Source organism: Symphalangus syndactylus, chromosome 11 (assembly GCF_028878055.3).
Source record: "Symphalangus syndactylus isolate Jambi chromosome 11, NHGRI_mSymSyn1-v2.1_pri, whole genome shotgun sequence".
NCBI lineage: Eukaryota > Metazoa > Chordata > Mammalia > Primates > Hylobatidae > Symphalangus > Symphalangus syndactylus.
Window position 1 is genome coordinate 93,026,420 of NC_072433.2, and position 72,089 is coordinate 93,098,508.

Consider the following 72,089-nt stretch of genomic DNA (forward strand, 5'->3'; position numbering starts at 1 on the left):
ACCATATAATGTTGATGGAATGTAAATGGCATAGCCACTCTAGAAAATGGATGACAGCTCTTAAAAATCTAATAATGGCCAGGCGCGGTGGCTCACGCTTGTAATCCCAGCACTTTGGGAGGCCGAGGCGGGCGGATCACGAGGTCAGGAGATCAAGACCATCCTGGCTAGCACGGTGAAACTCCATCTCTACTAAAAATACAAAAAACTAGCCGGGTGTGGTGGCAGGCGCCTGTGGTCCCAGCTACTCGGGAGGCTGAGGCAGGAGAATGGCGTGAACCTGGGAGGCGGAACTTGGAGTGAGCCGAGATTGCGCCACTGCACTCCAGCCTGGGCGACAGAGCAAGACTCTGTCTCAAAAAAAAAAAAAAAAAAAAAAAAAAAAAAAAAAAAATCTAATAATATGCTTACCATATTACCCAGCGCTTACACTCCTAGGACAGAGAGATTAGAACTCATGTTTACACAAGAATCTGTGCTTGATTTTTCATAGCAGTCTTACATATAATACTCACAAATTAGAAAAAAAAAGTTTAAAATATAACATCCATTTGTAATTATAAATGTTGATTTTATTTTTAAGATAAGTTATTTAGTAAAATTATTTTCTCTAAAGCAATTATAAAATTTTGGTCCCTTATTATATAAATCCATTCATTCTAAGGCTCATCTTCCCATTACAAGCCATCATTCATTTAAAAAGGGCATCTTTTACTTGCTGTTTTGAGACTGCAGGCATACCTCAGAGATACTGTGGTTTCAGATCCATATCACCACAATAAAGTAAATATCACAATAAATCGATTCACACAAATATTTTGGCTTCCAGTGCATAAAAAAGTTATATTTTAGGTTATACTCTGACTAGTCTATTATGCGTGCAATAGTAAAAAACAAGGTACAGACATTAATGAAAAAACACTTTTTTGTTAAACTATGCTAATGCTCTTGCAGGTCTTGTTAAATTGTAATATTTTTGTGGTGAAGGGTCCTGCGTAGATGTTAATAGCTGCTGACTAATCAGGCTGCTGAAAGTTGGAGTGGATACAGCAATTTCTTAAAATAAAGCAACAATGATGTTTGCTACATTCATTAACTCTTCCTTTCATGAAATATTTCTCTGTGGCATACAATGTTGTTTGATACCATTTCACTCAAAATAGAACTTATTTAAAGATTGAAGACAATTCTCTCAAATCCTACTGCTGCTCCTTCAACCAAATTTATGGACTATTCTGTAATCTTTTTTTGTCATTTCAACAATGTTCACAGTATCTTTACCAGAGGTAGATTCCATCTCAACACTTTCTTTGCGCATCCATAATAAGCAACTCATCAATCACTCGTTTTATCATAAGCTAGTATATATTCAGGCTCCTAATATCTAACTCTAGTTTTCTTGCTATTTCCACCACTTTGCAGTCACCTATAAAATCTTAAATTAAGCCTCTAGATGTAAATTTCCTGATACAATACTTTACAAATGACATAACTGTATCAGTGGTCTACCATGACACTTACAGAAGATAACACAGGTATTCATCCTTTTTGGTTATCTCACCCTACCATTTTCTCAAGATTTTTGTTACATGTTCTGAGATATTTTCCTTCATGCATTAGCAATATTTATATTGATATAACATTTACACACACTTTTAAAATTTATACCACGTATATACCCTTTCTGATTCTGTAAATAGATTCTATGTTAAAGAATCTTCCCCCATACCACAGTTCCAGTTTCCCTGTTCTTTTTTTTTTCTTTAAATTCAAAACTTGATTGGCTAAATTTAATCAAGATTTTTGCTTTTTCAAAATAGGCACATAATTTCTATATTTCCTGAATTCACATGTCTACAACATCCTATTACTATAACACTGGAACGGCAACTTGCTGATATTAAAATTCTTAAGTCATGAGTATTCTTTTTTTCACCAGACATCCTTATTGCTGTTTCATGGTAATCAAACATTCAGTGTTTTTGAAATATAGTCTGAGACTAATAATTTATCCTTCTGGTAAAGTAGGTAAATTTTTTTGCCCTAAAGACCAGAAAGATGTATTTATTATGCTCAAATTTAAATGATTTTTCAGAACATGTCTTGGTATCAAATACTAATTATTAATTTTTCCTTGTTATGAGATTGAAGGACTATCCACAGCCAGTGGTTTTGAATATGTGATTGTAAATTGTTTTTGTGTATGTGTGTTCTCTACTTCATGGTCAGTAGTGGAATTTTCTTGCTACTTGCTTTGATCTCAGCCAGTTTTGCTCTGTGAATAATAAGCATTTTATTTTTGTCTTCCAAATCCTAACTCAGTTTATCTCCTTTCCTCTGATTTTCTGACTAGCAATCCAATGCACTATTAACCAAAATCTTGCAAGAAGTATATTTGCCTGGTCATATTCTCAAAGAAAAATATTTCCAATTTTAAAATTGTTATATATTTGATGTTTATTTTATTTATACCAATCCAGATTTAAAAATTTCCATTCCAATCACAGTTTTCTATCATTTTTAATCATACACATATGTTCAATCTAATAATACCTTTGTGTCTAACAAGCTAATTATGTTTTCTCCTATATTCTACTAATGTGGTCAACTTGTTATTATGGTTCTATTTGTCTTTTAAAGGTTTTTGGTAGTATTTCTTTTTTTTAATAATCTTTGGAAGATCTTTTTGTTAATTTAGCATTATATTTTTGTTAAATACATTGTAGAGTGCACCAGTGAAGCCCATAGGCCTGATGGTTTTATATGAAAATAATTGCAATTGCAGATTCATTTGTTATAATATTTGTAGGACTATTTCTTTTTTTTTGGTTGTATGATAGGTTTTTCTTCTTCTAAAAATATTAAAATGAGATATACTTTAAGTAATAAGTTGTAAGCCATACCCCATAGCAATTTTTTATCAAGATAAATATATAGTAAATTCCAAGCATTAGTCACTCTTTGTTCCTACTCTTAATTATGAATTACCCAAGCTGAATATTATTATGGAATATTTATCTATTTTATTGCAAATCGATTTTGAGTTTTTTTTCCAGTGTGGAGTCTCTCGAATAACGCAATTGTAAAGCCTTGTGCAAGTTTTTGAAATGTAAATATGTGTGCAATTCTGTTTTGTATATACCTAGGAATAAAATTTCTAGATTATGGTATATAGATGTACAGTTGACCATTGAACAACATAGGTTTGAACTATGTGGGCCCACTTGTGTGCAGATTTTCTTATGCCTCTGCTATCCCGGAAACAGCAACACCACCTCCTCCTCCTCTTTCTCTTCCTCAGCCTACTCAACATGAAGATGAGGAGGAAGACCATTATGATGATATACTTCCACTTAATAAGTAGTAAATGTATTTTCTCTTACTTATAATTTTCTTAATAACATTTCCATAAATTTATTGTAAGAAACAGTGTTTAATATATATAACATAAAACATAACATACAAAATATGAGTTAATGGTTTATGTTTATGGTTTATGTTATAAGTAAAGATTCTGGTCAAGAGTAGGCTACTAGTAATTAAGATGTGGGAAATCAAAAGTAATTTCAGCTATACAGAGGTCAGTGTCCAAAACCTCTATGTTGTTCAAGAATCAACTGTAGAAATAATAACTGTTGTCAAAATAATAGTTTTAGTTTACATTTCTACCAGCATTATTTGAAATTACTTGTTGTTCCCAATGCTTGCCATCACTTAATATTGCCTGTTTAATATTTAACTTTCTGCTGGCTATGTAGGGAGTACCTCATGTGTTAAATTTGTGTTTCCTCAAGGACTAACAATACTGAGCAAATTTTACATGCATATTGGCTCTTTAAATATCCTATCATGTGACACCTCTTCAAGTTTCTCATCTATTTTCTATTTCTGTCTTGTACTTATTGATAATAAGTGTACTTTATTTCTTCCGTATAAAAGTTCTTTATAGTTATAGTTGTTAAAGATACATTATCTAACATGACTTGCTTTGTTTTTTCATTAATCTGTTGAATTTAGTTTACAATTCCTTAATTTTAATAAATATTAATTTATCAATTAATATTTTATATTTATTTACGTGCCACATTTAAGTAACTAATGCTTATTATAATATTATGAAGTTATTCTCCATTGTTATCTTCTAAAATTATTATTTCCAACTTTGGCATTTAGATCAATCATTCACCTGGAATTTATTTTTGTATATTGTGTGAGGTAGGCTCAAGTTTTATGTTTCTGCTTTTTTCTGGATGTTTATTTGACCCTGCCCAATTTTTTAAAATGTCTGCTGGTTCCATTATTCTGAAGTATAACCTTTTTATAAAAAAGGAACATGTATTAATTTGTCTATGTTTTGCATTTTTTCTTTCCCATTGTCATATTGTATACCCTTAGCATTACCAGATTTTCCTAATTAATAGAACTTCGCATATTAAAAGCTTGTTAATATATATTTTCCAAAAACTAGCCAGGCATGATGGCTCATGCCTGTAGTCCCACCTACTCAGGAGGCTGAGGCAGGAGAATTGCTTGAACCTTGAAGTGGAGGTTGCAGTGAGCAGAGATCACCCCCACTGCACTCCAGCCTGGGCAACAGAGTGAGACTCCGTCTCAAAAAAAAAAAAAAAAAAAAAAGTATTTTCTACATTTGTTATTAAACATTATCTTGGTGACATTCATATTTCCATGTAATTTTTAGAGTCACATAAGTTATGTTTCTAGACACATACACACACAAACACAAACATTCCCATGCACATGCACAGAACAACAAATAATTATGTTTTTCTTTAGTTTTCCATTGATTACTATTGTTAGCGTTTTATTAATTTTGCTCATCTTCTTATAGGCCAAAAGTTTAACTGTTGATTTGTTTATTCTTTACACGTATCTAATTCACTGATTTTCATTTTTAAAATGTTTATTTATATCCATTCTTCTACTTGTGTAATTAGTTTATTTTGTTTTTTGTCTAATTTTTTATAATAGAAGCTGAGATAATTGCTTTTATACTTTTTTATGTCTTATAGTGTCATTTTAACTAAAAATTTTACTTTAGCAACTGCTTTAGATAATATACCTCATAGTTTTTATTATTCTACATTGTCATTTTTTTCTATTAAAAATTTATAATTTCTTTGGGGATTAAATAAATCTTACCCATGGGTTGCTTGGAAGCTTATTACTTGAATTCAAATACTTGAGATTTTTCTTAATATTACATTTTTACTGATTTCTACCTTGAATGTTTTTACTTAAATGTTCCATATATTCTTTTTCTGTTTGTTTTAATTGATTATTTTTTGGAGCAGTTTTAGGTTTACAACAAATTTAGTGGAAGATACAGAGATTTCCTTTTTCCTCTCTGCCTCAACACATTCATTGCCTTCATCATCAATACCTGCCATCTACAGTGGTATATTTATTATAGTTGATGAACCTATGTTAATACGTTATTACGCAAAGTCCATAGTTTACATTAGGCTTCATTTTTAGCCTTGCACATGCTATGGGTTTGGACAAATTTACAATGTCATGTATCCACCATTATAGTATCATATGGAATAGTTACATTTCCCTAAAAATCCTCTGTGCTCTTCCTGTTCATCCCCCTTTCTTCCAAATCCCTGGCAATGACTGATATTTTAACTGTCTGAATAGTTTTGCCTTTCCTACTATAGTTGGAGTCGCACAGTATGCAGCCTTTTCAGATTGGATTTTTTTCACCTAGTAGTATGTACTTAAGTTTTCTCCATGTCTTTTCATGGCTCAAAACTTCATTTCCTTTAGGCACTGAATAATATTCCACCGCCTAGATAAAAGACAGGTTTCTTAAGTTCATTCACCTACTGAAGAACATCTTGGTTACTTAAAGTTTTGGCAATTATGAATAAAGATGCTATAAACATTCACATGCAAGATTCTGCACAGACAGAAGTTTTCAACTCCTTTGGGTAAATATCAAGGTGCACAATTGCTGGATTGTATGGTAAGAGTACATTTACTTTTGTAAGAAGCTACCGAACTGTCTTTCAAAGTTATTGTACCATTTTGCACTTCAACCAGCAGTGAATGAGAATTCTTGTTGCCTCACATTCTTGATAACATTTGGTATTGTTGTCAATGTCTTGAATTTTGGCCATTCTAATATGTGTGTAGTGGCATTATATTGTTGTTTTAATTTGTATTTCCCTACAAATGTTCTTAAAATATATTTATTCTATAGTTATTTGATGTAGAATTTTATATATTTTATTTAGGAAATTTTGTTGTTAGCATTGCTCATACATTGTAAAAGCTCACTGGTTATTTTGATATAAATTTTCTATTAACAAACGAGAAAGGGATGCTAAAATTTCTAATTATGTTTCTGAATGTATCCATTTATCTCTTTAATTGTGTCATCTTTTTGTTCTCATATTTGAACTGCTTTTAGTAGGTGTGTGTACCTTTTGGGTTATCATGTCTCCTTGATAAACGGAATTTTGTATCATTGAGAATTTTTCCTTCTATGTAATAGCATTGCTTTTCTCTAAGCCTACATTTATAATATTCATATAGCCATATCAGCTATCTTAAGTTCAGTGTTTACATTATGTAACTATTTACATCCTTTAGTTTAAATTTCCACTAATGTCTTTATATTTAAAATGAGCTTACTGTACATAGCATGTAGCTTGGTTCTATTATTTTCTCTAATCTTATGCTTTTTTTAGTGGTTTATTTTACTTTATGTATTAATATAATCATTTATATTATTTACTTTATATATTTATAAAATAATTGATAAAGATGCTTCAAATCTACCTTTTTTTTTATTTTTCTCTCTCACATCTTTTGCCTTTGTTTTGATTGTTATTTGTTGTTCTCTTTTTCCTGCCTCATTCCAGTGGAATATAATATTTTTAAGTATTCTATTTTATTCTAAAACATTTTAGAAATAACTTACTTGTGATTTTCATTTCCTTTTCAGTGTTTGCCCCAGTGATTACAATATGCATCTTTAAATTATGGAAGTTTCCTGTCAAATAATTTTATATTTATGAATTATGTATGTACCTTATAACCACATCATTCTACCTATCCCCATTACACCTTTTGGTATTCTTATATATGTTGCAAAACTTCCAATTTTTTATTAAATTTATTTTACCTTAAAGAATCAAAGTTTATGAAATGTTATAATGTATATTTACTTCCATAATATTCTTTCTAGTGATTTTCATTTTCACCTGTTGAATCCAACTTCCAGGTGCTGTTATTTTTTTTCAGCTTGAAGATTTTTACCACTTTTTTGAAATGCACATTTGCTAAAAATTTTCTTTCAATTTGCTCTCTGCAATTGTTCATTTAAATTCATTTTGAATATATTTTCTCTTGATATAGAATTATAGCTCGATAGTCTTTTCATTTTTCTTCAGTTTAAAGATAATATTGTACTATCTTCTTTCCTCTATATTTCTGATGAGTAACTGAGTAATATGTTTTATGTGTGTATATGTGCGTGTGTGTAGACACATGCATAAATATGGTTACTTTTAATATACTACGTGTCTTTTTTTCTGATGAATTTGTCTTCCTACAGTGTGATTTGGTGTGCCTAGGTGTGGCTTTCTCTGTATTTATCCTGTGAATGTTAGGTGACATTTGCTGGTTGGTTTGTTTGCTTGCTTGTCTCTGTGAGAGGCGTTTTCACAGTTTAGGGAAATTCCCTTTCATATCTCTTCAAACGTATCTTCTCATTTTATTTTTCCTGCTGTTTGGGTACTCAATTGGACATATGTTATATCACTTATTATTGACCACATATCCCAAATACATGTTCTTTTATTTTTCACATTTTTATTGATACTGTGTTTTGATTTCTATAGCCCCTATGTTTATAGGCACAGAGTCTTTCTTCTAATGTGTGAATCTACTGCTAAGTCCAAACAGCTCTTCATTTCATATTTTATAGTTTAAAATTAATAAAATTATATATTTTGTTTTAATTTTTTTCCTTTTCATTGGGTATATTTTTTCTACCTTCTTACCTTTGCTATGTCCTCTATGTGCTCATGAATATTGTCCTTATTTTGCACTATATGCATGAACATATTTAGCAACGTTATTTTAAAGGATCTTCCAGATAATTCCAACCTTCAGGCCATCTGTGAATCTTCTTACATTGACTCTTTATTCTCTTGACCACGTGACTTAATTAAGTTAATAATAGTTATTTCATAGAAGAGTTTGCCCCTTATTGTGGAGAGCAGGTTGTTTTGGGGGCTGACTCTATTATTTAATTCAGCTGTGTCTGCATTTCATTGCACTTTCAGTTTGAGTTCACCAGTGGTTTCAAACACTCTGAGAATGGGATCAGATATTTCCCTCCAGCAGTGCTTGAAATCTGAGCAATGACAGATCTCTTTGTGGATTTCAGTTTACCTGCCATATTTTGGGGTTATTGGGAAGTTTGTTTTGCCTTGCAGTTCTGACTTGGTCTTTCTACACATTGTGAGATCTCCTTCATCTCGGTTTTTAGTTTTTTAACATCCAGCTTTTAGTTAATGCCTTGAACTTGTGAAAATTACCAAGAACTGTGAAAGATCCAAAAATTTTCTCTTTTGGCAAGCTAGCAAATTAGCCTGTCATAATATTATGGATGCTGGAAGACATCAGGAGATTTCTAGGTCACAGACAAAATACTTTATTACTCACAAGACAGCAAGTAACATAAGCTTTATGTTTACAGTATCTCGTCCCCATCAAGTCCCATGGCAATGAGGTAGAGGTGAAATTTGCTAGACGTTACACAAACATTGAGTATGCATTACAACTGAGGAACACTGAGTTTAGGAAACCCAAATCTTTGTAACGGACCTCAACCAAACCTATATGATTTTGCTGCAAAAAAAAAAAAAAAGAGTTTATCATACTGAGTAGCGTAGTATTAACCCTCTTGTTTAGAGGTAGACAGTTTTCTCTACCTTCCATAGTTTTATGTTATGAAACAGTCTTGAAAAAGTAAGAACAAAAAACCATCAATGTGTCTGCTGACAAGACATAGGAAGGCAGGAAACCCAAGGATCATTGTCTCTCAGCCTCCCAACAAAAACCTGAATTGACTGTATGAAATATTTCTTAGCTCCTTTGACCTGTCCTCAGGCAGTGTTCCATGGCTTTGTACAGAAGCAAGATCCTGTATACCTCAAAGGTCATGTTTTCCTGCTCTCCTGCCCTGTCTTCTATTTTGGCAAACCAGCTGCCACCTCCGTTCACTCAGGGATGGTCCATGGAAAACACTAACAGGTAACTGCAGAATTGCTCTGTGACTAGGGTTACTCGGGTTTTTTTCATCAAGCCAGCCCAAACAGAAATAATTTGGCTGATTTCTTCTTATTCATATCTACTCTTATTTTTGCTAGTTTCCTAATATGTAATGTCTTATTTTTCTTTTGAACTTATGCCTGTAGTTGGATTCTCTTTTGGATGTGGTTGTTGAAGAGTTCATGATAATACCATATATGATTTGAGAACCTAAATGAAAGTTACTCAACAGTCTTAGGCAACACATATTTTCCAGAGACCCAACTATTACAGATGCCGCTTCCTTCCATCATTCCTACAGGGCTGAAAAGAGTTATATGTCTTCCCTATCTCAGGAGAGACTAATTACTCTCTAAATGCTCCTCAGGACTTTTTTGTTTGTTTGATTTTCAGCTCTCTACTAGTTTCAAGTAGCTGTGATTTTTTGCATATCTGTCTTGGTTTTACTGTTAAGTTGAAAGCAAGTGTCTCATAATTTTCTACATCCTAATCAGCAGACAATGCACTTACCTTCTTTCGTTCAGCAAATAGCTCAGTGTAATCATGATTATTTTCTGATCTTTCCCCTCTGTTGTACCATTAAAATAGAAAAAAAAGAAAAACTCTAGCCATCTTAATTTTTTTTTAAATGAAACTGTGGTTTTCAGAAAACCTTCCATCGGGGCTTCCTCTTTTACCCATAAAACTGATGAGATGAATCAATGAGATTTTCGCAAATAAAAATTCTTTTCTTTCCCAGCTCTGCTTTAAGAACTGTCTGTTTACTTTTGAAGTTGTCTCTCCACTTTCATTAAAGAACATATATAAATTTATTTGATGGTAACTTTTTCTTTAGTTTGATAGTTTTTAATATTTTCCTTGGTTTATTTTTATTTTCTATGCTCACTATTTAATTTCATCAGACTTTGTATAGAGGTAGTTTTTATAAACTGGTTTCATTTCTCTAGTTGAATCTAGAAATTAGTAATCTGTTTTAGGAAATACTATTTATTATATACTCCATATAATTTTACATATATGTCTGTATATGGTGAAAAAGTTAACCAAATATACACACTAAAAGTTAGTAATTTGGCGTCATTATACTGAGTGGGACACATCACTTTTGCTCACATTACTTGGCCATCGCTAGCCTCATGCCACTGGCACAGGGAAGTGTAAGTACACAAAAGGCAAGTAACAATTATTTTGAGCAATATTACAATAGACCTCGTAGGCAAGTAGCAAGGCCTGCTATATTACCTAAAAATTCATTATCTGAATTAATAACATAGGTGGCTCCTAATTAATTAAAAGTTTGTCAGATAAAATAGCTCAAATGTTTAGATTCTCTGTTCTGCAGCATTAAAATTAATCAGAGATAAGACTCAAGGGTGTTACTAAGGCACAAGTTAACATAAGATTAAAAATTTGTGTCAAAACATAGAGCTCAGTATCTGTAGTAAACAAGATTGGGAAGGTGGAAAGGAAGTAGTTTCAGATTTATAACTCAGAGCAAATGCTTTCACACATGCTATGTCCAAACCCGTCCCAGAGACTTGACCATTTATGTACTATCATAGGCAGATTTTATAACTTTGGAGGAAAAAAAATATAACTTAAAAAAAAAAAAGCCTTTTCTATGTGCCAGAAATAGTTCTAAGCATGGATTAACTTGTTTATCACAACCCTATAAAGTTGTTTTCCATAAAAGAAGTTTTAAAAATATATTCCTAATTTTATGTGTGAAGAAAATGAAGCATGGAATATTAAAATGGAAATTTCAGCTAAGATAGTTAGCAAATACCAAGTGAGATGTAAGACAACCCATCATGGAAAAATTTCAAAATAAGGTCAGACTCAGGTGATTTATTCTTAAGAAAAGAATTGTAGTAAGAATTTGATTCAAAGATGTTAAGTTGTAGAGTATTCTATTAGCAGAAGCTACTGAACAGCTGTGAGTTCCACCTTTCTTTTATTCCCCTGTCTCAACCAGGGAACCCCCATCTCACTTGAAGTCTAATGGAAAGGGCTTTAAGAGAACTATTCTGAGAACTTGATATGTATCTCCTGCAGTAGCTTAAAAAATCAGACTGTAGCCTGGCTTCTGGATGAAAAATCTGAAGGCTGACAGTGGCCTAGTCAGTCACTTTTATGGCACAGAAAAAGAGAACCGTTGTTGACTTGGGAATCAGCCTAGACTGTACAAGCAAGGTCAAGGACCACTTGAACAGTCAAGGCAATTATTTCACTCTGCGATTTTCTGGGCTCCAAACCTTCCAGAATTCCCACATAGTCTCATCAAATGGGAAAAGAACACCTGCAACATTTGTAAGATTCAATTTTTCAGCCAACTTCACAGGAGTGCAAAGTTGTATTTTATTTAAGAAAATAAAGAAATGAAATTTAGCTCTAGTTAATTGGAATATTAACTCTATAAAAATAGAAATCAGGATTGTAAAATCATGAAACTTATCATCATCTCAACAAGTTTGATTTCATATTTTCAACATTTTCTTTTTATGATATGCCATTTAAATCAACAAAGTAAATGTATAGTATCCAAATGCTAACGGAATTAAATATTGAGTATTAAAAAGCTTCATAAAAAGAATAATAGAAGCAAAGGCAACTCTAAGTTATCTAGAAAGCCTCATTTAAAAAACCAAGATACGGGCCGGGCGCGGTGGCTCACGCTTGTAATCCCAGCACTTTGGGAGGCCGAGGCGGGCGGATCACGAGGTCAGGAGATCGAGACCATGGTGAAACCCTGTCTCTACTAAAAATACAAAAAATTAGCCGGGCGTGGTGGCGGGCGCCTGTAGTCCCAGCTACTCGGAGAGGCTGAGGCAGGAGAATGGCGGGAACCCGGGAGGCGGAGCTTGCAGTGAGCCGAGATCGCGCCACTGCACTCCAGCCTGGGCGACAGAGCGAGACTCCGTCTCAAAAAAAAAAAAAAAAAAAAAAAAAAAAAAAAAAACCAAGATACAAATTATTCTATAAAATGTATTTAAAAAAATACTGAGCAGTTAGTAGTATTTGTACTAGTGGTTGAAACATATGTGATAAAAATAACACTGTAAAGGAAATGTTTCTAGAAACATACAAATAATCTGGAAGAATTCTCTAATATCCAAATTTGAAGCTTCAAAGAAGGAAATATGTTGAGCTAAACAAATAAATTAATTATAAATAGGTATACATTTCTAAAATGTTAATTGATATATATTATTCTTTCATAAAATTAATAAATGATTTGCCTGGATCAACCCATAAATTTGGTTTTGGCAATGGCAATGATCACAATGATAACCAAAATGAGATGCCAGATTTGTGAGGCCATGTTTTGTTTGAAGAGCCGAAGATAAATATGGCAATAAAGCATCTTGTTTTCATCGTATTTATCCATCCAACCATTTGGTATATTAAACATGCTATTGCACTGTGTGCACAGCACAGCATGAAGTGGCTATTTGGCAACTTTTCAATTAACTTCGCCAAGGTGGTAAACCAAACCAGATAATTCAGGTTAAAAAAAAAAATCACACTTTCGAATTATCAGATCTGGCTGTCTACATCAGGGACTAACAGAAAGCAGAAAAGAACTGCTTGTCAAACACAGTCACTTAAAATTATTACAACTGATTAAACAGATCCTTCATTGCCTAAATTACAAGACAAGTTAAATTTTAATAGCCAAAAGGGGAACCTAAGGCAGTGTCTTTATAATAAAATGGATTGGCTGTTTAAGATCAAACACTACGTACTCAATCTTATTGTAATCAGCTGATTCAAGTGAGTAGTTCTAATATTTAAATCACTAAAATAACCTTACCATTACTGTGAGAAGATAAAATCAGATAAAATTATATTTTTATAAACTAAGTATTACACTACTTTCGCAGTGTATAAGTGCTTTGTGATTTTACTAGAAAGAATAGTATATGGATATTGATTAATGTGCTTAACAGATTATTGGGTTCCAATGTGATTTTTAATACAGAATTTCCTAGAATCATTTATTAAATTCATTCTAAATTTGTTAAAATTAAATAACTTTATGAAAGGTAAATGCAGCCTTTTGCTATTACAACTGTTTTTTAGATTGTGTTTTTAATAATTTAGATTCTGTTTAATCAGCTATCATAATTGCATTTGGATTATGCACAATTCATTTGTGCTCTTATTTATTCTTTAAAACATCCAAATTTATAAAGCATAGAAATTTCACTGTTAGGTAATACTACAAACAATACAATGAAAAATAATAATCTCAGATTTTCTGGAAAATCTCTCTTTTAAAAGTTATGAATTCTGTGATTTACTGCTTATTGAGAATCAATTATATGTGATTGCATAGTTGTTGCTTCATAGATTCAAAAGTCTGGGATATTTATTTACCTAATGGTAGTGTATTCTGATCAATGCTATGAGCTATGTATCTGATAATTTCACTTACACATATAGAATACTCTTTGTGATTGTAAAAACAGAGCAAGTTATCCCTTATTTACACCTGCAGACACTCATTGATTTTAATTAATAGTGGACTCAATTAGATGTAGATCTGCTAAAGCCCAACTTTTTGTGTTCCTTTTAAATTTATATCTATAGTTGGGTTCTCTTTTGATTGATATTCCTTAAAAAATGGTCCTGTCAGTTGACCAGTTAACACAAGGTTATTGTTGATTTGTCAGCCTGAATGAAAGTAATTCAACAATGATATCTACTCTTTCCAATTTGTGCTGCAATTCAAGAAGAAAGTTAATAGCACTAGAAACTTTTGTGAGTGAAAATAGGGTAAGTGCCTTATGTTATTCATTCAATTAAACAAATGATTTATCACTTGCCTGAATATTTGAATATAAAGTTTTCTTTTCTAACTTGAATTTTTCATCAATGAATGTCATTAACAGATTTCTAGAATGGCCATGTTCTCTATCAATATATCAAAATAGATCTAGAAATTTCAGAGTGTTTCTGAATCTATTACAGTTGTTTAAAACAACACTTATTTATTTTTCTAATCAACATGTTAAGAATTAAATTTAAATGAGAAAAACAAGATCCTTCACATCAAGCTAATGTTACTCAAATTAAAATTTTCTTTTTGGATAATAAAATATTATGAATTTTTGGAAAACATTAGATAAATAGTATACTTAATGTCATCTAACACAAAAAAGTTGAAATTTTGCACTAAAAAAAAAAAAAAAGTGGTCCTGCTCTTAGAAGTGATAACAGTAACAGCCCTAAAGTAAAAAGTCAGTATGAACTGGTGAAAATATATCAGATAAAGTTACCATAATGAACACTTTCATAAGAAAGTACATTTTGAAAGTAATACAGTAAACCAAGTTTTCTGCAAATATATGAGAAGAGAATATATGTACAATATTACTTATATCCTTAAATTAATTTTAGAAAGACCCATAGTATTCAACTTGAAACTGTATTACCATATGGTTTCCACAAATTGATTTATTTTATACAACAAAGAATCAATTTTCTTATACTGTACACTTACATAATACTAAAGATAACACTTTTCAAAATTTTAATTTTAACACTTTAGTTTTTGAGAAAACAAATTAAAGCTTTGCTTCGTAAATTTTGATCTTTTAAAACTCATTACGCTTCAAAATATACCTAACCAAAGAGGAGAAAGAACTCTACAAGCAAAACTACAAAACACTGCTAAAAGACGTAAACAACACAAACAAATGGAAACACATCCCATGCTCATGGTTGTGTAGAATCAATATTATGAAAATGACCATACTGCCAAAAGCAATTTACTAATTCAATGCAATTTCCATTAAAATACCATCATCATTCTTCACAGAATTAGAAAAAACAATTCTAAATTTCATATGGAACCAAAAAAGAGCCCACATATCCAAAGCAAGACAAAGCATAAACAACAAACCTGGAGGCCTCACATTACCTGATTTCAAACTATATAGTAAGGCCATAGTCACCAAAAGAGCATGGTACTGGTATAAAAATAGGCATATAGACCAATAGAACAGAATAGAGAACCCAGAAGTAAACCCAAATATGTACAGCCAACTGATCTTTGACAAACCAAACAAAAACATAAAGCGGGGAAGGGATACCTTTTTCAACAAATGGTGCTGGGGTAACTGGCTAGCCACATGTAAGAGAATATAACTGGCTCCTCATCTCTCACCTTATACAAAAATCAACTCGAGATGGATCAAGGACTTAAATCTAAGACCTGAAACTATTAAAAATTCTAGAAGATAACATTGAAAAAACCCTTCTAGACATTGGCTTAGGCAAGGATTTCATGACCAAGAACCCAAAAGCAAATGCAATAAAAATAAAAATAAATAGCTGGGACTTAATTAAACTAAAGAGCTTTTGCACGGCAAAAGGAACAGTCAACAGTGTTAACAGACAACCTACAGAGTGGGAGAAAATCTTCACACTCTATACATCTGACAAAAGGACTAATATCCAGAATCTACAATGAACTCAAATTGGCAAGAAAATAAACAAACAATCCCATCAAAAAGTGGGCTGGGGACATGAATAGACAATTCTCAAAAGAAGATATACAAATGGTCAACAAACATATAAAAAATGCTGAACATCACTAATGATCAGGGAAATGCAAATCAAAACCACAGTGCAATAACACCTTACACCTTGTGAGGATGGCCATAATCAAAAAATCAAAAAAAAAACAGTAGATCTGGGTGTGTATGTAGTGACAGGGAACAGTTCTACACTGCCTGTGGGAATGTAAACTAGTACAACCACTGTGGAAAACAGTGTGTGGAGATTCCTTAAAGAAATAAAAATAGTTCTGCCATTTGATCCAGCAATCCCAGTACTGGGTATCTACCCAGAGTAAAAGAAGTCATATTATGAAAAAGATATTTGCACATGCATGTTTATAGCAGCATAATTCACAATTGCAAAATCATGGAACAAACCCAAATGCCCATCAATCAATGAGTGGATAAAGAAACTGTGGTATGTATATGTGTGTGTGTGTGTGTGTGTGTATATAAAATGTATATATATATATATATATATATAATGGAATACTCCTCAGTCATACATATATATAGTATTCCATTATATATATATATATATATAATTATATATATACATTTGCAGATTATATTTAGTTTATAGAATCAAATTGATTACCATTTTTGGTGCTATTTCATTCTTAAATTTCCTGTTACAGAGTTACTAGAATTTGAAAAAAAACGCATTTCTAAAGAAATCATTTCTAAAAGTGTTTGGCCTGGGTGCATTAGCTCTCACCTGAAATCTCACTACTCTGGGAGGCTGAGGCAGGAAAATCTCTTCAGCCCAGCAGTTTTGAGACCAGCTTGGGCAACGTGGCAAAACTCTGTCTCTACAAAAAATAAAATAAAATGATTAGCTGGATGTGGTGGTGCATGCCTGTATTCCATTATATATATTCCATTTTATATATATATATATATATATATATATAGTATTCCATTTTTTTATATATATACATTTACATTTTCAGATTATATTTAGTTTATAGAACCAAGTTGATTACCATTGTTGGTGCTATTTCATTCTTAAATTTCCTGTTACAGAGTGTTCTATATAATATATATTATATATATATAATCTACATAATATATATATAGGAATATATATATAATGGAATCTAGAAATTCAGAGTGTTTCTGAATCTATTAAAATTGTTTGAAACAACAGTTATTTATTTTTCTAACCAATATGTTAAACATTAAATTTAAATGGGAAAAACAAGATCCTTCCTATCAAGCTAATGTTACTTAAATTAAAATGTTTCCCTTTTGGATACTACTCAGTCATGAAAAGGAATGAATTAACAGCATTTGCAGCGACCTGGATGAGACTGAGACTATTATTCTAAGCGAAGTAACTCAGGAATGGAAAACCAAATATCATATGTTCTCACTGATATTTGGGAGCTAAGCTATGAAGATGCAAAGGCATAAGTATGATACAACGGACTTTGGGGACTTGTTGGAAAGGCTGGGAGTGGGGTGAGGGATAAAAGACTACAAATAGGATGCAGTGTATACTGCTTTGGCGATGGGCGCACCAAAATCTCACAAATCACCACTAAAGAACTTACTCATATAATCAAACACCACCAGTACCCACATAATCTATGGAAAAATAAAAAATACATATATAATAAAATACATACATCCTCAAAAAAATATGAAATTCAAAGAAATTATTAAACTATGTTAATTCTTTCAAATTTACCAGACATTATGGTTGTATTTCTCACACTACTTACTTATATAAAAAGGGTTAGCAGCAAATTCTGTGCCCTTTGCTGTAGTTTTAGGAACATCTATGGATGTAACCCATTGCCAATTTTTCTTGTAATATTAACTCTCAGGATTGGACCAGACCTAACGTGAATGAAAATGCCCCCAAAGATTATGTAGAGGACCAAGTACCTATACTTAACTGTTGACATCATGTATTGTTTAATGAGAGACCTGTATGAAAAACATGCAGATACACTAGAGAACAGGAGCTAGCGTACCCACCTCAGAGGTTGCATGACCAACTAGGGGTGACACTGAAAAAACCCCAGGTTGATGAAGCCTGTGCACACGTGTGCAGCCTCTTCTCTTGTGACATGTGCCAAGGTCAGAATGACAGGGACACCAGAGGCTGTGCCTGGAAGTCATAAAGTATTTAGTATGCTGTTGATCTATATTCTCTGTTGTTTCCTCAGCTGTACACTAATTCAAAGTAAAGTTGAGCTGGGTGAATGAAGCCTATTTTGTATGAGTTTGACTGTCAACTTGAAATCAAAACCACTGCTTCCAGTAGAGCAGAGAGGGCACTGCAAAAACTAACTTCTATAACAAGAAAATAATATTGTCCATATATGTCAAGTTTCTATCCAGCAACATAAAAAGTTCAGATAACAAAAGACAATAATACAGAAATATGCAATTGAAATAATAACTCACTCTAATGCACTGCAATTTACATTTTCAGATTATATTTAGTTTATAGAACCAAACTGATCACCATTTTTGGTCTATTTCATTCTTAAATTTCCTGTTACAGAGTTAGTAGAATTTGAAAAAAAAAAAACAACACATTTCTAAAGAAATCATTTCTAAAAAGTGTTTGGCCTGGGTGCATTAGCTCTCACCTGTAATCTCACTACTGTGGGAGGCTGAGGCAGGAAAACCACTTAAGCCCAGAAGTTTGAGACCAGCCTGGGCAACGTGGCAAAACTCTGTCTCTACAAAAAATAACATAAAATGATTAGCTGGACGTGGTGGTGCATGCCTGTAGCCCCAGCTACTTGGGAGGCTGAGGCAGGAGGATCACTTGAGCCCTGGAGGTCGAGGCTCCAATGGGCTGACTGTGACACTGCATTACAGCCTGGGTGACAGAGTGAGACCCTGTATCAAAAGGAATACAAATAAATAAAATAAAAAGTGTTTGAATAAATTCAGATGTCAATTCAAATACTTCAAGAGACCTACTATATAGAGATTCCATGCCTGTTGTTGAGGGTATATAATTTGCAATTTGCAATAGCCTAGTGTCAACACAATGGCAATTTTTGAATGTGCGTGTGTGTGTGTGTGTGTGTGCGTGTGTGTGTGTGCGTGACAGAGAGAGAGAGAGGGAGGGAGATATATATATAGATATATACATATATCTATATCTATCTATCTATAGATATATGATATATCTATCTATAGATATATCTATATATCTATAGATAGATATATATATATATAGAGAGAAATCTCTGCTACTATAGCTTTACAATGAGAAAACCTAAGTATCAAATTTATGAGATCATAGGAAAATATAGGTTGAGGTGGCTAAATAGTCATGGCTCAAATAAATCTTAATTGATTTGAAACAAAATCTGTCTATTAATTTAATCCAAATTGGTATAGAACACATTCATTCAGTTCATTTTCCTTATGCATATTATGCAGGTACATATCACTGCCACCATCACAACATATAAAGAACCAAACTTAAGTGAAAAAATAACATTTAGTTTATCCTAGCAGAGATGTACATGCATTAGGTTAAACATTAAATAGCTTGTGTTTATCTCACTGATTTTATATGATTCAATCTAATACATATTCCTTGACATTGGTGGGACTCAACAATTAAGGTTTAGACATTTAACAAGTGTATCATGATACAGCTGCACCTTTTAGATATAATTCAAAGACTTGACTAGATAAAAATAATAATTTTATTCTTATTAAATAAATGTCATTTTTGTAACTTTCCTTAGGTACTAAAACCTCATTAACTTGTTGACACCATTCTGTATGAGAATGGTCAAGTTTTATTTTATGAAGATGAAGTTCCTTGCTCTTTCCTTGCAACACAAAGTAAAACACAAATCACAGTATACATAGTTTTAAAAACATAGTAGTCACAATGCAGTGAGCATAAGCAATGATCCACATGAGTCAGTGGCCTGGAAACCAGTATGATTCTGTAGTTTGAGCAGTAGTAAAATCTCTATTACTGGAGTGCACAAATTATTATTAAGTTACACATTTTACCTCTCTGTTTCTTTGCGGTATTCTCAGAACTTAGTAGTTATGTGTTGGTATTTGAAATTTTATAGGAAGCAGAATAATGCAAGACAAGAAATTTATAACCTAACATTGCATTTTTTGGCTTTTTTATACTTCATCTTTGGGATTTAATTTACTTATCAGATTGTACTAGTCTCAGAGTCTGTATAATATTTATCCAGAATAAATGAATTATATTGTGCAGCTATAATTTTGACAATAAAGAATTTTCTCTAAATAATTAATGGCAATTTCCCCTTTCTTTATCTGAAAAGATTGCTCAAGTCATGTTCCCTAAAGATTTCACTGTCCCACAGAGACAAAGTTGACAGGTGATGGCTAGATATTTCTAATTAGGAGAAACTCCAAAGTAAAGCACTTTCCAGAAGGAGTAGCAGTTAGCCCCAGTAAACAATATTTGACACTTGCTTTGTTAAATTAGAATGAACACCTGCCATTCACTGCTCAGAATACTTAATGCTCCCTAATTTCAAGTAAACACTAAAAAGTTATACCAAACACTTGGTATGGGTTGAGAATTTTATATTAAATAAACTATGATATTAACTTTTGTTTTAATTAAATTTTATTACACAATTACAATGTGAATCCGTTGTCTTGATAAAGAATTCAAATTTTATACTAAGATTCAGATCCCATTTGACCACCAAGTTCAATCTTATTTGGAATATTAACTCAAAACACAAGAGCCCTAAAATTTGTCATTTGGTTAAAATGATATTTTCTGTAGGAAAAAGTCATGAATAATTTATCCTGTGTGTCTCTCTAGACTTTTGTTTCTGGAGAATAATTCATTCATTCTCTCAAATATTTGTGGAGCAGACAGAAAACAAGCAAATCAATTAAGTAAAATACATAGTAAATTAGAAGGTGATAAGTACCATTAAATTTTTAAGGTTAAAAAAAAAAGAAGAATCCTAAATACTCTTATTAACGGAGATTACACTTTTAGTTAAGTAGATTAAAAAAAACTTTAATGAAAAGGTGTTACTGGCAAAATAATGTGAGGGAAGTGAAAAAGGCTACCACAGGGACATCTGGCAAAGAGCATGACAGCCAGAGGTGAGGGCAACGGTAAAGGGCTTGAAATGCCAGAAACCTTGGCACGTTCAGGAAGAAACAAGGGAGCAAGAGCGTCTGGATAAGAATGAGGTAGCTGGAAAGGAACAGGCAAGGCTGACTACATAAGTTGCGGGGCCCAGTGAGAAATGAAAATGTGAGGCCCCTTGTTCAAAAGAAAGGGGAAAATGCTATTAAGGTATTGCAGTATAAAGCTTTCTCTTTTCTTTAATGGCCTATCTTTTGACTTGCCATGGTGTTTTGAATTTACTTTTTATTGTTCTAAATAAAGGAAAATTAAACCTCTAAATTATTGCCTTTAATTTTACTGTTTATCTATATGTTGTACATTGGAGTTTTTAAATGCAAATGTAAGAGCAATTAAGACATATGCAGAAACACTGAAATTACACAATTTGCATTTTGTATATAATACATGCATATGCATTTTGTTATTATCAGTGGAAGCAGTGCAAAAACAAATTCCACTGCCTTCATTCTCCTACCTCATATATGCACATTCTCCCAACCCTCACAGCTTACAGATGACTTAAGGGTTGCCCTAGCTTTCCCATTCCTCTTATGCCATCGTTTTCAGTGTAAGTGGTTGGGTACTACCAGAGTGTTTATATGAGTGTTAGCATGAGGAAGAAAGTTATGATAGGGTTCCTTGATTATCTGTGTTTCTCAGAACCATTGCCTTCATTCTTTTTTCAATGCAAGTTTTTGTTCAACTGTAGAGTAGCTTCTGAGGGTTGTCAACACACTGCTGATTACTCAGTCATAGACACAGTATGCTTTTCTTGTTCTCCACTTGAATCCTGCTGAAGATCCATGCACTATGCAGCCACAAGGATTCTGTGTTCTTGGGTTATTGCAAATGTACTATGAAAATGAGATGGCAAGGAACAGTGTACTATTGTGTGAATATTCACTGGATTTTATTTACAAATCATATGTTCAAGGAAACAATTAACAAGAATTTTAAGAAGTCAGCAGAGCATTATGCCAAACACATACTATGTGTGGCTGCACAGGTCACATGCCCATGAGGCTGGCCCTGAGAGGAGGAGATAAGAACAGAAAGTTGATGAGAGGCCCAGTTGACAAAGGGCCTTGTAGGCCATTGTAAGAACTTTGAATGTATCCCAAATAAAATTGAAAGCCACTGTAGGGTTTAGTGGGCAGAGTGGTCATATTGGAATTTTATGTTCATGTTTACTGACTTAGTACTTTTCATTTGCTAAAACATTAGCTCTTTAGACCTCTGTAAAATACTCCAATTATTTTGGACTCTACAGGATATGCTTCCCATACTCTGTGCTTATAAATTTCCAGTGCTTCACAAGGCCATTTCGGTGCTTCTAATTTTTCTCTGGCATCACAGTTCTGAAATGCCATCTCAGGAAAATCAAGCTGTTCTGTGGTTTATTACTGAAGTTTCCAAATACAATACCAACTATGCCCAAATATACTTCAGAGTTTAGAAAAATCACTTTTACATTTTTTAAAAATGTATGTTTTATCTCTCCATGAAACCAAAACCTACATCCGGGAGGCAGAAGAAAGGATGGATTTGAAAACCACTATTTTTCTGTACTCAGAATGCTGCCCCTTCAACTCGTACGATGCATTTTTTCTAAAGAGACTGTTGAGGTAAACTTGGAGGTGAATTTATGTCATTTTCTAAAGGAATGAGCACATCTATTAACATTAGCTCAATTAATTATTTCCATTTTTTTTCAGTCAGGCTTTAGTGAAGAAACTTGCCTCGTCTGCTCTTGAGTTCTATGTTTCTGATGCCTATGTAAAAAATAATATTGCTATCAGCCTTAAAATTACTGTATTTGGTTCAATTCCAAAAGCTTGTTTCACTTCACCCTTACAGATATGTTTTTAAATTGGGGTTTAGCAGATCCAATTAAGAAGACTACAAAAGGCTACCTAAAGTGGTGTCTTTTAGGCAATTTAGTCTCTAAAAACTGTTTCTTCAAGTTTTGTATAATTGTTGCAAACTTTATACTATAGTACCAATAAGTTCTTGACAGAGAATTTTCCACATAGCCAACACCTAGAAGTGTTTGTTAATGTCCATGGCCTGAGTCTCAGACACGAAAAGACGAATGTATTTGAATTTTGAGTTCTAGGGACTGCGTGGTTTATATGTAATTGTTCCAATGAATGATAATTACTAAGGAGGATTTAGGAGACAGGAAGCCAGGGACAAATATTATCACTGGCCTAGTTTATTTGACCCTTTTTATTATAACACCCTCTTTTTCAAACTCCTTCAGTTTTCACACCACCTTTTACTTGTTTTTGACCTCTGAAAACAAGAGGCATTTTGCTACAACACCTTCAATGATTATTATCACCTGTAAATAAAAAGCAGCCTCTGATTATGGTTTTCCAGTGCTTCATGGGCAAAGCCCCACTCTGCCTTTCAGCTTTATTTCCCATTATGATTTATCACAAATATACAGATGGTCAGCACTTTCCAAGGACGCTTATGTTCACACTGCTTCCTCCACATGGAATAGCTTTCCCCATTAAATCTGTGGATTGAAATAATTTCACAAAAGTCCAACACAGATTAAAATTACTAATAAAGCCTTTCTCAGATTCACCATTTTTTCAACATATAATGGACATCCTTAGGATGTTTACCATGTGCAAATCTCTAAACAACTTTATATTAACCTTATGTTATAGGTACTGTCACCACCCCTATTTTATAGATTTTTAAAATGAGGCAAAGAAACATTAAGTTACCTGTCAGGCACAGTGGCTCACGCCTGTAATCCCAACACTTTGGGAAGCTGAGGCGGGTGGATCACAAGGTCAAGAGTTCACGGCCAGCCTGGCAAGACGGTGAAACCCCATCTCTACTAAAACTACAAAAATTAGCCGAGCTCAGTGGCAGGTGCCTGTAATCTCAGCTACTCGGGAGGCTGAGGCAGTAGAATCGCTTGAACCTGGGAGGCAAAAGTTGCAGTGAGCCAAGATTGCGCCATTCTACTCCAGCCTGGGCAACAAGAGCGAAACTCTGTTTCCAAAAAAAAAAAAAAGGAAAGAAAGAAAAAGGAAAAATTAAGTTACCTGCTAGAGGTCATGCAACTTTCTTGCTTCAGCTTCAAGTTTCTCATACCTAACCCTAGTTCTTCAAAATGAAACTTTCCCCAGTGTCTACTTTATCATTTTGCTTCTTGAGAATATTTTTTCAATTGTTTTTGAATTACAGGGAATGAAAAAATCACTTTCCCAATGTCATTTTAAGCACCATGAAGTCAGAAACTTTATACTTAATATTTGTGTTTTCCACAACATTTAATATGGAAATCTTTGTGGTATAATGATGTTTTGGGCTTGTTTTTGTTTTGGTTTATACTATTCATTTTGTTTTTTTGTTAGGGAAAGGATTATCCTACAGTATCAGGCATTGTACTAAGAATAATACAATAATGTAATAATAAATGCAAACATTATTATACCGTAATAATATCATTGTTTTATGTATAAGGAGATAGATATTAGGGAATTAAGAAATTTGCTCATGGTATATGCATATGTGTGTACATTATATATTATACTATGTAACATATAATATTAATTATGATACATAAATGTCTTTAAAAGAAATACACCAATATATTATGTATAGTGATAATAGAAATAGGTATAGTTTTATATGAGCAAAAGAAGTGCTGTAACCTACTGCAAGCAAATGTAAAACAAGATTTTCTCATTCATAAATATCTATGAGAATTTAAAATGACAAATTTATTATGATTAAGAAATAGGTATAGTTTTATATGAGTAAAAGAAGTGCTGTAACCTACTGCAAGCAAATGTAAAACAGAAGATTTTCTCATTGATAAATATCTATGAGAACTTAAAATGACAAATTTATTATGCTTATTATTAATGGGCAATTAACCTACCACTTCACACTTGCATAGGTTTTCATACTTTAGAAAACATTTTTACCTCCAGTCTCTTGCTTGATGCATGGGATGATATTAAGCTCAATTTTGAGACTTCTACAATGACAGCCAGAAAAAGACTACAACTTACACACGGTGCTAACACCATAAAAAATGAAGAATCTTGATTGCCAGTCCCCAATTGTTTCCAAGTAATTCTCCATCCACAAAAATAATTTACACAAATTTCTAGGGAAATAACTTATTTGTCCTTTATGCTGAAGAAAGCAACATTCATGCTGGGTGGCTGACAGCAGGTGTTAATTCTGCAAGTACTAATTTAACATAGCAGGTGTCAAATACACTGGGTATTAACTGCATGGTTGCTACAAAGTGATGACAATCACTAAATGAGCTCTGATCAGGTGACTACTGGCACTTGCAGGCCTTCTGCTTGATTTTATTACTTACCTGAGCTTCATTCGTTGGGGCAACATCCCTTGGAAGTCTGCTGCTCAGGAGTTTATGGAGTAATGAGCGTCTACTCCTGGGATGTGGACATTTTCTCTATCTCCACCATCATTTCCTTTTGTCAGTCACATATGATATGACATATCAGGGTAATTATAATCATTTTATTTTTTTAAATGATGAATAATACTGTAGGAAAATTGTCAGCAGCTGCTTCAAAATTAACTACCTTCCCAAAATATTGCCAACACCTGCTCCCACCCCAGTCCTCTCCGTACCACTTGTAAGTAATCTGAAAAAATGTGCAGACACATACATTCACTTCAAACTTGCCATAATTTATGAAAAATATAATTGCAGAAAAGAGAAATTTAAACTTTTGCCTGTCTCTTAATCTATATTTTGGATGTTGGTAAAATATTGCTCCTAACTTGTCTTGTTTTTAATATATAACTTCTAGACGTTTTCCACAATTCATGATATTTTTAGACATGGGTCATGCTATAACAATGTTTTTCAACATTTTGTTTAATTTCTTAGCTGTTTTTTCATGAGTATTTAACTTTCATGTTTTCATGTTTGAGCTTTGGTTATTTTTTCTCAATAATGTCTTTGCTGTTAGTAGGTTCACACTCTGTGTTATTTAAACCACACCCGCAAGTATCTCCTTCTTATATCTTGTTTTTGCCCAGTCACTTAACTTTTATTTTCACCTGTCCTTTTCTTTAGAGATGATTTGACTCTGAGGAGACAGGGACTGCTGCAGTTTGTAAAAGGATGTGTTTAATGCTACTGAGTTCTAGAGAAAGTCAATGAATGTCTGAAAAATGATATTTTCCACAGTACTTCCTTTGAATGCAAAGAAATTTTGTTGTTCAGCTTCATTTGTCTTTATGCTACATCTCCCATCTCCTCACCCTTTGAGTATGAAGCTGCAGCTGATGATAACAAATGGGAAATAAATTAATTGAGTTCTCATCAAAATCAGCAGGCTCAAATTCTTTGAAATGATCTTCTACTTGCAGGTAAAATCTACGCAAAGCCAGGGAGCTGTGGGCTTTTTATTATTCTTGTTTAGCTGGTTAACACTGTTCAGAGACCGAGTGAAAGCAGAATTTGTTAGCCTTTTGTGAAACAAAAAACTCAAATTCACAAGCCTTACCATGAGAATAAAGCCACTTACAGGGGTGTTTTATAACAGATTGATCTAAAAGAAATGAGGTGGGGTGCTGAGAGAGGTACCACAGACAGGTAAGGGTAAAAGTTGGTGGTGAGAATGCCAACTTCCAGGGGAGTGAATCCTGATGTTGCCTTTTATTTTGCTCTAATCAACCAATATACAGTTTATGACCCAGCGCGTGACAGCTCATTTGTGATGCACTTTAGAGAGGTCTTACTTCATAAGAGTAAAGTAGGCATGATATCTTTGAAATGGAGATCTAAAAATGTAATGAGGATGTACTCTTTAGATCATAAATGTATTTTATGTAAGATCTTCTTTCATCATGGAGAGCTTATTGTGTGAACAAAAAGGCTGTCATGGAACCCCTACTTTAAAGGACTTCTAAACACAGCCACCCCTGCCACAACCCAAACTGTGAAATGAGATGAATTAACTAGTGAAGGCACCTTTAACAGTGGTGATCACATTTATGGAATCATGACATTCTAACAAGCTTTCTATATCACACAAAGGGAAGCTGAGCCTTGATCACAGTGTTGGCAAACGGAAAATGTGGGCTAAGAAAAGCCTCTAGCTACACTAGCCAACTTAGAGATAGCTAGCAACTCTGCTTCCTTTTTTTCTGTCAAACATAATCATAGAAACAGTTTGGTCCATGAAGTTTGGATTAGCTTATCCTGAAATAGAGAGGATTCCACAACACTGAAGGTCAGCTAAGTTAGGCTTTGACTAGTGATTACAATTTCATCAACATCTAGCTTTTGTAGGGAAGGGAAAACTTCTTTACCCTCAGGAGGTCTGCTGAAAAATCAACGGACAAAAGGCAGATTAATAAGAGAAAAGGCATACAAATTTACTCGTGTTCACAGGGGAAAATCACAGAGTGATTATTCCCAACTCTCTAATGGGGTGCAGAAGCTTATATACCATCTTGAGATTACAGAAAGAATGGAGGCCAAAAACAGGTTATGGTGGTAAATCAGGTTATAGTGGCAAGACAGGTTACCGGAGAGAAGATCAGGCAGGCTTGGCTGGCAAAGGTGGTCTTGCTGTGTAGCCGAAACTTTACAGGTAGCAGCTGCCAGAGAATAGATGGTGGATGTTTCTTTCAGACTTTTAAGGTATCAGACTCTGTTAATTTTTCCTAGATCCTGAGAAGGGAGGGCCTCAGAGAAAGCTTGGCTACATCAATGCAGACTCTATACAGATGAAAATTTCTCACACAAAACACAGCTTTGCAGGGCTATTCCTGTCTGCAGGCCCTCTAAACAGCCATCTCGAAATATGTCAAAGAAGTTTATTTGGGGGTAAAATATTTTCATTTCCTTCACTGTTATCTGTGATACAGAGAGAGTTTCATGTAAATAAAATGGTGCTCAGAAAACTATACTTTATGAAATTATATTGAAATTAAATGAAATATTTAACAAAGGACACTTTTGTAAAAAATGCATACTACCTCTCAATATATTTTAAAAACAATTAAATATTAGATGTGGAAATCACCAAAACTCCATTTTGTACATAGAGCATCTGAAGGCAGCTGCTTCATGAGAAGCCACAGAATTATTTCTACCTCCTCCAAATATTTAATTATGACCCAATCTCTAATTTTCAAAAACATGTTTTTATATTGTCTAGTTGCTGATTTTACTTATTTCACAGTTATCACTTTTATGTCAATAAATATTTGATAAAGTTCTAGATTCCAGTCATGGTAAATATTACTCCTGCACAGACATAGACATCAGACCCACAGAAACACACAAAGCCACGGAGAGACACACATACACCCCTACACCACACCCTAACCAGACAATATGCACACAGAATTAGGTGTAGGTAGTGCTTCTCTCACTCTAATGAGGAAAATCAATAGCATAAAAAGGAGAGCTATGACAATTGTCCTCATAATTTATCTGGTTCATTTCTGACTTCAAATAGGTGAACAATTATCTAATCCAGGACAGATTATTATTTTGCCCTTTCCAGGGAATCTCACAATCTTCTTTAATCTTTTTAAAATTTTATCTTTCTTCGATAGCAAAAAAATTCCTTGTTTCCATCTAATTTAAAGACAATTTTAAAATTATGTAGGGCATTATCAGATGTGTGGTGTTGAGTACGATAAGGGTTTATAATTGTAATAAGTAATGATATATTCCTTGCCTATCTCTAGAAAGGATATGACTTAATTTTGTCATGAAGAATACAAATAATTGAGGAAAAACACATTTTTAAAAGATGACAGATGCATACTTTTAAGAGGATTTTAAATGATGATAGATACATGCTTTTAAGAGTTAATTGCTATAGTTTTCCACTATTGAAAGTCATCTCTTTCCTGAACCTCATTAAAGTCATTAGCACTTTATTTCTTGTGCCACTGTTGTTTACACATAAGTTTAATATCCCTCTGGATGTTTCCTGATCAGTGTTCAATCAATCCTTGTACCTTCACAGTATCTTTTATATTACAAATTTTCAATAAATTTTTAATACAGCTTTGAACTCCAGGGATAGGGAAGGAGGAAAGGAGTTAGACTTAGGTTGCTCTCAGTAACAAAACAACAATAGCAACAAAAGTGTAAAAGTTCATTTGTAAAACAAATGATTTTCTTCCACTGAAAAAAATGTCCAACAGACCTTCATGTAAGAAAGAATGGATAACTTAATAAAGAATATATTTGAATATAATTTTCCAAGGAAAAATACAGTATTCAGATAGATACTTCTTACAAATATTTTATAAAAGTCAAGGATGAAACTGAAAACTTAACTCAGGGAGGAGGCCACTTTGGTGAATTAACTCTTGACAGGCATAGAACTTTGAAATTATGGAGAGGCTGGTTTTCTTAAATGTCAGTCTCAACAAAATTGATATGTACTCAATGAAAGTCAATAGATGGTTCAATTCCCTGATGGGTTCACTTAACATTTTCTTCCATTTTGTTTCTAAATACAAGTGTTCCAGACATTTTATTAATTCACTTTTCTTCACATTCATTTTTTCAGTGGGCACTTGCCAATCATTTAGGTTGAAAATATGAGTTTATGATAAAAATAGGTGTCAAATTCTAAAAGTTATGAGGCAATCTAGGAGTACATATGGTTATGGGATTTAAGATTTAAAAATTTTGAATGAATAATATAGTCAAATGTAGCGGCTAATGTGAATAAGACAACATCCCATCTAGGATGCTTAATATTTTATGTCAACCTGAGTAGGTCATGAAATGCTCAGATTAAACATTATTTCTGGGTGTGCCTATGAGGGTGTCTGCAGAAGATTAGCATTTGAATTAGCGGATGTAGTAAAGTAGACTGCCCTCCCCAATATGGGTGGACATTATCCAATTCACTGAAGGCCTGAATAGAATCAAAGGCAGAGGAAGGAGGAATTTACCTCTCCTTTTCTGCCTCACAGTTTGAGCCAAGACATCTCATCTCATTTTCTCCTACCCGCACCATTGGTTCCCCTGGTTCTCAAGCATTCTAACTCAGACAAAATTATACTGCAAACTTTCCTGGGTTACAGGTGCTGGAGAGCAGATGATGGGACTTCTCAGGCTTCATAATCACGTGAACCAATTCTTCATAATAACTGTCTCTCTCTGGAGATAAATATATATCTTACTGGTTCTGCAGGAGAACCCTAACGAGTACATCAATCACCTACCAATACTCTTTCTCCCAAGGCAGTGAAATTTAACCTTTGGATTCGAAGACTCTTTGGAGAACTTGATAAAATTATGAGCCATTAACTTAAAGAGAAACCAACAAAGTATGTTATATATCTCTCTTAAGAAAGAGATATAGAAAGAGATTAAGAAAGAGATACCCTTCTCTTGGCTTACTATACATTAGCCACAGTAGCCTCTTTGCTGTTTCTTGAACAGCCAGACCACTTAGTGCCTTGCATTGGCTATTTCATCTGCCATGAACAATCCTCCTGGAATTTTTGGTCTGGCTTATTCCCTCACCTCCTACAAATCACTGCTCAATGTCACTTTCTCATATGGATGACACCAACCAGATAGACATTTCAAATTTTAATCTCTACACTACCTTTCACTCTCCAGATCAGCCCTTATTTTTTTTTCTATATTTTTAGCACTTTGTAAATTCTACACCTTTTAGTTTTCTGTTATTTTACTCTTTGTTGTATATTCTACCCCTTGAAAACCAGATCCACAAGGGCAAGAATTTTTATATAGTTTTTTGTCAGTTTCTAGGTCCCAAGTACCAAATTCCCTGGTACACAGTAAATAACCCTAATAATTGTTGAATGAATGAGTGCAGTTTCAAGGAGGCAGTGGAGTACTCTGCTAAAGAACATGATTTTTAGAATCAAAGCGATCTGGATGTCTTGATTCAGCCCCTCAGTGAGCCTGTGGGCAAGTTGCTTTTTATCTTGGAGCTTTTGTTCCTGGTAAATTATAGAAGGATAATAAGAAAGTCGATGGTTATTTGGGATTCAGAAACAGAATGCTGTCTCTTTCCACTTACCGTTGCTTCTATCAGACAAATTCTAGATTTTTGTGCAGTGTAATATGACAGACACAAAAAAAGGCAGAATCATTAGGGCTGGATGAGCAAAACAATGAGATGAAAAGACTAAACCAATCTAAACCATTAAATTCTGAGGGGAAAAACACATGAAAGGAAATACAGACAATAGAGTTTAGTTTTAGGCGAGATAAATTAGGATGAGAATGGGTGAATAAGTTTCAGAGAACTTTGAACTGTGAAAATTAAGGTACACTGAGAAATGTTGCTGGAGGTTATGAATCTCATGCTTTTTCATGTTTTGAGGAAAAGAATATAAAGACTGGAATGACTGTCTTTTTCCTTGCAACTATTTGAATTGAGTGATTTGAAAACCACCTAGGGTAATAATGGACAGATATTGATTCCAGAATTCATGGGAATTACACATATAAAATCAATAGTTAAGTGCATTGCATAGTCCATTTTCAAAACATCCTGGTTATTAACACAGTATTAAAATACTCATCTGATTTCATGACAACTAGGGCATTGATTTATTCATTTGACACTTATTTATTAAATACCTACTAGCTTCCAGACATTCTGCTTCTATTATGGACATAATAAAGAACAAGACAGTTGTAGTTTCTGGATTCATGGAGTTGAGGTTCAGCAATAATTATTAAATTGAGATAATTAATATATTTAATTCGGGAATAATGTCAGGATAGACACATAGATAGGCCTTTACAAATTTTGTTTATGAGTATATTGTGAACATATACATTTTATTTTTCTAGGGATTGGACTCTAATGCTGTGAATTGATTCTAAGGGCAATTTTTTTTACCTTAAAATCTAAACTTTTTCTTCCTTAATGAGAGAAGTTTTAGAGAAATAATTGGTGTCAGAAACTAATTACAATTAACTGAGGAGTGAAATAAATGGAAGGTAAAGAAATGAGAGCCCAAGAAGCAAGCGAAAAATAATAGACAGTAGTGGAATCAGAGAAGATGTTTTGCTTGTTAGTTGGGTCATTTATTTTAAATGGAAAGAAACTGACTATGTTTAAAAGTTGAGAGACAGACTGAATAGTATTCCAGTGTGTATATGCACAACACATTTTAAAAATTCACTTATCTGTTAATGGGCACTTTGACCATTTTCCTATCTTGGACATTGTTAATAATGCTGCAATGAACATGGGAGTATAGAGCTCTCTTTAACATGCTGATTTCACTTCCTTTGGTTATATACCCATAATGGGGATTATTACATCACATAGTATTTTTAGTTTCAGTTTTTGAGGAACTTTCAGACTATTTTCCAAAATGGCTGTACTAATTTACATTCCCAATAACAGTGTACAAAGGTTTCCTTTTCTCCATATCCTCACCACACCAACATTTGTTATCTTTTGTTTTTTTGATAAAAGCCATACTTACAGATGTGAGGTGATAACTCATTGTGGTTTAAATTTGATGATAGTTAATAATAATGTGTTATATATTTTAAAATAGCTAAAAGAGTAGATTTTAAATGTTCTCACCACAAACAAATGATACTTATTTGAGGTGATAAGGATACTAACTAGCCTGGTTTGGTCATTCCACAATGTACACAGGTATAGAAACATCACAATTTTTATTTGTCAGTTAAAAGAAAGACAAAAACTATTCTAACCAACAAAAAATAAGTGGAGAGTCAGGACTTGCTATAGAGAGGTAGGATGGGAGTACAGAGAAATAGAAAATGGCTAATGAATAAAGGTCTCAGAGAAGGTAGGAGAAATTACAACCATGAACTTAAAGTGCTCTTTAACTGGGTTTGATATTTTCTAATAAGAATTGAGAATATTCATTTGAAATATTTGCTCAAGTCTTTGAAGACTAATTTATCTCTGTGACTTCAGATGCTTTCATCATAGTGTGCAATACTCATTCCGGGTCACTAAAAGAGCCAAACAAATAGCCAAGTAAATGCAAACTATTGTTTTTATCCAGTAGAAATTGGTATTTACTCTCCTGAACACTGCTGACCCCTTCCCTAAATTTCTTCTTATATTCTTATGACTCAGTAAGTTAGATGAGTAGCTAAGTTAATTGATTCATGTAAGAATTGTGTAAATAAATTTCTGCAGTGAAAAAAAAATAGATGAAAGTCCTCTTGATCAACATCCCCAGTCCTAATGCCTCTCTTATTCCTAAGAAGAAACTACTTTTCTGAAATTGATTTGAATTTTTTCTTGCTTTTTCTGTTGTACGTGAAAACCTATCGAAGCACTCAAACCATAGATATTGTATTTTAATATTAATATATTAATTTAATATAAATATTATATGAGGGTGGGAAGTTCCTATTATTTTTAATGTAAAAGTATCATTGTGGAATCATCTATATATTTATTATAATATCTTAGAGAGTTTCCCATGTATCTACTTCCTTATTTAAGTAGTTTAGTCTTAATTTAGATATATATTACTATGGTTTATTTAGTTATCTCCTTTATGATTTTTTCTGTTAGTTTGATTTTTATTTGTTTGTTTTAGAGCTGAAATAAACATTATTACATACAGCTCTTGGGGCCTGTTTGAGGTCATTCTCTTTGTCTTTTATAAAACATAGAAAATATTTTAGACCCTAATGATTGACATATTTTGATTAACTGGAAACTGCCAATCTGGAGTTTTGTAGATCCAATCCTGTGCAAAGCCAGGGGTGAGGATTCACAAGATCAGACATTAACAACAGAGTGTCAAAGTGGTACAGAAAAAGGGAGCACAAGTCCCATGGTGACTTCAGCTGACAGACTGATTTGTGGGCATTTTAGGGACCATTCCTGAAACTCCCAGTAACTGAGGACCTGTTAACAATGACTAATTTGTGCCAGTGAAGTTAGCATGAGCTTGGTTGACCACAGAATCAGTATAAAAATAAACTGTAAAAATTAGAAGTAGAAGGTAACCAATATCTGCTAAACGCTGGGACATGCGAGATTTACTTTATCTTTGAAATGCAGGCTGAATATTGAGAAGATGTTTTAGGAATAAAGGCTTTAAACCAAGAAAAGTCAGAAATCCCAAGAAGTCACTGAAGCCCTTAAGCTTTTTTTTTTAACATGTAAAAAAAGGGTTCCATTAAAATTATAGTAACCTCTTACTTCTTCTTTTTTTAATTCGTTTTGTTTGTTTGTTTGTTTGTTTGTTTGTTTTCTTGAGATGGGTTCTCACTCTGTTACCTAGGCTGCAGTGCAGTTGTATGATCATAGCTCAACTGCAGTCTTGAACTCCTGGGCTCAGCTGATCGCCCCAACTCAGCTTCTCATTACTTCTATGCTTTCTAAATGAATCCCATCAAATTCATATTTTCTCTTAAATAATAATAAAACCTTAAATTTAAATTTGATGTTTAATGACTGTATAACTCTTTGTGGAGACAAGCAATCAAGGAAATCAGATAGGGAAGTTCAGAGATTCATTAGGGATTATCTGCAATGACTCACTTGGGACCCAGAACTTTTCCTTCCCTCAAGGGAAAGGATCTGTCCAAATGCAACCTGCCCATGGGAGCTGAAAACTCCTGTCTGCTGTGTCAAGCAGATGACATTTACTTGCAGTATCTTCAAAACTAGCAAGTAGGCTCAGCTTGATTCAGATGGGACCCAAAGAATTTACTCTCTGAGGATGAGCCTGTTCTCACTCTTGCCCCATAACAAAGTGTGAGCAGTTCGTACACAGAGAGAGTCCCATTGCTAAGATACAGTCCCGTATCTTGTGTCTGTTTCTGCATCAGACAATGAATGCTCCTCCATTATTTGCCACCAGCTGACCCTTCTGCCTGGCAGTTCTAGCCTGTACCAAATAACCTAGACCCATGTTTAAAGCAATACGTTAAAGTTGCTCTCATAAATTATTATTGATGCTAGCATTCCATTTACTTTCTGCATTCAGGAAATACTAATCACCGTTTACTTTCTTACAAATTTCTAAGTTCGAATTTTCTTTGAAATGTTCAGATATATTTATGATGTTCTTTTTATAAGTAGTTTTTCTTTCATAGGCAATATTTATCCATCCATCCATAAATTTCTCTGTTCAGTAAGCCATGAAAATACTTGGGACTTACTTTTATGGAAATACACTAAAGCACTCATCACATAGACAAGAAAGCAAGGAAATTGCTACATACTTTAGGTTTGTGTGTGTGTGTGTGTGTGTGTGTGTGGTGAGTGATATGGTGGTCTATTTGGGAATGAGGGAGATGTGGTATGCATATAAGGAAAAGTTTAGAATATTCATATAGTTAAAACTCAACTGTTTATTCCAGGTTTTGTTGACTGCTGCATTATGTGAAAGCATTGTCTTCTTGAAAATGAACAGCCTTTGAGCCAGTTTATGAATTGCATATATTCAAGCCAACACCAATTACAAGGAAAACAGACTAGCCTGTCTTTCTCCCGTGTGCTGCTTTTACTTAAACAGTCATTCAGGTGGAAAGATGCCAGCCTTCCTGCCCTGGGGCTTGTTTCATGCACTCACAGATGTCTGGCTCAGATTACAAACATATACAATGCCACTGATGCCAGGCCCGGCCTGGGGATTTCACTGACATCAGAGTGAAACACAAAAGTTTCAATGATCAACTGAAACACGTCAAAGATGGCCTTTGCAAATTTTACTATCAACTTTCCTAAAAGGAACCTTCATTAAAAGATCTATATATCACTGTAGGATATTTTGGTAGGACAAAAATGCCAAGGGGTGGCAGAAGAATGATTGGTAATGACAATAGGCAGAACACTCTATTAACCTGACATTGATGGGGAATGATCTGTACGCACATGTTAATTTTACAGATAAGTGAAGCTTAACTTTTCAAGCACTAAAGCTAACCATTTTAATAGAAATATTTCTAAAACATATTACACACATTTATGGCTTCTAAAGTGGAATGAATTTAATGTAGTTTTTCCTATCTATTAAAAGTCAAAGTAACTATCTATATGAATGCTGATCTATTCTGTAATATGATGACACCAGATGGAATCTGTGGCCTGGAGAGCTATAGAAAGGGCCATACACAAATACTTGTCAGTTGTTTTTTTTTTTGTATTCTCAACCAGTCAGTTGTAACTTTTACAATTGTCTATATTCCTACCCAGAGATCTTCAAGCCCTATTCTAAACTTACTTTTTCTATATTTGCTGCATCATGAGAAACTAGATAACTATCCTTATTAGAAAAGATAAAATAAGAGTTAAGATAATTAACAAAAGTCTGTATTTCTCTGAGGGTATACTGTGAGTTAGCCATTCACTCATGTATTCACATAATACATGTTTATTATGTTCACAACCTCCAGGTGTTGAAAATACAAAGAATAAAATGACACGTGTCCTCAAGAAAGGGAAATCTGGGCCAAAAAATTAAAGAAAATAAACTATGACATGTCAATTATTGAAATTCTATTATGGGTCATGAACCTTAGATGAAACCACAAAAACTTTTAAACAAAATAAAGCAACTAATATTTTTCTCATTTAATAGATAAAAGGAAACTTAAGTTTTAATAATTTCCTCAATGTCATAAGTGGCATAATCAACATTTGAAACTTTGTCTCTCTGCATTTAAAAGCTGCTAAGTTTCCCATATACTATGCTCTTTTCCCAAGTGCCATTTCCATCCTATTTCTCCCCAACTACCTTCTGAAACACACAAGGAGTGTGCAAAGTGGTGCCAAAGAGGTGAGATAACTTGCACAAAGCTGTGATACTTGTGAGAACCTATCCACACTTCTTTCTTTTACTATTGTGCTGACTTGCTGCCGCTTATAAATCTAAGCTTTAACTCAATAGCTTTTCCTTTGTACATCTGCTGTTACTGATAGCTAAATTTTATAGAATTCAGACAGCCAAAAAACGGAAATCAAGATAAGAGAGATGGCACTGACTTTTGTGGGGCAATCTTCTTCCCAACTGGTTGGTTATTATTACCTTTGCGAAGGCCAAAAAAGAACAAGCATGCAATAGCAACACAGTGGACAGAAGGAAAGCAGTGGGGTCAATAAATACCAGGTACATCGTGCATGCAATCAAGCTTGTAAAGGATCTGGATCAAGCCATATGGATGGTGAGGAGTTAACTCTAATCATGATGTTCCCTGGAGGTTCCTGTGGTGAGCTGCTCTGCCCAGAAATACACTGCAAGGCAGCAGAGAAGGAAGAACCCCAGTGTCAGGGACAACTACCTGGGTATTTAAGGAAAAAAAAAAAAAGACCCTTACTTGCTGATTTAGGGACTACAAAAAAATATCAGGAACTGAGACTAGATATTTTCAACTATGAAACATGCTTCTGTGTACACTGTTTCCATTTTTCTCCAGGTTTAGCTTGCTTACTATTCATGTAGTAAACGTTGCTTTTTTAAATTTATTTTTTGAAAGAAACATTAATAGTAATGTTCAAATGCCTGGTGTTAAGACATTTGTACATAAAATGCATCTAAATCTGGATTTTTTTCCTGAATCAATTCAAAACATGTTCCAGAATAATTTATTCTCCTAAAAGCTAAGCAAATTACCTAGCATGTAAACCATTATAATTTTCCCAGTGGCTTTGCCTTCAAGATTAGAGCAAGAATCTTATGCAATACTAAGTTCAATATTTGACGTATCAAATATGGAATCTTCTAAAATTTCCCTCATCTCTCCCTATGTTTAGCAGAATGAATGAAAGAAATGGTTCTTGATCTGACATTCAGACCAAATCAATAGGATTACAATGTAATAGCCACCAAATGGGAGAACAGTGAAGTAACTAGGGAACACCCTAAAGGCTGCTAAGCTTTATTTTAAGTCAAGTCATCTTTAGAGACTCTTCACCTCATAGCAGATTAAGTGGAGACACCTTATCTCAGTACCATCCATCTGTGCCACAGGCTGAACTAGGTGTAATGGCCACGGTTATTAGGAGACACTGTGCAATCACAGCAAACAGCATCAAGGTTTGCTAATTATTTATTGTTCTGTTCACATTTACTTGAAAGAAAACAAAGTTCTCTAGAGCAGAGCCAATGAACATTGCTCACAAGAACAATAAAAATAAGATATTAATCACACATATTCTAATGCCTCTAGTGAAAGAATGATATGAATAATAAAGTGATTGATAAAAGGCAACAAACCTTTGAATCCCTGTCAGCATTTGTATGCAGCATGCTTAAATAATTTAATGAGTTAATATACCCTCCATGAAAGCCTGGAAGCCAGAATTATCTTCAGCAGGGTCACACCTTATTTTCAAGAGTTTCCATGCTCTGTGCTAATTCCCTGAATTGTTATGCAGGCTGGAGCTGTTGATTTAATGTTCATTGCAGAACTGAAGTCTAAACATTAAAACATATCACAACCTAGTGGGCTTTTAGTAAAACGCTAGACAGACAATGTCAGTTTTGATTGAGTTCTTCTTCTATCGGAGGTAATTTAGTACGTGCCAACTTACTTAAACAACAACAACAAAATCCTTGTCACCCATGCTGTAATGAAATCTTGGAAGAGAAGCTCTACAAAGAAAACAGGAGATAATACAAAACAAGTTTATCAGGAAAACGTCAAAGAGGCAACCATGATTGTGAAAGGACATTCTTCTTCTTCTACATAATCTTTGAGTCAGGCAGCACTTACTGCCAAAAAAGATAACTTAATAATAATGAATCAGGTTGCTTCCTTTGCAAGAGATATGCCAGTATTAAAATAGGGTCTGGCAGCCAAGTACTGAAAACATGGCAGCACATTAAAACATGCCATAGAGACAGTAAATGGTCTTGGAGAGACATTTAAGGAGACAAGCTTACAGCATCTAAATTGCCCTATGTTAAAACAAATATTTGAGTGGGCATAGCAAGAGAGTCTAATTGTCTCTTGTGAAGGCAACGGGCTTTGAATGGGGCCTGTGGGAAGAAACGAGACATAGAGGAATGCAGGGAGTTGATAATCCAGGTTCTCTTTCCTTCTTCAGCAGTTCCTATTTCAAAACTTTTTATTACTACCCTCTATTCTGCAGTTAAGTTTCTGTAATTCTGGCCATTCAGAAAAGTATGAGAGGCTAGGTCTGAGTTCTCCTCTAATCCCTTTGTACTATACTTTCATCTTTCATAAGAAGAAATTTCTCTCCAATCACAGATTTTGCAGGCCACGATTGCATAGTGAAATACAAGATGCTCTCTGGAGATGGCTGCTGGGAAAGGAAAATGAGAAGAAAACAAAACACTTTTCCTCATAGATTTCACCTCCTTTTCCTGAGACCTTTCATATATTCCAACAGCTATAGAAGATGAAGAACAGGCTTGGCCATCCTCTGATAATCTGTTAATTTTAAAAACATGTTTTTTGGGGGAAATAATGAACACTTTGAGGGCATCCCTGTTTTCATGTCCTTTATGCACTAACAGAAAACTGCCTCTTCAACCACCATCCCTCTCAAAAAAGAGTGTCTTTTGCAGCTCTCTGATAAAAACTTTCTCCTTTTTCTCATGAAATCCCACCTCTCCAGGCTTTAGTTCCATGTTCTTACATCCTATCCAGCTAATTAACATTTCACTCTTTCCTAACAAACTATTCAGTGACATTCACTGAATTTCATATGATTTGATACACAATCTTAACCCCTAATTTAAGACTATGACTGTAACCTTTTGGTGATACACTCATATTTATTGAGAACATTAACACAAAACACATACTTGATCTATAATTTTTCTTCTGAATGCAACTTTTGGCACCATGTTAGATGATGTCTATGTTGTTCTTCAGGGAAGCCTGATTTTACAGTGGTGGTCCACCCTCCAATCTACTTCAGCTATTGACTTTCAGGACTTTGACCTGGACCTTTCACAGTCCAGAATTACTTTTGCCTCTGAAACCCTGACCACAACTTTTTAATTCTCCCTATAGGTTTACTCTTTCTACCTCTGTTCTTCATTTCTTCAATATCTCTAATCCCTGGCTCCTCACTTTTTTTTTTTTTTTTTTTTTTGAGATGGAGTTTTGCTCTTGTTGCCCGGGCTAGAGTGCAATGGCTGGTCTCGGCTCACTGCAACCTCCCTCCGCCTCCCGGGTTCAAGCAATTCTCCTGCCTCAGCCTCCCCAGTAGCTGGGATTACAGGCATGTGCTACCATGCCCGGCTAATTTTGTATTTTTTAGTAGAGACGGGGCTTCTCCATGTTGGTTAGGCTGGTCTTGAACTCTTGACCTCAGGTGATCTGCCCACTTCGGCCTCCCAAAGTGCTGGGATTACAGGCGTGAGCCACCGCACCTGGCCCTTACTTTTTTTAAAGCCTATTCTGATCTGACTCTTTCATGTAGCAAGCACCTGGTTAACTAAAGGAACTTTTAAATTCTACATTATCACACTACCCCTCTCCTGCAAATCATTTCTTTTATCTTCTTTTTGACAATTTTACCTTTCTACATCTGCATTAGAAAACTTGCACATTCATGTCTCATAGAACCCCAAAATTATTCTCCCTATAGAAACATAATTATGTTAATTCAATCCCCATATATTTAATTGCATGTATTTTTTACTATGCTTGTTAATGCCCAAAAGAATGGGTGTTCTTCCTGTGCTGCTGATACTACACTACAACTTGTCCAGTAATTTTGCAGTTCAAGTGTTCAAAGTAAAAAATTATATATTTAGCTATACTTCTCTGCTAAAATCTCCACCTCAAGCCATAATCTAGTTCAAGTTTTCCTATCAATTTAAAAATGCTGACTATTTCTGTCTTCCTCTATCCAAACTCACCAAAATAGTATTTTCCACCTAACCTAATGCTTTTTCTTTCCCAACAGTCTTTGCAAATTTTCTTAAAAAGAAAATTCAATGACCTTCTTTAGTATATTAGTTTATCACTCTTTATTTCTTGTGATTATTACCGTCAAGCTCTCTCCAGCTTTTCAGAGCATTTTTCTTCACCTCTTTTACTGGTTGATATCATTTGAACAATGCCCTTGTATAAAGTAGAATTTAACTCACTCAGGTATAGTAATTTTTTTCTCTGTACTGTCTCTCGATACACTGTGTATACCTTCAAGTAATGTTTTTTTTTATTGTCTCCTCTTGCCAATTATCCTACTTACCTTAAAACCTATAAAAATAGATGCCCAATTAACATTTCATTAACTTCCAATTAATTTTAACCCCATTACTTACACATATTTCCAGACATTTTATTCAAACGCTAATAAAGTCATATGAATGTATTTATGCAATATGAGTTAGCTATGCACATTCTAGAGAAAAGTTCTTTTGCTCTCAGATCCTGCACAAGTAACCTCCATAATCAAACTCAAAAATTAACCTTATTCAACAGTAAATTAATTGCTGGCTATCAGAAAACTGCATACACTTAAAATAATACAACAAATTCCAAACACTGAAAATTATATCCTCCACAATGACTAGCATTCAGTAAAAAATACTAATCTCTAGAATAAGTACATTTTTCATAACTAGGAGGGGGGGAATGCAGACATTACTAGGCAACATCAAGATGATAAGGTGATAAAATTAGAAAGCAAGGACATTAAAGTAGCTATTTTTAAAATGTCTAATAACAGAAAATACGGTTATAATGAATAAACAAATGGATAATTTCAGAGGATAATTTAAAATTATTAAAAGGAAACAACATAAATCTTAAAACAATAATGTATAAAATAAAAAAATTTAGGCTGGCAGAGAAGCTCATGCCTGTAATCGCAGCACTTTGGAAGGCTGAGGTGGAAGGATCACTTGAGCCTGGTAGTTCCTAACCGGCCTGGGAAACATAATGCAACCCTGTCTCTACAAAAAAAAAACAAAAAATAAAAATTAGCCAGCTTTGTGGTGCACACTTATAGTCCTAGCTATGAAAGACGCAGAAGTAAGTGGGAGGATCTCTTGAGCCTAGGAGTTTGAGGCTGCAATGAGCAATGATCAGTCTACTGTACTCCAGCCTGGGTGACACAGTGAGACACCATCTGTAAAAAAAAAAAAAAGGCTATACAAACATAAAAAACAATTGAAGATGCTCACACCTGTAATCCCAGCACTTTAGGAGGCCGAGGCGGGCGGATCGCGAGGTCAGGAGATCGAGACCATCCTGGCTAACACAGCGAAACCCTGTCTCTACCAAAAGTACAAAAAATTAGCCGGGCGTGGTGGCGGGCGCCTGTAGTCCCTGCTACTCTGGAGGCTGAGGCAGGAGAACGGCGGGAACCTGGGAGGCGGAGCTTGCAGTGAGCCGAGATCGGGCCACTGCACTCCAGCCTAGGTGAGAGAGCGAGACTCCATCTCAAACAAACAAACAAACAAACAAACAAAAAAAGCAGTTGAAGATGGAGCAGAAGGAAGGGCTACTGAGCTTAAAGACAGATAAATGAAAATTATAGAAACTGAAAAACAGAAGTTAATTTTAAAAATTGAAAAACAAATGATCCAGGGGATCATATCAAGTTGTCTAACTTATCTGTAAGTAATTAATTATAAATAAACAAAATAATAAAAATGTATCATGTATATGCAAATATATATACACACATAAATATATATACAGAGAAAATAAAAATAACACATTTTCCAAATTTAGTAAAGAAGCATGAACTTACATACCCCAGGAGATCAGAAATTCCAAGCAAAATAAATAGAGCAAACCACACTTATGCATAGCATAGTCAACCTGCTAAAAACAAAAGATAAAGAGAAAACTTAGAAAATGTCGAATTAATAATATATACTTTACATAGAGGAAGACAAAGAATAAAAACTGATGACTGTCTTTGCATCAGAAACAAAAGAGCAATTAGACTTCTCATTTGCCAAGGAGAATGAGAGCTGCCTAATGCATGACCCAGTTCACTCCCATGCACTGATTCTCAAGTCTTGCAAATGCAATATAGAACAACAAATAAATTTGCTTGAAGTCCCCAGACTCAATATACGTGAAAAAGCCTACCCAAACTTCAAATTACTTGGAATGTAAAAAGATACAAGCTATATCCCAACAGAAAGTCGTTATATTCCTAGTGCAAGACTTGTGGCAAGCAAGAGACGTCCAAGAAAAACTGCAGGGAATGACGAAGAGAGGAGGTAGCAATAGATTCAAATTTGTGTATAACCACCACTGGAATGAGAAAGTTCACAATAAGTGTATAGAAGTATTCAAAAAGTGTCCTTGGAGATCATAGCACAGACTACAGGAAGAGATATAAATATTTACATAGTGTATAAGGAGGCAGAATTAAAAAGCCACAGCTTCTGGGGAAGTAAAAGGTAAGAAAAAAAAAAGTAGACATTTGATCATTACATGGTGAAGCAAAAGGGGGAGTGGCACTTAGGTTTCTCGAGATAACCAAAATGTGGAAGACATAACCTTTCCCTTACCAAGGGGAAAAAAAAAACCCTCCACTAAATGTACTTTGCTATGATGATGAAAACAGATGTCATTGAGATAAGAATTCTACGGACAACAAAATTTTAAAAAATAATAATTCTATAACAAATTATTAAAATAATAGAATATGAGGATGAATACTCCACAGCTACTGAAAGTATATAATGAAAAAAACTAGCAAAACTGTAACATTCCAAACTAAATCTATATACATAAACAAGCATATGAGAAAAAAAACACATTGATTTCAAAAGTTAACATTAGAAATGTACAAAATAATGAAAGAAAACCAATATAAGATTGATCTTACAGAAGAAATGGGGCTGGGAGAACTTATTTCAAAAATTAGAAACAAACTAAGAGGTGTCAAAAGGAAAGCGGAATCAATTTGAAATCTTTAAATTCTGAAAAAAGATAGGAAAGCTTCTAAGAAAAAAAAATGCGATCATGAAAGATGTACAAAATATTACAGAATAAATTAATAAAATGGAAAAAAGCAAAGAAAAATTATAATAAATGTATAATTTGAGCCACTGAAAAAGAATAACAAATAAATCCAACATGTGATATTTAGAAGTATCCTCTAAGAACATTTTCCAGAATTTAAAAATAAAAGCTTAAATCTAAATGCAGAAGAGTACCATGGCAAGTGTGAGTAAGTTAATCTCAATCAACCCCAAGCCATATCCAATTAAAACTATAATGCTTCAAAGATTTTTTAAAAACCCACAAGGACTCCAGAGAAAAGACAAAATAACTGAAAAGAATTACGTTTCACATCTTCGAAAAGTAACATATGAAATAATGCAACAATGGAGTCACAATTTCGAAATTAATAAAAATGTTATGTAGACATTTTATATAAAGCCAAATTGTCCTTCTTGTATCAAGCCTATAGAAAGACAGTTTTGACCACACAAAGGCTCAGAGTATATTGAATCCACAATCCCATCTTGCAAAATTTACTCCAGGACAACTTGATCTAACCATGAGATAACTAGAAAAATGTCAGCAAAATTATTTCTAATGAGCATTTTGAAAGACAAAAAAGTGATAGATGATGATGTTTAGATAGATAGAATTCTAGGTCTCAACTAACACAAAACTTATCTCAAGGGTGTAAGACAAATACACACATTTTTTATGTTGTGGCAAAGCATAAATAATGCAATTAAAAGTGAGAAGATTCAGGAAATACAAAGTAACCTAGTATAAACTCATCAGCTGCAATATAGGCAATAAGCATAAGTGAAAGATGCCATTAAACTGATAAAAAATATGGTTGAAGGTTAAATAAGAAAATACTGAAGTCATTAAAAATTATGATGAATAAAAATATACAAATTTAAATAAAACAAATATATATGAGAAAAAAGTAACTATAACATAATACACATAATAATTATAAAACATTATGGGCATGTTGAGACCAAATATAAAAGGTATGTAAAATATATAAATGTGCTTAATTCACTTATATACAGCAAAATATTTTCAATTTGGCATTTTATATGCATTAACATATTGCATTCAAGGGAAATAACTAAAACAAATAGGAATACTAAATATAAAAGAATGGGCAAAATTGTATCTGGCAGATGATAAAAGGAAAAGTAAAATTCAAGCAAAAAGCATTAAATATGACAAAAAGGGTACTTTTTAATCCTAAAGGAATTACTTGTATTAAACACTCAGCGTTTATGGTTTTCTATGCACTAAATAACACAGCAACCAGCTTTATAAGGAAATAACTGCAAAAGATCCGGGGAGGCATAGATAGACCCACACCATACTAATAATAGAGGTCAGTGCACACCATTCTCACTATAAAAAGATAAGTAATAAGGAGGAATATAAGAAACTTAAAGAATGTTAAAAATTAGGTAGATCATAAGGATATATATTAAACTTTTCATTCTACTAATAGAAAAAAATTCTTTTTGAATACACATAAAATATACACAATTGATCCTTTGTTATGTGACAGAAAAATCACTAAATTCCATAGCAGAAATTTCACACACAAATTATCAGATCATTGTGTGATAAAAATCAAAAGTACTAACAAAATTTAAAAAATCTTTCTACTTGGGTATTGGGCATATGTGGTTTTTGGTACTATTTCTTTTTTCAACTTCAATATTTTCTTTTTTAAAATTAATTTTTATTATATGTATTTAAGGTGTATAAATGACGTTTTGATATATATGTATATACATACATAATATAATGATTACTGTAGTTAAGCAAATTAGCACATCTATCATCTCACATAGTATCTTGTTTTTGTGTGTGGAACAGCACCTAAAATCTTCTCTTAGCAAATTTTCAGTACAGTTGACCTTTGAACCACATGGATTTGAATGGTGTGGGGCCACTTCCACTTCTGCCATCCCTGAGATAGCAAAAACAACCCCTCCTCTTCCTTTTCCTTTTCAGCCTACTCAAAATGAAGACAGTGAGGATGAAGAACTTTATGATGATACACTTCCACTTAGTAACTAGTAAATGTATTTTCTCATCCTTATGATTTTCTTAATAACATTTTCTTTTTCTAGCTTACTTTATTATAAGAAAACAGCATATAATAGATATAAAATACAAAATATGCATTATCTGACTGATTATGTTAGTAATGTTTCCAGTCAACAGTAAGCTCTTAGCAGTAAAGTTTCAGGGGACTCAAAAAGTAATGTGTGGATTTTTTACTGTGAGGAGTTGGGTGCCCCTAACTCCTGCATTGTTCAAGAGTCAGCTGCATAATACACAATATTATTAACTATAGTTCTCATGCTGTATATTATATCTCTTGACTTACTTATCTTAGATTATTGCAAGTTTGCACTCTTTGACCTACTTCTCCCATTTCCTCTGCCTGTCTACCCCCGGTAATTACCATTCTATTCTCTGTTTCTGTGTTTTTGACATGTTTTAGAGTCCATATATAAATGAAATTATGCAGTATTTTAATTTCTCTGCCTTATTTCATTTACCATAATGTCCTCCAGTTTAATCCATGTTGTTGCAAATAGCAGTGTTTCCTTTTATAAGGCTGAATGATACTTCACTGTGTGTGTGCATGTGTGTGTGTGTGTACATATGACACAATGGACATTCAGATTTTTCCCATATCTTGGCAATTGTGAATAATGCTGCAATGAACGCAGGAACACAAATCCTTCGAAAAGGGGCTGAATTAATTTCCTTTGTATATAACCGTTAGAGGGATTGTTGGATCATTTGGTTGCTTAATTTTTAATTTTTTGAGGAACTTTCTTACTGTTTTCTATAATGGCTGTACCAATTTATGTTCCTATTGAAAGTGTACATGGGTTCCTTTTACTCTACACACTTGCCAACATTTATCTCTTGTCTTTTTAATAATAGCCATCTTAACAGGTATGAGGTGATATCTCATTGTAGTTTTGATTTGCATTTCCCTAATCATTGGTGATGCTAAGCATCTTTTCATACACCTAATAGTCATTTTCATGTCTCCTTTGGAATAAATATCTGTGAAGATCCTTTACCCATTTTTAAATTGGTTGTTTTAGATTTTTATTTTTTTGTTTTTTATTTTTGTTTGTTTGCTTGCTGTTGAGCTGTGTGAGTTCCCTGTTTATTTTAGATGTTAACCCATTGTAAGATGTGTACTTTACAAATATTTTCTTTCAATATCTACGCTGCTATTTCATGTTGATTCCTTTCCCGTACAGAAGCTTTTTAGTTTGATGTAGTCCACTAGTTTATTTTTGTTTTAGTTGCCTAAGGTATTGTTATATCCAAAAATTTATTACCAAGGCTAATATCAAGGAGACATTCTCGTTTTCTTCTAGACATTTTACAGTCTCAAGTCTTAAGATTTGGTTTTTAATTCATTTTGAATTGATTTTTGTGCATGATATAAGATAAGGACCATTTTCATTCTTTTGTATGCGAATATCCAGTTTTCCCAACATCATTTATTAAAGTGATTGTCCTTTCTCCATTTCTTTTTTTGGCGGCCTTGTCAAAAATTCCTTGACCATATATGCTTGGGTTTACTTGGGCTCTCTACTCTGTTCCAGTGGTTTATGTGTCTATTTTTATGCCATTACCATACCATTTTGATCCAATATCTTTTAATATAATTTGAGATCAGGAAATGTAATGCCTCCAACTTTGTTTCTCTTTCTCAAGATTGCTTTGGCTATTTTTTTTTTGTGGTTTCATATAAATTTTATATATTTTTTATGTTTTTGTGAAAAATGCCATGATAGTTTTGATAGGAATGGTACTGACTCTGCATATAACTTTGAGTAGCATTGATATTTTAATAATGTCAATTCTTCTAATTCACTAACGTGGAATATCTTTTCATTTATTTGTGTCTTCTTCAGTTTCCTTCATCAATGTTTAATAGTGTTTAGTATACAAATTTTCACTTCCTTGGTTAAATTTATTCTTAAATATTTTACTCTTTTTGAAATTATTGTGAGTGGAATTATTTTCTTGATTTCTTTTTCACATAGATCATTGTTGGTATAAAGATATGCAACTTATTTTTATATGTTGAGTTTGCATCCTGCACTTTACTTAATTCATTTATTAGTACTAACAATTTGTGGAGTCTTTTAGGTTTTTCGTCATATAGGATCATGTCATCAACTAACAGAGATAATTTTACTTCTGCTTTCCAGTTAAGGTGCTGTTTGTTTCTTTTCCTTGTTAGATTGCTCTTGCTAGCACTTCCAGTAGTATATTAAATCAAAGTTACCTTGCCAGACCTCATAGCAAAAGCTTTCAGATTTTCCCCATGAATTATGATGTTAGCTTCTGGCTTTAAAAATGGTCCTTATTATGTTGAGAAATTTCTGCCAATATCTATTTTGTTGACAGGTTTTTTGATCATGAAACAATGTTGAACTTTGTCACATGCTTTTGTTTCATCTATTGAGATAATAATATGGTTTTTATATTTTACTCTGTTAATGTGGCATATCACACTGAGGGAATAGGTTAAAACAAACTTGCATCCCAAGGAGAAATTTTACTTGGTCATGGTGTATACTCTTGATGTGTTGTTGAATTTGGTTTGCTAGTATTTTGTTGAGGATTTTTAAATCTATGTTTATCAGAGATGTTGGCCTAGATTTATTTTCTTGTGGTATCTTTGTCTGGCTTTGGTATCACAGTGATACTGGCCTAATAAAGTTAATTTGGAAGTATTTCCTCTTTGTCTAGTTTCTTGGAAAACCTTAAGGTTTCATGTTAATTCTTTGAATGGCCACTAGAATTCAGTCATAAAGCCTTCTGGTCCTGGGCCTTTCTTTCTGGTGCTGTTTTAGATTACTACTCAGTCTCTGTTTTTAGTTTGCTCAGGCTTCCTATTTCCACTTGAGTCTTTCTAGGTGGTATGTTTCTAGTAATTTATCCATTTCCTCTAGTTTATTTTGTTAGTGTATAATTGTTCATAGTAGTCCATTATGATCCTTTTTTTTCCTGAGTCCACAGTTGTGATGTTTCTTTTTGTTGTTGTTGTTGTTAAGCTTATGAAATCTTTGCCTAATCCATCGTTGCAATTTTTTTCCTATGTGTTTTTTTAATTTATTTTTTATTTCAATAGGTTTTTTTGGGGGTACAGGTGATGTTTCATCGCATGAATAAGTTCTTTAGTGGTGATTTCTGAGATTTTGGTGCCCCCATCACCCAAGCAGTGTATCCTGTACTCAACGTGTAGTCTTTTATCCCTAATCCCCCTCCCTCTTTTCCTCCCCGTGTCCCCCAAGTCCATTGTATCATTCTTAAGCTTTTGAGTATCATTCTTAAGCTCATAGCTTAGCTCCCACTGATGAGTGAGAACATATAATGTTTGGTTTTCCATTCCTGAGATACTTCACTTAGAATAATAGTTTCCAATTTCACCCAGGTTACTGCAAATGCCATTATTTCATTCCATTTTATGGCTGAGTAGTATTCCATGGTACATATATGTATCACATTTTCTTTATCCACTCATTAATTGGTGGGCATTTGGGCTGGTACCATATTATTGGAATTGCAAATTGTGCTGCTATAAACATGTGTGTGCAGGTATCTTTTTTGTATAACGATGTCTTTTCTTCTGGATAGATTCCCAGTGTAGGATTGCTGGATTGAATGGCATAACTAAATTTAGTTCTTTAATAAATTTACACACTGTTTCCATAGTGGTTTGTACTAGTTTACATTCCCGCCAACAGTGTAAAAGTGTTCCCTTTTTACCACATTCACAGCAACATCTATTTTTTTTTCTATGTTTTGATTATGGCCATTCTTACAGGAGTAAGGTGATATCACATTGTAGTTTTGATTAGCGTTTCTCTGATAATTAGTGATGTTGAGCATTTTTCTATATGCTTGTTGGCCATTTGTATATCTTCTTTTGAGAATTGTCTATACATGTCTTTAACCTACTTTTTGATGGGATTGTTTGTTTCTTTCTTGCTGAACTTGTTTGAGTTCTTTGTAGATTCTAGATATTTCTCCTTTGTCGGACGTGTAGCTTGCAAAGGTTTTCTCCTAATCTGTGGGTTGTCTCTTTACTCTGTGGATTGTTTCTTTTGCTGTGTGAAGCTTTTTAATTTAATTAAGTCTCATCTATTTATTTTTGTCTTTGTTGCATTTGCTTTTGGGGTCTTGGTCATGAAGTCTTTTTCTAAGCCGATGTCTAGAAGGATTTTTTTCTGATGTTATGTTCTAGAATTTTTATGATTTGGGGTCTTAGATTAAAGTCCTTGTTCCATCTTGAGTTGACCTTTAATAAGGTGAGAGATAAGGATCCAGTTTCATTCATCTACATATTGCTAGCCAATTATCCCAGCACCATTTGTTGAATAGGGTGTCCTTTCCCCACTGTATGTTTTGTTTGCTTTGTCGAAGATCAGTTGGCTGTATTTGGCTTTATTTCTGGGTCTCCATTCTGTTCCATTCATCTATATGCCTACTTTTATACCAGTACCAGGCTGTTTTGGTGGGCATTTGGGCTGGTACCATATTATTGCAATTGCAAATTGTGCTGCTATAAACATGTGTGTGCAAGTATCTTTTTTGTATAACGATGTCTTTTCTTCGTTGGTGACTATGGCCTTATAGTATAATTTGAAGTCTGGTTAATTTGATGTCTTCAGATTTATTCTTTTTGCTTAGCCTTGCTTTGGATATGTGGGCTCTGTTTTGGTCCCATATGAATTTTAGGAATGTTTTTTCTAGTTCTGTGAGGAATGATGGTGATATTTTGATGGGAATGGCATTAAATCTGTAGATTGCTTTTGGCAATACAGTCATTTTTACAATATTGATTCTACTCATCCATGAGCATAGGATATGTTTCTATTTGTTTATGTCACGTATGATTTCTTCCAGCAGTGTTTTGTAGTTTTCCTTGTAGAGATTTTTCACCTGCTTGGTTAAGGTCAGAAAGATTCACAGCTGCATTATATCAGACATTCAAAGAAGAATTGGTACCAATCCTATTGACACTATTCTACAGGATAAAAAAAAGGGAATCCTCCCTAAATCATTCTATGAAGCCAGTATCACCCTAAAACCAAAACCAGGAAGGGACATAACGAAAAAAGAAAACTACAGACCAATATCTCTGATGAACATAGATGCAAAAATCCTCAACAAAATACTAGCTAATGGAATTCAACTGCATATCAAAAACATAATTCACCATTATCAAGTAGGTTCCATACCACGGATGCAGGGATAGTTTAATATCTACAAGTCAATAAATGTGATACACCATATAAACAGAATTAAGAAAAAAATCACATGATCATCTCAATAGATGCAGAAAAAGCATTTGACAAAATCCAGCATCCCTTTATGATTAAAATTCTTAGCAGTACTGGCATAGAAGAGACATACCTTAAGGTAATAAAGCCATCTATGACAAACCCACAGCCAACATTATACTGAATGGGGTAAAGTTGAAAGCATCCTTTCTGAGAACTGGAACAAGACAAGGATGCCCACTTTCACCACTTCTATTCGTCATAGTACTGGAAGTCCTAGCCAGACCAATTGGACAATAGAAAGAAATCAAGGTCATCCAAATCGTAAAGAGGAAGTCAAAATGTCACTGTTTGTGATGATATACTAGAAAACCCTAAAGAATCATCCAAAAAATCTTCTAGAACTGGTTAGCAAATTCAGCAAAGTTTCAGGATACAACATTAATGTACACAAATCAGTAGCTCTGCTATACAACAACAGTGATCAAGCTGATAATCAAATCAAGAACTCACTCCTTTTAAAATAGCTGCAAAAATTAAATAAAATAGGAACATACCTAATCAAAGAGCTGATGTTTCCTCTTGTAACATGTTATATGTTCAAAATTATAGTGAAATTAAATAGTTAAAAATAATGTTATCTATTTATATTCCTGATATTGACCATCTAATGGATAAATTATAAAATCTTATTAAACAGCTGACCAACAATGCAAACGGCTATAAGAATAAATACTAGAAAGAGCAATGGAGCTGGTAAGTGCTCTGGAATAAAATGTTTGCTTAAACAGAAGACAACAGAGAATGTTCCAAATCTTGAAATCTCTGAATGAAAGAGTTGCATGTTTAAGAAATAATGTTTTTATAAGAAAAGTTTCATCTGGAAATAGTTATTAAATTAAAGAAGATAAAGGGAGATGAAGGGTGATACTTCAGGAAATGACAGTCAAGATATAACCTTAATAATTCAGCTCAAAATTTGTAATCCAGGACCCACACTTAAGGGTCTACATGAGTTATAGATCTTTGACAGTAGAAAGATGAGGATAAAAAGGGTCTAGAAGAAGGTTTGGCAGCATTTGCTGACTTGCTATAAATGATGCAAGAAAGAAAAAAAGCACTCAAGTCTCTGTTATTACATTGAAATTTCTGCAACTTGAAATGTTGTGTTTGTATTAATACAATTAATTGTATTAATCATTTCAATTAAAATAAATACAATTTATAATGCTAACATGTTGTTAGTAATTTTTAAAAAAGGCTTTAAGTTTTTGTTTCCCTTTACTTTTTGTCATTTAGAATTTCCCCAGAACTATGTAAACATTGAATATGCTATAGGAGTATTTACAATGTAAACTATTATTTTAGTGGGTTGATTTTGGTAATTAACTGATATTTTCTGTTTGGTATTCCCTCTACTGTGAATTTTAGAATACTTTCCACTGTTATTTAACATACCAAGAATATTTGCTAATCTCAAATAAAATATCTCAGAAAAACAAGATTTTGTTTGGAAAAGTTTTCCGACCTTTGGAAGAAATTTAGCACTATATAGAAAAAAATAACACTTTAATTGAAAATCTTTTTATATAAGTCAATCTCTATACTCTGAAGTAAACATTAAATTATTCCAGTTTTTGAAAATTTAAAAATGTACTGAATCAATGGTCCAGTAAGAAACTTCTAAGCTTTCTTCAGTATTATCTGGCTAACTTTTTTGAAACTTCTGTTAGGCTGATTTATGAGATTTTAAAAATTGTCTCTTGCTGTTGTACCAACCATAAAAAATTGAAAATTATATATTTTCATAGACTACTTACTTATATGTATACAAACATAGTTATACTGAAGAAATATTGCATTTGATGAAATATATTTATGCCAGAGGCAGAGGTCATTTCTATGATGTTTTCTTTTCTTTTTTTTTTCTCTTTTTTTAGCTATGCTATATAAGGAAAAGCCCAGAGACCTTGCTCTATTGCATTCCATGTCATTCTCTGGAGACAAACTTTTAAACAGTATATATTTAAACAATTCTGCAGAAAAGTAAAACAATGATTGAATTCCTTAAAACAATAGCAATACATTTCTAAAATAAGACCTATGAGCAATACTTATATATTATGCTACTTTTTAAAGTAACTAAATATTTTAAAGTTTTAATTTTATAATGCCTAATCTCTGAGATCGAGACTAGAACAAATTATGCAGACATCATTTCTATATTTTCCAACAGAATTAAAAATGATCAGCTACCACTGAAGTAACAAGGAAAAAAATTGTAAAATGAGCTTCATCTTTGATGACATTAGAAAGTTCACTCTCTTAATATTAATCATATTTCATTCATTGTGACCTTTTTTCTTAATTTAGTTTTTTTAAAAAAAACACTCCTTATACTCTACATTTAGTATTAATTTTGCATGTGAAATTAGAAAGAAATACGAAGTGGAGACTGTCAAAGTCTAAGGATGTGTGTTATGATAGTTAATATTAAAGGCTAGTTATAATTTTGGCAATTTAGTGAAACATGGAACTTACTTTATATGTCTATATCACTATGAGATACAATAGAAGAACTTCAGACACTTTATTCAAAAACCATAATTAAATTTCCTTGATATTAATAGATTATGAGTATATGAGTAAAATTATTAGAAAATAATTCTTAGAAATCCTAAAAAGTGACAAAAGTAGGTATTTTATTATTTCTCCTTTTATATCCTGCTAATTCTTATGTCTCTAGATTTCATAGACCTTAATTGAATATACTTTTCACTAAATACAATGTGAATAAAAGCAACTTCAAAGAAAGTCACTGTTTGTACTAAAGGCATTATGATTAGGACTCACTAGGAAATAGACTGAATTATAATTGGAGAACATATGTTTTAACAAGTAACATTTTGAGTTGTGCAAGAAAGCTAATGAGATATTTGTTACAAACAGTGAATCAATAGATGTCTTTAATGCAACTAAGTGTTTCTTTACTTTTTGGTTCACCAAAGATTTTTTTCTTTTTTGAAATTTGTATTGACATAATTTTAGATTCACATGCGATTGTAAGAAATAAAGAGTCCATGTACACTTTATGCAGTTTCCCCAATTTTGCAAAACTATAGTGCAGTATCAAAAACCAGGATATTTACATTGATACAATTCACCAAGGTTATTCAGCTTCTCCCAATTTTACTTATACTCATTTATGTATGTGTATTTAATTCCACGCTAAATTTACACAGGCAAAACACTGACCAATTCCAACAAGACAAAGATCTCTCCTATTGACCTTTGTAATCACACTCACATCCCTCCTGCATCTCTCTGTATCCACTGGCAACCACTTAGCTGTCCTTCACTTTTTAAAGTTTTTATTTAAAAATGTTATGTTACTGGAATCGTACGGTCTCTATTTCCCTTGAGATTGGTATTTTTTCATGCGGCATAATTCCCTGGAAAGTCATACAAGTTGTTGCATGTATCTAGTTCATTGCTTTTTAATGCTGAGTTATATTGCATGATGTAGGTACCACAGTCTGTTTAACCATTCACCTATTGAAGAACATCTGGGAAGATTCTAGTTTTTGGCTATTACAAATAAAGTTGCTATATATGTTTGTGTATCGATTTTTCTGTGAACACATATGTTATTTCTCTGGGATAAAAACCCAAGAGTACCATTGCTATTTAGTATGGTACTTGCATGTTTCGTTATAAGAAAATGTCAAAATATTTTACAGATTGGCTGTACCATTTACATTTCTACGAGCAAGGTATGAGTGACGCCCTTTTTTTTGTATTCTCAATCATTTGTTGTTGCCATGATTTTTTAAAGTTATTCTGTTATGTATAAGTATGTACTGATATCTTATTGTGGATTTAATTTTCCTTTCACTTATGGCTGAAGATGTTGAATATTTTCTTCTGTGAAATGTCCATTCATGACTTTTGTCCATTTTCAAATTTAATTTTCATTCATTTAATTTTCAATACTGAATTTTGGGAGTTCTTTGTGTATTCTAGATATTAATTTTATTGTAGATACATAGTTCACAAATATTTTCTCAAAGAATGTAGCTTGTCATTTTATCTTCTTCCCATGAGCTGTTGCAGAACAAATATATTTAATTTTGATGAGGTCAATTTATATATTTATCTTTTATGGAAAGATAAAGAACTCCTCATAGCCCTAGGCCCCAGATATTTTCTCATTTGTTTCTCTAAAAAGTTGTATAGCTTTATGTTGTATATTTATGTCCATGATCCATTTTGAGTTAATTTTTAACAAGATGTGAAATTCTGGTTCACTTTTGTCTATGAATAACCAATTGCTCCAGCACTATATATTGAACAGACTATCCTTTAACTATTGAATTGCTTTTATTCCTCATCAAAAATCAGTGGTGTATTTGGTTCCATTGACCTATGTGTCTATCACTTCACTAAAACAAATTATCTTGATTAATTTAGTTATATATTAAGCTTTGATATTTAATAGAGTGATTATTCCCATTTCATTCATTTTTGAGATTATTTTGGGTATTCTAGCTTCTTTACTTTCCATATAAATTTTAGAATAACTTTGTCTGTGTTTACAAAATATTTGCTAGGATTGTTATACTTACACCATTAAATCTACAGGTCTGTTTGGGGGAAAATAGTATACTTGCTGTTTTGAGTTTTCCACTCCATGAACATGTATGTCTCTCTATTCAAATCTTATAATTTTTAGCACACACTTCTTGTTCATAGTTTGTTTAGTGTATACTTATGTTTTACATTTTCTTTGACATGGTTGTAAATGTTTTTATTTGTTGTTTTTAATTTTGGTGTTTGAATGTTCATTGTCAGTATATACAATTGTTTTTGGTTTTGTATTAACAACATATTGGCCATTTTTATGGTCATCCACAAAGGCAGGCAGACTCTTCCCAAAGTTTGGCTCAGATTTGGAGGCTGATGATGCCACACACACCAAGAGGGTATTAAAAAGTTTATTCATGATGTAAGTGAAGTCCCTGGGGGACCAGGGCAAACCAGTTAAGTAGGTCTAAAATGAATTAGAAAAAAAAAAAATTAGCCTGGGTTTTTACTGTGCTTGGGGTGTGAACCTTTAAGTGTTCTTGCACACTGAAAGGGGCTCCTACATTTGAATTCTCTACTGGTGTCAAATGATGGACTGCCCAGGCTATCTCAACAGCACATCAGATGTGGGGCATAAGGAGAAGGAGAAGTGGGGGTTAAAAGTTGTTATATTCAAATCTCAAAAACTGAACTCATACTCCTCATTACAGTCTTGTGTCATGCAACCTTGCTATGCTCACTTATTAGGTTTGTAAGTGGCTTTAGGTTCTTTGGGATTTACTACATATACAATCATATCATCTTCAAATAATGATAGCTTGGTTTCTTTTTTTTTTAGTCTGTATACCTTTATTTTTTCTTGATTTATTACAATGACTAAAACTTTCAGTATTATATTGAATAAGGCATATAAATCACTTACAATATAGGAAAGCATTCACTTTTTCACCACTAAATATAAAGTTAGCTGAAGATTTTAATGGTTTAGACTGGATGTTCTGTCAAATGCTTTTTCGACATCAATTGATATGATCATATAATTTTTATTCTTTAGCTTGACAATACTAAATGCCTTTATATATGTCAAAAAATCAAATATTTAAGATTTCAACTTATTAAAAGCAATTTGCTTCTCAACCACATTTCCCGAAATAACTTTGATTTTCTTATTACAACTGACAGGGCAAAACTCTTTATTATTATTATTAATTATTTTGTATGTTTTTTTATCCAAGATTTTTTTTCAGTAAGATATAATTATGAACTTGTATTATTCATGTCTTCAATATCCCTGTAAAATTTAGTTCAACTTGCGTAGATTACAAAGGATAGTATCTCTTTGAATTGTTCTGTTTTAGCACAGTGCAGTCAAAGTCTTTTGTATTTATTCACCTAATAAAATTGTGTTTGTAAGTAATAATGATATCAGCAATGAATGAGTACAGCTGTTTCTCAATCCTAAAATGGACCAAGCAAAACTATTCACAGATTTGTAAGTAAACCTGGTGATATGCTTTCCGGGTTCTCCTTATTGGTATTTAAACCCTGTAAAATAAGTGTTTTTTTAAATAGTTGCATATACAGGCGTTAAGTGAATAATGGCTTTCATAGTTCTCTCAGTAGTTATCAGCTCTGTTTCCTCTTCATATGCAATCACCTATTCATGAATATAAAACAAACTTCCCTCGGCACCCTCTCTCCAGATCATTACTCCCAGTTAGGTCTAAGTTGCTCAAAGTTTTTTTTTTTTTTTTTTTTTTTTTTTTTGTGATGAGTCTTTCTTTGATTAAAAAAATAAGAAAAGCAAGCTTACACTTATTCCAAGTATTCTTGGAGGTGGGCAGGACAGAAATTACTGCTAGTTAGAGATTGCAGCAAGCATTTCCTGCAATGGCTCCATTTATGATGGGGCTAATATTTGATGAACATTATGTAGGTGACAGGGTTGGCACTTAGCAACAGTGGGCCCTTGTGTGGTGGAGACAGGGAAAGTAAAGTTTCATTAATTCTAAAAAGGAAAAGGTCAACTAAAGCCTTATTATGTATCTTCACCGCCTCTGTTGTTTCATACATGTTTGCAGATGGTTAAATATTATAAATTTCTTCACAGAAGTGTCATGTACAATACCATTAGGTGACAAGTGGTCTCCCTAGTATAAACTAAAATTCTTGGAGCAATTCCATGCTAAACAAAACTTTGTGTCAATGTCAGCTGTTCAAATGTACATAAATCTTTCCAGAAAGCCAAAGATGATAATTTAAAAGCATGTAAGTGTTTAGGGATCCCCCATAGTTATAAATCATAACTGAAAAATAAAGCAAACCCTGGAATAGTTACAAAATAGAGGAAAGTGTGTCTTTGGTATTTACCTCATCTTCTCAATGGGAGACGATGATGTGTATCCCTTTTGTTATTGGGTTATTGTGTAAAGTCTAATGATCTCATTGTTATTTTTTAATAGGTGAGGATGACCCAACTCTAAGACCCCATGAACACAGTGCTACTCTCCAGTAAGCTCCTTCTCCTATTCTATAGAACAATGGTAATTTTCCTTTCTTTAGTTATCTGTTTTCAAAGAGCATGCAGCTAAAATAAAACACACACATATGCACACACACACGCACATGCACACACACAAATCACTAAGTAACTAAGCACTTCAAACCTAGACATACTGAAGTATTTCTAATAACTGATGATGGATAGCTTGTGAATACATTTAAAATATAAACTGAACATCTATTAGGTATCAAGAACCATGATAGTGGTTACCAAATAAAGAGATAATTGTTGACCCTATTCTTTAGTAGCTGCTCTTAGGATAATAAAACTGTGTGCCTCCTTACATAAAGAGTGTTCTCTTTTTGTATCTAAAACATCTAGGGAAATTCTAAATTTACATTCTAAATGTGTATTCACTACTTCTAAGTATATCTATGTACACAAAGGTAACTATTTATCAATAACGTTAATTCTACTTAGCTAAGAAGCAACTAATTCTACTGATACTGATATTTGAAAACTTAATCCTAGCCCACCACTCTAGAAGTCAGTTCAATGAGAACACAAACATTGTTTTATTTCTATGTACTATGGTAGATGTCTAACACATTCCTGTATAACAAAATATTAAATTTTGACATTTTATAATAATCTTTACTAGTTAGAATGAACTTATTTCTGTTTTAAAATCTAGATCCTTTTGAATATGTATTTATTCAAATATAAGATTTAAGCTGTGGCTTTCCAATTTTGATGTAAGATGGTCTCAGTTATGGTTTGGATTTATGTCCCCACCCAAATGTCATGTCAAACTGTAATCCCTAATGTTGGAGGTGAGGCCTAATGGGAGGTGACTGGATCATTGGGGCAGATTCCCCCTTTTGATTCTGTTCTCGTGATAGAGTTCTCACAAGACCTAGTTGTTTAAAACTGTGTGGCATCTCCTCGCTCTGTTTCTTCCTCCTGCTATGGCCATGGAAGATATGCCTGCTTCCTCTTCAATTTCTGCCACGATTGTAAGTCTCCTGAGGCCTCTGCCACCATGTTTCCTATACAGTCTGTAAAATCATGAGCCAATTAAACCTCCTTTCTTTATAAATTACCTAGTCTCGGGTATTTCTTTATAGAAATGTGAGAATGAATACATGCAGAAAATGAGTACTGAGGTGTGGGACTTTGCTCTAAAGATACATGAAAATGTGGAAGCAGCTTTGGAATTGGTAGCAGGCAGAGGTTGGAAGAGTGTGGAAGGCTAGGAAGAAGACAGGAAGATGAGGAAAGGTTTAGAACTTCCTAGAGACTTGTTAAATCATTGTGAACAAAATGCAGATAATGATATGGACAGTGAAGATCAGGCTGAGGAAGTCTTAGATGGAAATGAGGAACTTACTGGTAACTAGAGCAAATGTCACTTTTGTTATGCATTAGCAAACAACTTTGTGGCATTGTACCCCAACTCTAGGGATCTGTGGAACTTTGAACTTGTGAGTGATGATTTAGGGAACCTAGTGGAAGAAATTTCTAAACAACAAAGCATTCAAGCATTGGCCTGGCTGTTTCAAACAGCATAAGCTCATATGTGTGAGCAAAGAAATGAAACTGGAACTTATATTTAAAAGGGAAGCAAAGTGTAAAGTTAAGAAAATTTGTAACCTGGCCATGTGGTAGAAAAGAAAAGGTCATTTTCAGGAGAGGAATTCAAGCCAGCTGCAGACATTTGCATAAGTAAAGAGGAGCCAAATGCTGATAGCTGAGACAGTAGGAAAAAGGCCTTTAAGGCATTTTAGAGAACTTCACAACAGCCCCTCCCATCACAGGCCCAGAAGCCCAGGAGGGAAGAGTGGTTTTGTGGGCCAGGCCCAGGGTGCAGCTACATCGTGCAGCCCTTGGACTCTGGTCCCTGCATTCCATCCACTCCAGCTGTAGCCAGTTACCACTTGGGCTGCTGCTTCAGAGAGTGCAAGCCATATGCCATGGAGTTTCCATGAGATGTTAAGCCTATGGGTGCACAGAATGCAAGAGTTGATACTTAGGAGCCTCTACTTAGATTTCAGAGGATGTATGGAAAATTCTGGAGGTCCAGGCAGAAGTGCTCTACAGGAGCAAATCCCTCATGGAGAACCTCTACTAAAGCAGCACAGAGAGGAAATGTGGGGTTGAAGCCACCTTACAGAGTCCTCACTGGGGCACTGCCTCCTGGAGCTGTGAGAAGAGGGATACCTTCCTCCAGGTCCCAGAATATTAGATCCACAAGAAGCTTATACCCTGCATTTAGAAAAGCTACAGGCACTCAATGTCAGCCCTTGACAGCAGCTGTGGAAGCTAAGTCTTGCAGAACCATAAAGGCAGAGCTGTACACTGGGAGTCTATCCTTTGCACCAGTGTTCCCTGGGTGTGAGACATGGAGTCAAAGGGGATTATTTTGGAGCTTTAAGGCTTAGTGACTCCCCTGCTAGGTTTCAGACTTGCAAGGAGGCTGTAGCCCCTTTCTTTGGGCTGATTTCTCTATTTTGTAATGGGAACATTTACCCAATGCCTGTAACCCATTGTATCTTGGAAGTAACTAACTTATTTTTGACTTTACAGGCTCTTGGCAGAAGGGACTAGCCTTGTCCCAAGTGAGACTTTGGACTGTGCATTTTTGTGTTAATGCTGGAAGGACTTAAGACTTTGGGGGACTGTTGAGAAGGCATGATTGGATTTTGCAATGTGAGAAAAACATGAGATTTGAGAGGGGTCAGGGCAGAATGAAATCATTTGGGTCTATGTCCCCACCCAAATCTAATATTGAAATGTAATCCTCAATGTTGAAGGTGGGGCCTGGTGGGAGGTGATTGGATTATGGGGGTGGTTTCTAATGGTTTACTACCATCCTTCTAGTGCTGTTTTGTGATAGAGTTTTCATGAAACCTGGTTGTTAAAAGTATGTATCACCACCCCCCACCCCAAACCTCTCTCTCTTCCTCTGGCTCTGGACATGTGAAGACATACCTGCTTCTCCTTTGCCTTCCACCATGACTGTGAGTTTCCTGAGGCCTCCCTAGCCAAGCTTCCTCTACAGCCTGCAGAACTATGAGACAAATAAACCTTTTTTTCTTTTTAAATTACCCAATCTCAGGTATTTCTTTATAGCAGTGCAATAATGGACTAATACAGTCTCCTCTCAGCCTTTCAAATGGGAAGCAAAAAGCAAGCCCTCTGCTACTGAATTTCTCCTCAACATATCTAGGGTTAGTATTTCCATGGCCCTCCTGCCTAAGGTGATCCTGTATCATTCCTGACTCCACCATTTATTCTCATCAAATCTATTATCTGGTAATCTAGACTTCAGCAATACAAAGCTTGTCTGAATATTCCAAACAGAGTCCTTAAAAATTCAACAAATCTCTGTCTATATTTTCAGCTCTTTCAAGTCAAAAGTATTTGACTTCAAATCAAAGTATCTATTATGAGGCTGGGTGTGGTGGCTTACACCTGTAATCCTATCACTTTGGGAAGCAAAATCGGGAAGATCACTTGAAGTCAAGAGTTTGAGACCAGCCTGGCCTACATGGTTAAACCTCGTCTCTACTAAAAATACAAAAATTAGCCAGGTGTGTTGGCAGGTGCTTGTAATCCCAGCTACTCAGGAGGCTGAGGCAAGAGAGTCGCTTGATTCCTAGAGACAGAGGTTTCAGTGAGTTGAGATTATACCACTGCACTCCAGCCTGGGTGACAGAGTGAGACTCTGTCACAAAACAATAACAAAAACAAACAAACAACACCAACCAAAAACGCACCTACTATGAGCTAAAGTATTTTTTTCAAAATTTAAGTTTTGTTTTTTTTTTTCCTCAAGGTTCTATTCACTCCTTTCTCAAGGAGGAGAAATATCATTTGTTAGGTGGCAAAAAATATTTGGAGAAATAAAAATATCTTAATTAAAAAAATCATTGAATCTTTGAATATTACCCTATGACAAATTTTACTGTAATCTTGCAGTAGTAACCAAAAAGACTTCAAGATATAAACTAAACTTTTTGATAACAAAGAGAGACAAAACTGTTGAAAAAAGAGAAAAATTAATGGGAATTTTAGAAAAGTGAAACACTATGGGACTCTCTTCAAATACGAGCATCCAATGTAAATAATCCACATGATGCAATACATTTGAAAAAACACAATTTAACAAATGAAGATCAAAACTATTAGCACTGAGATATTGTTCTTATACATCTGACTTCTATTTTATCTGAAACAAATATATTTTTCACATTAAAAAAAAAAAAAAAACAGTCTCTTCTAATCTTAGCTTTTCCAATAACCATCTTAAAGCCACCAAGAAAGGCTTTCTGTGAATCTGATTTAACTTTCTGAAACATTTATTTCCTTATGGACAGATGCAGTGTCCCCTTACCCTCTTTAAATAAAAAACTTCAGAGAAAATAAATTTAACAGAGTTTATTTGAGTAAAGAGTGACTCACAAATCACGCAGCACTCAGAACCAGAAAAGGTTCAGAAAGCTCCTCTCTGCAATATGGGCAGTGAGCATTTATATCGGAATCTGGAAGTAAGTACAGAAATAGCTGAAATGGTTATACGGAGGCATTTGTCTTATTTAGACATGACTTGATCCATTAGCTGCTAAGCTTTTGTGATTGGCTAAGATCCAGCTCTTTATTACAAAAATATATTCTCCTGTATTAGGTTTCGGTTTGTTTGCATACTAAGAGGTTGCAGTTCACTACATAGGAATGAAAGGTATGAAGATAGTCTCATGCCAAATATAATTTTAAAATTTCCACCTTTTGGTCAGCTTCTCAATCTTGAGAGATGGACCGAAACTTTGGGTAGTGAATTCACTGTGTCACCATTATAATGCACTTGTTTTGTCTCAGCATGGAACTCACAAGTCAGAACCTCAGTTCAGTTGAATGATTGTTTACATTCTTGCTGTTCTAGTCAAAGTGAGACCACTTAATGCATGATGTATCTCTGCATACAAACATTTAAGACTCTTACTAATTTCTGTTGCTGATTGTCTTATTATAGGAATTTTCAAAGGGAAGCTACTCAAAAGGTGTGAATGAGCCAGTCCAAATATCTGAGTCAGTAGGAAGGCAGAAGAGAGTAAGAAATTCTCTGCAGACCCTATGTAGGCCCTCAGGGGCTGAAAAGGAAGGCCACCTTGTGTTATTTGAATATGAGTCAGCTAAATTTGTTCACTCATAGGTCAGCAGAGCTTCTGAACAAGATTCAGTAGAAAATTAACTTTTTTTTTTGTCATCTTTTTGTAACATGCTGTAAGGGTATGCAGCCACAATTAGTGGAAAAGGATTTAATCCAACAGAATTATATAAGCAATTACATATACCAGATAGATAGTCCCCAGGTCTTGAGCACGTGATGCCTGGAAGCACAACATACCATTTGGAGGCATCTCTCAGATACGTTTTCTATATTCGGTGGTGGTTATGTTATTAATAGCAAAGCCATTGGCAGTGATGTCTAGAACATCAAAGATAGATTTCCACTGTTCTTTTGGTGCTTCAAGGTGATTGTCATTGGGAATGTGGACAGGCCTTAGTAATAGTGGAATTGTTTCCTGTTTTTGTTGTTTTTGTGTTTTTTGGCATTAGCCTACAAACTCAATAGTTGCTCTGGTGTTTTGCTACAGCATGAGCCTTTGCTAAAGCCATTGACTTATTATGGTCCCATTAGCTTTTCTGTGGGGAAAGGGAAAAAAATAGGACAACAACATATAAGAAAAAAGAAAAAAATGGCTGGGTGCAGTGGCTCATGCCTGTAATCTCAGCACTTTGGGAGGCAGAGGTGGGCAGATCATTTGAGGTGAAGAGTTCAAGACCAGCCTGGCCAACATGGTGAAACCCCTTCTCTACTAAATAATACAAAAAAAAAAAAAAATTAGCTAGGCATAATGGTGCATACCTGTAATCCTGGCTATTTTGGAGGTTGAGGAAGGAGAATTGCTTGAACCTGGGAGGTGGAGGTTGCAACGAGGCGAGATCCTACCACTGCACTCCAGCCTGGGTGACAGAGTGAGACTCCATCTCAAAAAAAAAATATATAAGGTTTTCATGATGGCAAAGAAGCTAAACCTTGATCTGTGATCTTTGAAAAGTTTTCCACATCTAGGATGTCCTTTAATTCTGGGGAGAAACTTTCCTGGTTAGTTTTACCTTAAGGTCTTCAACAATTTTACAGCTCCAAAAGTCTGAAAGGGAATACTTGAGTTGTGAGACAGACCTAAGATTCAAGGCCTTAATATTTTACTGCAGTATGGTTGGTAAGAACTTGGCATGGTCCCTTCCAACAAGGTTCAAGGGTAGTCTTTCCCTGATATCATTTCCAGAAGACCTAATCGCTGGGCTCTAGATTAGGAAGTTTGGTTGTCCTCAGTTGGTGGATTAAAAAAGCTTCTTTTATCTGGAGAAAACACACTCTGGCATAAAGCATTAAAGCCTTGCAATAGTTTGGCAAGTGACTGTCAGAGCTTTTCTATAATACAGAGCAAAGCTTCTATCCAACCAGAGAATATACAAACTACTATAAAAACATATTGATATCCCATTGATAGTGGCAATTAAATGAAATCTGTCTATCCAAATGGTCCACCAGGTGTCAGAAGTCCCACCTAAAGTTGTAATTTTTTTACCATGTTTATGGGCTTGAAAAACTAAACATTGGTTACAAACCATTTTTTGCAATTTTAGAACAGTTTCCCCTCCAATTTTTTGAACAACAATATATCATTTGATCTACTTTATGATGAAATATGGAGCACAGAGTTTTCATAATGGAAGCATTAAGAACTCAGGAAGAATCAAGCAAATGTCTTAGTTGAGTTCACACTTAACATTGAATTTATATCCTTTTAGATACCAATTTTGTTTTTCAAAATCAGATGCCTAGGACTACTTATTAAATAGATTATCATAGGTGACTTGACTTGGATCAAACTTCTGGAGTTTATTTCAGTTGCATATTCTAATAGTTTTAGTACTAAATAACTTAGCATAAAAACATACCAAGGCATTTTCTTGGTATTAAATTAATGGTTGTTCTGATTGATATTGGGTTAACAGTTTTATGATCCAAACAGTCTCCTAATTAGAGTTCTAGAAATTCTTACCCAGTCCAATGGTATAATCTTAAAGTTATGAGAAACCCGTACTTTTTAGAGTCATTTACATGAATCTTCTTAAAGACAAAACACTTTCATATTATAGTTGCTAAAAAAAGCTTCCAGTTAAGTACTAGAGTAAAATAATTAACTGACTTTGGATTACGATACTTAAATAGTTATGGTTAAATATCTTACTCAGGCTTATGATAATAATAATAATGTAATTGACAAGGAAGATTGGCTGTTTCTGTGGCATATAACATTTTATGATAATAACTAGAATTACGACTGATAATATTATTCCAGGACTATCAGACTTCCTGAAATTTAATATAATTTCTGGAATATACCTCAGTAGTATATTCATACCAACATAACAAAGAAGGGAAACATTCTTTTTTTTTTAACCCCTTAATGGTCTCCTTTTCTAGAATTTCAAAAGTGTTTGTGCACATTAATATGTGACTTTCACATGTAGCTTTTCTAATCCTGATTTACAGAGAGTTGACAGTACATCCAGTTGTGGTCCCTAAACAATTTTTGCTGCCCAACAGCAGTGACACCACAGGGCCAACATCCCATCTCTAATCTACGACTGGATATGAAACCCATATCAGGACCATGTCTCCCCACAAGTTCATGTCACTGACTCACTATGGGATGGAATCTAACTGAAGATGAGAGGGACTGAGGGAAGGCATGGTGAGTGCAAGCAAACATGTCAGGCAGAGTGAGGAGAACATTAGCAGCTCAAATGCCTGCCCATTTCAGAAAAGAAGGAACACAGAAATTGAGAATACCACTTTACCCAGTAAGAGCCAATCCTGACATATTTTTCTCCCCTCTTTTGGACTTCTTCTTTGGGTAACATGAGTCGTTAGAAGTCAATCCTGAATGTCAAAAGTATGTTATTTAATGCTTAGAATAAACACAGTCCCTTCCTGCACCACAACCACCCTCACGAGGAAGACCTCGCCATATGGACCGATGGTCCTCTGCTGCCCACTGTACCAGGGGAGTTGAAGGGACAATAAACTTTTACAAGAACCCAACAAATTCGTGTCTGACCTCTTTTTCAGAACTCCTTATGTTCTGGTTAAACCCAGTTCTATGCCGCAGCAGTGGGGAACTGGGCTGGACTGAGCTCCCCTTCAAGGCACAGACTAGGCCCTGACCAAACTTGATGCAGAGAATAACTCCCTTCCTGTCTCCAGCTTCATAGGCTGATCTCAGAAACAGAGGTCAATGAGCCATGATGTTCAATGCTGGATACAGATTAAAATCAACTTTAAAGATGAGCCCCAACCTGACTAATTGAATAGTGTAGTGTTACAGCACAAAAGGATATATGTGCAGAATGCCTAATGTGAAGACAGGGTTAAGCACCACTCACAGGGGCAAGCTCAGCACACCTCCCACCTTCTGGCTCTGCTCTCTCCTTGGGGTCTCATTGTCACCAATATCCAGACAGTGGGTGGCCAAGGAGAAGAAACATGCCAAACAGTCAATATGGACCAGACGTGGGGGTGAGGATGTGGCTGAAGTGGTGAATGGGGAAGCTTCCTATGCGTCTTCTCTGCTGTGGTTCTCCCTTTGCCCTCCTTGTCACCAGTTGCTCTTGCTTCTCTCCAACACCACCTTGTTCTGTCTGCCATGGCTCCAAAGCTTTCAGTCTCTCCCCTCACTCTCTTTCTGAGGTGCCTCCCCCTTTACTGTCCCTCTCCGTATTTTTTTCTCTTTTACCTCTTTGGAGATAGTTTTTCTCTAAATTGCTCTTTTTCTTTTCTGCTCCTACCACTTTTTTTTTCTCTCTTCCTGTCTTCTTGCAAATTTCTCACCCATCCTCTCATTTGCCATCTGTTTATGATTCTTCCTTATTTTCTTTCTTCCTTCTCAGGTTGTTTATGATTCTTAGTTACTCTGTGTCTCTCTCCTTACATTAGTTCATTTATTGTGTTACCATAAAGGAATACCTGAGACTGGATGACTTATAATGAAAAGAGGTTTAATTGGCTCACTGTTCTGCAGGCTGTACAAGCATAGCACCAACATTTGCCCTGCTTCTGGTGAGGCCTCAGAGAGCTTATAATCATAGCGGGAGGTGAAGTGGGAGCAGACAAGTCACATGCAAGAGAGGGAGCAAGGAGGGAAAGTATCACACTCTTTTAAACAACCAGATCTCTCATGAGCCAGAACTCATTGATCACCAAGGGTATGGTGCTAAGCCATTCATGAGGGATCTGCTCCCATGATCCAAAACCATCCCACCAGGTCCCGCCTCCAACAATGAGGGTTACATTTCAACATGAGATTTGGAGGGGACATACATTGAAACCATATTACACCTGATCCCCTTTACACATATTCAAAGGAGAAAGATGAAATAAAATGCCTGCATTCCAGAAAAGCACATTTCCAGCTGGATAGAGTTTGGGGCATAAGAGCATCGGATGGCACAAAACAGGCCCAGGTCACCTTTCTCAGCATGGATGGGTGATTGCAAAGGGAAGGCCTAAGAGACAGAAGGACCTGGCCTGAGAAAGAGAAAGATATGAAGTGAGGGCCAGAGAAGGGGTGTCTCAAGTCAGGGGTGGAGTCTGCAGAATCCCAGGACCGGGAAGAGAACACCAACACTCCTGGATTGGGGCTGCGGCACTGCCCTCCAGTGGCCGGCAAGGGGAAGTGTGCATGGCTCAAGGGACGTTACCCCACCTCTCTGGTGAAGTTTTTTGATTGTTTTGTTTTGTTTTTAATAATTTCAACTATTATTTTAGATTCAGGCAGGACATGTGCAAGTTTGCTCCATGGGTATATTGTATGTATACTATATGACACTCAGGTTAGGGTTACACATGATCCCATTACCAAGGTAGTGAATATAGTACCCAATTGGAAATTTCTCAGTCCTTGCCCCCTCTGTCTCTTCCTGCTGTAGTAGCCTCCAGTGATTTTGCTCACATCATTATGTCCATGTGTACCCAATGTTTAGCTCCCACTTATAAGTGAGAACATGAAGTATGTGGTTTTCTGTTCCTGCATTCATTTGCTTGTGATAATAGCCTCCAGCTGCATCCACGCTGCAGCAAAGGACAGGATTTCATTCTTTTTCATGGTTGTGTAATATTTCATGGTGTATATGTACCACATTTTCTTTATCCAATCCACCACTGATGGGAGCACCTAGGTTGATTCCATGTCTTTGCCTTTATGAATAGTTCTATAATGAACACATGAATGCATGTGTCCCTTTGGTAGAACAATTTATATTCCTTTGGATATATACTCAGTAATGAAATTGCTGCGTTGAATGGTAGTTCTTGTTTAAGGTCTTTGAGAAAATAAACTGCTTTACACAGTGACTGAACTAATTTACATTCCCACCAACCCTATTCTCTGCATCTTCATCTTGGTGAAGACTTTAAACAGAAGGGTTAGGGGAAGAGTTTAGTAAAGGATCTTAAGCAGAAAAATGATGCAAAGGAAGTGTCCATATGGCCTGAACACAGAAACTTAGAGGAAGAGGTCAGCCTCAGAGCAATTTTAACTGGAAGCAAAACAACCTCCCGGCTCTCATGGCGACATCTGAGTTTAGTTGTGGTGGAGAGGCAGTGCATGCAGGGCCTTTAGAGTCAGTAGTGATCCTGAGATCCTGGGGATGGAGAGCAGAGATTTGTGAAAAGCTGATTACAACTACATAGAGGAAAAGCAGGCTCTGGAGTGTGATCCTTGCTCCATGTTATCTGCTTCCCTAAACATCAGTTCTTATTTGACAAAGCTCCTCATGCAAATTTAACAACGTCAAATTAGTCTAATTAGTTTAACATCTCTCTTTTCATAAGGAGGAGAGAGAATAAATTTTTGAAAGCTTTTGCAGGGGCCCTCTGGAAGATTGTAAAGTTAGTCCGAGTAAAAAAGACATAATTTAGAATTGGATTTTGGCAAGTTTGTCAAAAAATTAGATGTAAAACACTCGATTAAATAGGATTACAAGTCTCTCTGATAGTAGTCATTTATTTAACCAGAGTGATAATTAAGACTTCAAAGGCAAATATGTGAAGTTACATAATTATAGAAAAATCTTAGCTCTTTTAATAGAGAGGATACAGTTTTCTTAAGTAACCAAAGACCTAACAAACTAAGAACAGACCAATACTCTAAGAAAACTTTCTAGCCATGTACTTTCAGTAGTAAGTTTGATCCTTTTCTTTTTCTGTAACTGTCTTAGTTTATTTTGAAGCACTGTAAAAGAATACCTAAGAATGGGTAATTGGTAAAGAAGAGATTTATTGCCTCACGGTTCTGGCAGATAGGAAGTTCAATATCAAGGGCCCAGCAGGTTTGGCAATTCTAATTCCAAGATGTCACCTTGAAGCTACATCCTTAGGAGAGGAAGAATGCTTTGTCTTCACATAATGAAGACACAAGGGCATAGAGGCAAAAGAGAGATGAATTAGCCCTTTTACAGAGGCATGAGGGATCTGCCCTCACCTGTCTATGGCCTAATCACTGACCAACGGTCCCACCTCTTAATAATATTATAATGACAATTAAGTTTCAACAATTTAATTGTTGAAATTAAACAATTAAATTCAACAACAAAGTTTTGGATGACACAAACATTCAAACAAGAGCATCAACATATACACACATATGTGTGTATATATATACACACATATGTGTGTATATATATGCATATATGTATATATATATATACGTGTGCGTGTGTGTATATATATATACACATATGTGTGTATATATATACATATATGTATATATATATATACGTGTGCATGTGTGTATATATATATATATATATCTCCACTCAGATCTTAGCCAGCTTTGCTACACATAGAGTTTATTTTCCAAAATTTCTCTTCCACGTATCTTCTAGAAATTTCTTATATCTATTCTGTTTGTCCTATGCTATTTCTATTTTCCGTTGTGGAACAATCAATCATTCTGTTTTGGGGAAAAATATTTATTTTTTTCTTAGCAAAGATATATCCTTCATACTTTATAACTTCATGTACCAAAAACATGTCTTACTTTTCTCAAGTACAGAGTTGTTTTTCTTAATATTTCTAGTTTTAACTGTCTGTCAAACTAGCATTTTATAGACTGGCAAATCTATGAATCATAATTCCCAGAAGCATGTACTTCTTCATATTACATTTTTCAATGTGACACAGGACATGTTTGCTAACAGACCCAAATATCTTTAGTTCTTCTGTAATAAGAACATTCAGTAATTAATGTTTCAGTATTTAAACTTACTTAGAAACTAACTAGATATTCAATTATTATCTATCATTTAATTTAGCGAACTTCTAAGGTTGTAAGTGATCAAGGAGATTTGGGAAGCTGCTTTTTTTTTTTTTAGACAGAGTCTCACTCTTATTGCCCAGGCTGGAGTGCAATGCTGCTATCTCAGCTCACCGCAGCCTCTGCCTCCTGGGTTCAAGCAATTCTCCTGCCTCAGCCTCCTGAGTAGCTGGAATTACAGGCACCCACAACCATGCCTGGCTAATTTTGTTTTGCATTTTTAGTAGAGACAAGATTTCGCCATGTTGGCCAGCCTGGTCTCGAACTCCTGACCTCACGTGATCTGCCCACCTCGGCCTCCCAAAATGCTGGAATTACAGGCATGAGCCACGGCGCCCATCCAGGAAGCTATTTTTAAGTAGGCATATTATAACACAAAATAAAGGTGGCCATTATCAAATTATTTCCCTCTTAGCCATTTTTACAGAATGTGATTGTTAGGCAGCCATCACAAAAGCAAGATTCTTAAAATGTTATATATTTGGGTTTGTTGTTTTATTGCTGTCCTTAATGTATATAAAGTAAGGACACTGCACTTTCACTTGCACATTTCTTATGTTAAAACTCATAATTCTATAGCCTTATATGTGTAGAAAACATTTCAAATTAGTTCCTAACTTTCTAAAAGTTTAAGGAATACTTAGCTTTTATAAGTGTTATAAAATAGAGCCAATTAAACAGAGATGTTTTATAAATTAATTTTGGCAACATCATCTGGCGGTAGAAACTATTCCATATCCTTAACACACATACAGAGACACAAACGTAGAGACAGAAACAAATCTTACAACTTTCATTTAAAATCAGGTACTATAATGTAAAACACTAATTTATAGAATAATAGCTAAATATAAATTATGTTTTTAGAAATGGGATAAATTAAGTTTACCTATATAGATGGTCAAAGCTTTCTAGTAATAATTGTTGAAAAAAGAAGAGTTTTCATGTGCCAGTTTTCAAATAGTTTCCTTTTGTCTTTCTCTTTTCTTATTCTACTTTTGGCGAATCATCTCTCTCAAATTTGCATTTCCAAAGGGATGGCTCTTAGGAAAACATGTATCAAAGGCATAGAGCTTAGACTCCAGACTTAAATACTATCATTTGTTGAAACAAAGAAAGAGGGGTATATGTAAAGGCCTAGTTTAGACAAGATGTCTGCAGAGAAAAAGTACCTTAAAGTTAAGGCTAGTTATGTAGATTTAAGCTCATGCTTTTTCTTTGTGAGAGTTTCTAGTAATTTTAGTCATCCTTCTTTTCCTGATGCAGGGAGGGAGTCATACTTACAAATGGAGTTTTATTTGATAGAAGAAAATCTCTCT